The 63,943-nt window shown below is 41.2% G+C and overlaps 2 protein-coding genes across 3 annotated transcripts; one reads left to right on the top strand and one right to left on the bottom strand.

Annotated features, from left to right (window-relative positions):
• The first annotated feature begins 26,257 nt into the window (after nucleotides 1-26,257).
• Nucleotides 26,258-41,229, top strand: ercc6l2 (excision repair cross-complementation group 6-like 2). Of its 2 annotated transcripts, none has more exons than XM_075467738.1 (20): nucleotides 26,258-26,524; nucleotides 27,005-27,417; nucleotides 27,524-27,640; nucleotides 27,758-27,951; nucleotides 28,620-28,713; nucleotides 28,865-28,932; nucleotides 29,059-29,266; nucleotides 29,412-29,552; nucleotides 29,790-29,906; nucleotides 30,013-30,132; nucleotides 30,217-30,279; nucleotides 30,795-30,940; nucleotides 31,138-31,233; nucleotides 31,430-31,529; nucleotides 32,178-32,330; nucleotides 32,694-32,774; nucleotides 33,917-34,862; nucleotides 34,940-35,091; nucleotides 35,535-35,692; nucleotides 36,939-41,229. In XM_075467738.1, exons 1-20 carry the CDS (start codon nucleotides 26,497-26,499, stop codon nucleotides 38,128-38,130), a joined length of 4,587 nt encoding a protein of 1,528 aa, XP_075323853.1. In that variant the 5' UTR covers nucleotides 26,258-26,496; the 3' UTR covers nucleotides 38,131-41,229. The 2 variants fall into 2 exon arrangements, with proteins under 2 accessions (XP_075323853.1, XP_075323852.1); XM_075467737.1 differs by having other exon boundaries at nucleotides 30,208-30,279.
• A 4,507-nt stretch (nucleotides 41,230-45,736) lies between these two features.
• Nucleotides 45,737-63,540, bottom strand: hsd17b3 (hydroxysteroid (17-beta) dehydrogenase 3). Its single transcript, XM_075467736.1, has 11 exons — nucleotides 63,316-63,540; nucleotides 53,559-53,605; nucleotides 53,340-53,415; nucleotides 53,141-53,248; nucleotides 52,905-52,972; nucleotides 48,962-49,006; nucleotides 48,655-48,689; nucleotides 48,445-48,526; nucleotides 48,286-48,351; nucleotides 48,038-48,187; nucleotides 45,737-47,940 (listed from the first exon to the last, which is right to left on the bottom strand). The coding sequence occupies exons 1-11, from the start codon at nucleotides 63,464-63,466 to the stop codon at nucleotides 47,806-47,808; spliced, it is 963 nt and encodes a 320-aa protein (XP_075323851.1). The 5' UTR covers nucleotides 63,467-63,540; the 3' UTR covers nucleotides 45,737-47,805.
• Nucleotides 63,541-63,943: the final 403 nt, after the last annotated feature.

The following is a 63,943-nucleotide window of genomic DNA, read 5'->3' as shown; positions in this document are numbered from 1 at the left end:
CCCACAACTTCAAGATTTACCACCGGACCAGGTTGCTGAGAGACAAGTGCTGCTGTCAAATTTCAAAACAGTTCTCTGGAGCTGGAAGTTGCTCTTTTATTTTCTGATCAGTGCACCATTCTCTTCAGTGACCTGCACTTTTTTATCGCATTAGCAAATGATGAATCAACTGTGTATCTAAAAGACCTTTCTAATCTAATTACCCAATTAAATTGTTTTTACATTAGAAGCCACATTTAGCCACTCACACTCATATTCATGTAGCACTCTTTCCGTCTCATGCATTCACCCACTAAATTACACATTGGGGCCATGTGGCAATTTATTATTTTGCGCAAGTACACTTCAACATGTAGAGTGGACGAACCATGGATCAAACCACCGACCCTGTAAGTCATGGAGCACCACTCTATCTCCTGTGCTCTTAGATGTTCATTCATCGGGGCTGTTGGTGATGGCAAATGAGTGAAAACTCTTACAGAGTGTCTATAGTCAATCTGACACACTGCTTCTGTTGATGCCTAGATTGTATACTATAATTATACAAAGAAATTATAGACAAAAATGGATGAAAAAACAACTGTGTTGCTGAGAGATAAGAAATACTTTCCATTGTATCAAGAAGAAAAAAAACCCTCACATACCTAGATAAATGATCTATCATTAAAACCTTCTTTCCATAGGCAACATTATTGGGCTGTGTTATTTTTAATGGCATGATCAAATCTTAGCAAAAGTCTATCTCAGATGTTGTTTGTTTGCAGTTTGTCTGATTATCTGATCATTTGACTACTGCTTCCAACAGACCTGACGGACTGACCTGACTGATGTTGCCATGTTCCAAAAAGCCAGCGGTCACCTTAGTGACAAGTACAATATTATAACAAAACCATACAGCCGTGACCCAAGTTGTGTTAAGCAAGAATTTATTTCTATGTGTTTCTATCTTCAAGGCTGCCCATTCCTATTCACAAGAAAATCTCCCTGTCAGTGCACCTCCACTTGAAAGCTACATACATTTCCAACAGTTCTGCCCAGTCATAAAACTATCCCCTCCTCCTCAATCAACCCAGCTACCGACTCCCCTGCTCCATTCCGACTGCATGTGAGACTGTATGGGGCTGAGTGCATGCAAGAGCCTGCAGGGATATTTATGTTTGAGCTCATGATTGTCTTCAATCATACACAGAGCTGTTTGACAGATTGCAGCACTTCCTGGCCTCTGTTTACCTCTCCTAATTTCTGAAAGGCTTTGTGTGCGCAATCACTGCAGAGGGCAATTCCACCATTCCCCTTCAAGCAGCAACACAGAGATGGAAACTAAGCATAGAGAACAGGCTCATGTTTGACTGGCTTAATCAGAAAAGGTAAACTCTCTGGCGGAAAAAGCAGGCTAAAGTTTGAAAATCATTCACCTGAATATATGGCACTTGATGACTCCGAAGACATACCGTTACTGCTAAATGAAAAAGGAAAAAGAAAGAGATTTACTGAAAGTAAATGCTGTATCCTCGTCTTTATGGACATGTTTTTCCAACAACAAGATGGAAAGCATGCTTGACAAACAGCGTGTGACTCAAAATGAAAAACCACATTTTTGATGGATATTGATTTTAATTTGAGAGAGTTTAAGAAATTCTAAGTCTTATTTTTCTCATCACAACTTGATGTAGCAGTCCCCTCATTGTTTGGCCAACATTTGCTCTGAGTTCTGGGATAGACATTGTTGGTGATGGCAGGTATTTAGACAAGGCAGCGGTCTGTTCAGTAAAACTGGCCTGAGAAGCTGTAATTTTTGGAAGCAAGTTTAGCCTTCAACGTTAACAGGAAATGTGTGCTGCCCTGAATGTATACACATGGCCTCAACAAATAAGCAATATAATACAATATCAACGCTGTGGCTCCATAGAAATATGGGATAAAAAAAAAAGAAGAAGCAGGAAACCACGTCTACCCAAAATAGGCAGAAAGGGCAGGCCAACAGATGGAGTTTACCTCTCAACCAATTAATTGTATAAAGGAAAATTTTGACTCACAGACATACATCCACAAACAAATATCTTTGTTATACATTCTAACATCTGCACTTTTGCACATTTTGACTGTAGACATTCACCTTGGTAGAACGTTTGCTTACTCCTATTTGAACTGAGGTGGGTCTCTGTGGGAGGCCCACTGGAAAATGTGACACATTTAAAGGTAAGAACCTAATAAGCTGTCCAGACCTTACTCACCCAGACCTCCTGTTCGGTTGAGTCTTAACAACAACGGGAACTGTTACTTTCCTAAATGGAATTCACGCTCATAAACACGCAGCATCAACCATCATTAAGAGGATTTAATCTAACAGCACAGAGCATGGATGCTTACCTTCCTGCTCCTCAGATAATCTGCTAAATATCTCCCACATAATCGTAATATTCCCAATTCAATGAATAATTTATCATAACATTCTGCTTCAGGTATTCAAACAAAGACACATGCTGTGGTGTGTCAGGGGCGGCTTGTTTTCACAAGTAGATGTTTACAGATTTGGCTTACGAGTGGTATTAATGAGGATGGAGAGGTAGTTAGCACTGTTTGGAATACCAGAGCTTCTCTGAGGTGTGCCTAATAGCATAATTAACCTGTTACTACAGGATTTTGTGTCGGTTAGGCTCGTGTATACTCTCGCAGCAGTGTGTCGCAGACACGACGCAGTTATTTTTGATTTATGCCTTGAAGCGCTGTCTGCGCTATGTTAATCCCACGCCACAACGCTAGAGGGACAATCACGAACAAGCTAGGATTGTGGGTGTTACGGTTACGGAGGTCATTCAACAACAATGGCGACTGGACGAATGCGCACTTTGATTGAGATGCAGCTGATCGATCTAGAAATAGAAGAAATATTGCTACTACTGGAGCTGGCAGAGAGGGAAAGAATCGTCACGGTTAGCACGGTTAGCGTCAGCCGGTTAGCAAACCGGAAATACGCATAGTGTAGAGCGGATGTAGAGTTGACCAATCAGAGGCCTCCTTTCTCTCCTCCCTGCGGCGATGTCTGCGGCACTGTCTGCGGTGAGTTACAATTTTGAGGAGGTGCACCAGAGTGTCTGCGTAGTGTCTGCGTAGGGGGGGGGCATGTCTGCGTTAACTGCGACACACACGCAGACGACCTGGTTTCCGAGTATAAATCAGGCTTAAGTCTGAGGGATTTTAGATGCATCCTTGTGACATACTTTCAGCAGAGAGTAGGTGTGAGGAAATTAGCTGAAAAACCTCTTGTGAAAACAATAAAACCAGTTCAAATTCATGCTTGAAAAAATGTGCATTATCTATTCATGGAACTAAATTCTATATGTGAAACTTCAAAAGAGTAAAAGATTTTAAGTCATGTTTGTGCATTAGAAAGTGGGCTAAGTTAGACAGCGTGTGAATGAAAGCTTCCCTGACATGAATGCTGTCTCATTACAGGCATTTGGGTGTCTCAAAAACATTTGATTATGATGCTTTTTTGCTCAGTTGTTTTTTAATTTGGCCATTGTGACAGCATTTCTGCTGGAAAGTGCACTTTTGTGGCTTGTTTAGAACAATTCAAAAGATTTTTTTTTCAAAAGCCAATGAGGACACATCAGCCTTGAAATGTTGGTTCTGTTTTTGTAAATTGCTGCTCCCTGGTTGAAATATGTCAACCCAACAGGGGGATTTTCACACTCACTCCTCTCGTTCCGGTCATATTTGACTGTGCATATTCACATTCTTGTTATTTCGTGTCAATGTCATTGCCGAAAACAAAAAGCATTGACACCATCTGCAGCCAAACCTTCGGGTCTGCATCAACTTTCTTTTGGCTTATCAACGTGCCATCCCAGCCATCATCTGCTTGTTTTCCCTAAAGTGCCATGAGGTCATAGCTTAAGTGGCCAATTAACCAAAACATAGTTTAATCTGGGACATCTCAAGTGATAGTTACAGCAAGTCAAAGAGGGGTGTTTAAGGTTGCTGCTCTGGACATCTGTGTCCATCTGTATTCTTGTCATATTAATATCCCTCTTGCATTCTTGTGTGTCCAACTGTGTGCATTTCTGTGTCTTGTCTTCCAGCATCTGGGTTGTTTTGGTTTAGTCTGGTGAGACTTGCTGTGAGGTCTGCCTAGAGCAGGGGAAAAATAGCTGTCATAATTACCCAAGCCTGTATCCTGCAGCTTCAATCTTTGTTTTCTAATTACCGCCTGCTAACAATCTTGCTAATTTATGCGTATTGGTCATGATGTGGGTATTGTCATGTATAAGACACATACAGTCTGGCTAAAATTGTTAGTGGTGAATGTTTAACCATAATCACAGCTATGCACAAGGATACAGAATGATGAGGAAGAGTTTCTTTTCCTTTTTTTCCCCGTGCACAATAGAATAATACAGCTGCTCTTAAAGCAGGTGTGCATGAATACGCAAATAGGAGGTCGTGATTAAATGAGATAAAGGAGGATATTGGCAGCCAGAGACAGTATATAGAGAAAAAAAAGAGGGTCTGACTTGACGTTTCCAAATGGAATGGTTGAGTGTATATACAGCTGGATGACAGTATTTATTGACTGCTTTGCCTTTCCGCAGACAGCCAAAAGATTGTTATGTATACACAGAATGTGCTGCTGACAGTTTATCTGAAGTTGGCCTCAAGAAGGTGCAAACTCAGAAGTATTGGAACTTTTGAAGAATTCATCTGCTCGATTCAATGGCAGCATTGTTTGGGATTTTCATGATAAAGGGAAGTGTGATGTTGCCATAGCCCTGTTCATGTCTGCTCCCACCATCTCTTGATATGATGAACAAAAAAGTAAGGTGGCTGGATAGGAGATAAAGAAGGGATGATTAGATTTAAACGAAGTAAAAAGCAATGCAATGAAAACGTGTCTCAAAGCTCCTATCAAACATCACACTAACGGCGTGTGTGCATTTTTGGCTCCTTGGACATCAGATAAACACATATTCATCTGTCCTCTCACCACCATGCAGGTATGTAGCGCAGAAATGTCAAACAATGAGAAACAAAGTCAACATGTACTTGTATACAGAGAGACTTGTTTCAAGTAAAAAAAAAAAAAAAGAAATCTTTGCTTTGGCATAAATATCAAACTGAAAGCCTTCGTGGTTTTGTTTTCAGTGAGAGAGAGTGTAAACCTAAACATTTAAGAAATAAAGTTTAGGAACTTTTGTTCCTTTAGCCAAACTACAGATGTTGTAGCATTCATCTCTGTCTCACATCATAACATTTCAATGGCAGCACAACAAGGAGCGGGCCTGATCCTGTAGAGCTGTACTATATGTGTAAACACGCAGCAAAGACACAAAAGCAAAGCATCTGGACATACAATGCAATTGTCAATGATGAGTTATATTTGTTCGCAATTATTAAGTCATTTGTAAAACAACAGATATTTGCTGATGTACTGGTTCAACAAAACAGGAAAAAGCAGTCTGAACTGAGATGTAAACTAAGCAGAATGTATGATCCTATGTATGAATGTTAAAATAACCATTTAGGCAGCTTTTGACTTAGTTTAGTTTAGAGCCAAGGAACTGTGAGTAGCTGCACTTTTTTCAGTGAGCTCATTTGCCTATCAGTGTCAAAGGGATATTCTTATTTTACTTTTCTAAGTGGGGTTGTGTGTAGTACTTATGCGTATTCAGTGTCTTACCTGCAGTCAGCAGTCTCTCAGTTTGGAAATGAGGAAGCTAAGCAAACAGCTACTCAGAATGAGGCCAGAGAGGAGCTCTTTCTTTTAATATTTTCACCACCTAAAACAGCTGAAACCTTAAACAAATTCCTAGCAGTTAAAGCAAAAGCTCTATATATTTAGTGATCTTTACACTGCATCACTTTTGGATCAGATTGTTAACTGTACCACTATTTTCTCAACCAAAGAATGACCAGGTTGCTACTTGATTAGTGGTTGCCTAACATATCCTGCCTCTTATCAGCTGTAACTCACAATTCTACCGAAAATACCAACAGACAGTAAAAATCAATGAAAAGCACAAACAGCTACCACTTTTTGAAATGAAATTCCTCCCTGAATCTCCAAAGTGAGAGCACTCTGACTGTTGTCTACTGCAAGTAAGACACTGACGACTCACTACAACTGAAGCACTTCATACAACTTCAGTTCAAAAGAAAACCAAAAATTCCATAATTTAAGCACCCAAGGAAAAAAGTTAACGTCGAACCAAGACAGCGAACAGAGCTCACCATCTTTAGGAACTTAGCTTTCATGTTATCAAATGTGGTGCATTACTCAGATTTTAGGAATGACTTTTTAGGATGATAAGCTACAGGGTTGACACTTACTTTACACTCTCACCCAGGTGCGCTCTTTGGTTCCAGAAATTGGTACCAATAGAAGTCACATCAATCTGTATACATAGTAGTACTGACGGCTAATTCAGCAGCTATATCTGGTAAAGTTTAGGGCTTGCTTTCTAAGTTCTGAGGCTCCATAAGGCTTTTATGGAAATTCGCAAACATGTTTGGGATTGACAAGATTCTGGGTAAGATAATGAAATAATTTTTCCTCATTTACAAAGCTTAAAAGTGCACACAAAGGCTTACAAAATATAAACTTGTGTCTCCACCTGCCCAATTGCATACACACAGAGCTACTCACACATATAAAACAAAACATATTTGCTCTCACACACAGACAGATATGAATGTCATTGAAATACATGAGTCACAACACTGACAACTAATCACAGACTATCATCACTCACTTTTCAAGCACACACACTCTGGCTCCTCCATGACTCAAAAGACCCTTTACCTTAGGTGCGAAGGGTTGTTGTCCGACGGCGTAGACTCATTCTCTGAATGTGAGGTAATTTCCTGCTGGAGTCACTGTGTGGGACCAATGGGGCCGAATTGGCTGACCTCAAGTCAGAGTACAGTGGGGGGCCCGATGGTGAGGGACATAACCTTGAAGAGTTTGACAGTATTTTGCATAACATTTGTAGTGCATTGGAAGTACTGTATAGTAAAACAATGATATTCTTATGGGGGCATTCGCTCTACAGATAGTGGTGCAAGACAAATACATACTGTATATTGCATCATACATAACATTGTACTAGATCCATATCACCCACACAGTCACCGCAAATCAGATCATATCCTTAACACACGCAGCAAAGATGACGGTATGAGAAATAGAATATTTATCACAAAGAGATTTTGGCTGTAGTTTTTCCTCATGGGTAAACAAACAAACTCACACACACACATCCCCTCCGCTACACTGCGGCCAGAAACCATGGCACTGAGCATATATTTCTGACAAACAAAAGCCCATATAAGACAGGACCCAAATCCTCTTTGTTTGCAATTTCTGTCAAAACGAGAGTCTGTGTGTATTGACCCGAGGGAGAGAAAAAAGGCCAGAAAATGAGGAATCTACGCTAAGCAGGATTCGTAAACAAGAGCAACATAATCAGGATCACAAGAGACACATCTGGGACTGTTCGGGCTGAGCCTGGACTCTAACTGAGGGACAAGCCAGGCTTGGTTGTGTTGTTGCATGCCACAAGAGGAAAACAAAACGGATGGTATGTAAAACACTGACATTCTGTGGAACAAATGCCGACACACAGAGAACGGGGTCACCTGTCAAAATAATGCAATCAAATAAATACACACATTCTGTTGCTAACATGTAATCAAGTGGCAATGATAGAGCATTCCATTTCCTGGAGTTTGATATATTTTTGCTAACTTCATGTTTTCTATGTGGTTTAACTAGACCTTCAATCCTAAATCTGACATCAGAACTGTGAATAGCAGATGGTTATATTGGTTTATACACATCAGGTATTACATTCAAACCAGCCACGTAACATTATGTTTAGGTCCCCCTCATGGCACTAAAAAAGCTGTAACTCATAAGGACCCAAACACAAGAACTCAGGGGGTGTGTTGTGGTGTCTGGCAGTGGAATTGCCATCGTGGAGTGCTGTTGCCATGAAGCAGTGCACTTCTTCTGGAACAATGTTAAAGAGGGTGATACAGGTCACATACACGTACACACTACCCAGCAAAACATTGCACTTTGACAACATCTCCTCGGTCAGCTGACTTGTTTTCGCGGTACAGTCTACATTACATTTGTGGACAAGGTAGTAGTTGCTAACGGAATGCAGACACAGTTATTCTCATTCATTAAGAGAAGTTTTGTCACGCATGAATTAGATTAGTTTTAGATTAAAGAAACTCTCATCTCATGCATACACGTGACCTACAGGGTAGATCAAAAACTTGTTTTACACTTGTTTGTCTGGAGGAAGGTAAACTTTAAAGGTTTACAGCTAAACTCTGAGGTCATAAAATGATTGAGCCCACATATCTAAACTAGCTTGTCTGTAATATGTGTATAAAAAACTGTGTAAAGCTTGATTTGTGCACGACAGAGATAAAAGTTTACACCTTGTAAACATTCATAAAACATTTGCACTGTTTTGAAAAAATACCCCGCGCGTCATAACTCTTTGAGTCGTTCCCTTTCCATCTTTACTCAATTACATGCTTATTTGTACATGTTTTCCTACCTGCGGTTTATTGTTGGAACTACATTACATTGGGGGAGGTTGGACACTTGCAGTCAATGGCATCTGTGAAATTGTTTGTCCAACATTGGGGACATGTGTAGTTTCATGCATTTGTCTAAAAAATGGTTCAAGTCTGCAGTGACATGTCACTGTCATTTCTAATGCAAGACAGAGGTTTTGTGGAATTTTATCCATTATTTTCAGACAAATGCATGCACAAAAACAGGGAACAACGCCCTATAAAGAGAAATGACACAGAACAGAACTTCAGTTAAGCATCTTACAATAAAAATATAAAAAAAACAGTAAATATTAGGTGGGGTCTCTGGCTTTTGTTTAGTAGACACCGTGTGAAGTCATGGCATATGTACAGAGCACAGTTATAGCTCTCCAGAACTGTGTGTAAAAAAACATTGTGCTGCAAGGAGAGAGCCTCAAACATGCCCCAGAGGAACCTCCTCTTCTTCTTTTTATAGGAAAGGCTTTAATTCACAGGGACAAACCAAGCCATCATTATATTTAACAGAGTATCATAAACATTCCTGAATGTGGGATGGAAATGGTAAATGTGTCTCGTTAGATGGACGGGTGAGTAAACACGGTGATGTGACCTTGCAACACACATATACAGTAGATCTCCTATGCAGACACACCTGTGTGAATCTAGCCATCGGTAGGAATGGCCCTTGGGCTGCAAGCTAATTTTTACAAAACAAGATTCTGTCCTCCTCAATGTTATTAAAATCAGGATACTGTGGTTTAAGATCAGGACCATAAAACAAAAATAACTTACGTGATTTAACCCTTCAATACTTTAATGTTGAATACGTCATAAAAGCACTTAGGGCTCAAAAGCTGAAGATAGCTAAGCTCCTAGCGATGTAGCCTATCTTTAAGTAATGTGCAGAATGTAAATTAATTGAAGCATCACATACATGCAGATGGAAAAAAGGTACCCACATTATTCCACTTTTACCTTGGATGCGACTGAATTGTTTACCCAATTGGCTGCATAAGGTCACAAGAGCTGTACTTAATTGATCTTTAATTTCATTGCCTCCGATATGTTATTGATAAAGCATTACATTTACAGGTGGAAGTGAGTTTCACATCCTTACTATCCCTCATGATTAGGTTTAGGCACCAAAAGCACTTTGGTTAAGGCATAGGATAACATTCTCCTTTTGGTTTATTACTATTATTATATCCTTCTGTTTCCAAAGTCCCTTTACATTTTGTCTTTTTTGCACAGTTTCGTAAGCACTGCCTAGTCAGCAAAAAGTTTAAAATGCAGTACAAAACTAAATGAATATTAATACATGCAAGATTGCATATTGTGGTAAACAAAATGTCAATATAATGCAATAAAGACTAGTTTTTAGTGTTTGCAAGTGTTTGCAAGTTGTCCTCTGTGTAAATTTAAAAATAGTTCTTCATTACAACAAAGTGGTCATGCAGGCACTTTTTCACTACTTTCTGACAAAAGTGACTTTGGAGCATTTTACAAGAGATGCTCTTTCACATGGGTTGTTGTAAGCTGACCAGTGCAATCGTATTGTCATAGATGGACAGTCTCCAACATGATGTGAGTGTCAAAGTAACCCAGTCTGCATAATGTTTCCTTAAATATCTGGTTGATGTTGCTATTCAGTTGTGTGGTTTAATGTAGTTTAGTATATGAGCTGAATTTACATGAAACAGTGAGTGCATTTACAAGTATTCAGTGTTTGACTTGATTTTGGTTTCCAATATATTCTGGACATGGTGTTTACATTTAACACGAAAAACCCCATTATTCATATCCCCGTAGACATGCTCGTAAGTAATCATGTTTTAGGTGTGGTCATGTTTAATTTTTCTTATTTTCTCAGGAACCTGGAAAAGGCCCAACTATCCCAGTTTCCATTCCAGATAGTTATAGTTATCAAATATAATCATGATCAAAACACATTCTCTTGTTCTGGACATATACTATCCCAATTGTACTTAAAGGTCTGTCCATGCTTTACAAACTACAACGTGATAAACCTATCTGGGACAGTTTAAAAAAAATAACCCTGAACATTATGGAATTCTTTGCAGAGCTCGCTCCACTGGATTCCATTAGTTTAGGCAGGTGTACCTAATAAACCGTTAGCACAAAGCTGTTACCAAACATCTTGAGTGAGCAACAGAATGTACACAAATGCACAGACATGCATATGAACTTGTTAAAAACACTTGTTACAGAAAACGCGTATGCATATTGTAAAGTCCTCAGCTGGGTTTCTCAGGACCCCATCCCTACTTCTGTAACTTGTTCAAAGGGGCTCTTTGAAGAAAATAAAAAGTGTAAAACCTCTAAAAGAAGGGGAAGAGGAGGAAGCAGTAGCCAACACTGCCAACAGCGAACTGGGGCAATAGAAACGGGTAGAAGTTCGAGAAAAGCACAGTGATTACAACAGTATGAGAAGCTCCCCGCGAGCAAATATGACCTTCGTCACAATCCCCTCCTAAAACTAAACCATCTTCAGCAAAAGATTTGAAATGACAAAAAAAAAAGGGCCCAAACAACAGTAAATATTGGTGTTCCTTTTTTAGCTAAAGACAAACAGACTTATAAAGAAATTATTCAACCTTTAAAAGGAATGCAAATGTACACTTTGTCTTATAAAACTTAAAAGTTGTGCTGATGATTTTTGCGGACCAGGGTTACAAAATCCACCTTTAAATTTGCAGGCTGATGGGTTACTGAACTTTCAAAGTATTTGTGGATTAACAGCCAAAGCACTCTTTGCTTTTTGTGTTTCCATGCTTTTTATGCTTTCATATAAGATGATTGCTTCCTGTTTAAGAAAACACACAGCTATATGCGTATCCCCAAAAAATGATGCAGGAATCGAAGGGTAATAATAATAATAATAATAATAATAAATTTATTTATATAGCACCTTTCATACATAAAATGTAGCTCAAAGTGCTTAACAAAAAAGATCAATATAAAAAGTAAAGGAATAAAGTAAAACAATCACAAGAACAGCAAAATAGAGCACAATAGAACATGTCACTCGGGGGGGACAGAGCGAGGAGGAAACAGGAAACAGGAAACCAAAGACAGCATTAAAAAAAAAAAAAAAAAAAAAAAAAAAAAAAAGAATTTACCAATGAAATATAGAAACATCAAATGCAATATACAAATAGTAATAATAATAATAATAAAATCCATAAAACTAGTAGAAGGCGAGGGTGTATAGATGTGTTTTTAGCTGCTTTTTAAAGTGTGTAATATCACACAAAGGCAAGGTGAAACAAAGGCAAAAGAACCAGGTAAAATTTGAAATCAAAAGATTTGTTTTTTGTCACAAATAATAACTCTGACCTGCATTATTGGTGTATGCAGAATATCCAAGCATGTTTGTACTCATATGTGTTTGTTTTTGTGTGTGTGTGTGCAGCAATGCTTGAGTCTGGGTTTGCCTACAGTGTTTGTCACAGAGTCATGTAGACGGACACTGATTATTTCTCGCTGCAGACAAAACATCCTGCCTGCTCTGAGAGCCATGTAGAGTTGCTGTTAATGACCTCAGCATATGCTGGAATTCTGAGAAACAACGCTGACTTAAAAAACACTCCATGCATACATCAGTGTTTGGCTGGAGATGCCCTCATCCTAAATGAATCTGCCAGTATGTCAGATTAATGTGTTCAGATGTGCCGTATAGTAACAACATGCACATGTGGGCTTTTCCAGATGATCAGGTGCGTTGTTCCATTGATGATACCTGCCTATTAGAAATATCCTAATTTGTTAGGGATCTTGCAGTCCAGAGATTTTCAGTAAAAGGTGCCCACACCTCGGATGTGATACAAGCACCATATGAGCTCTGTAGAGCCCCAAACCAGATGCTAAGTAACAATCACTTAAACCGACATCAGATCAGCAATATCAATCATTTCAGTTGTATATAGCCATTATATCTGTTTTTCAGATTACTTCAGTATCATACTGTCGCTGAATCTTTATTCATTTAGAAACATCCCTGACAGTTGGAAGTCTTCTCTGTGGGACGCATTTAAAACGAGAAATAAACAATAACAAAATTTTTTTCATAAATTCCTCGAAACTGGCCCTGAAATAGTTTGTGGGTGCATTTCCACATCTGTTTTCTTACAGATTGAAGGTGTAAAAATCTCTGTTCCAGCCCAATCAGATGACAAATGGAGCCCAATCATCGTTTTTATTTGAAGAAGAGTATATGGTTCCCTGTGTTTTGAAGCACACGACGGTGGACACATGTAACCCTGTCTGTTCAGAAGCAGGCCTCCTCACTTTAAGTCTTTCAAGTTCACAGCCCTTCACTAAGAAACAACCACACATTTCACTGGAGAGAAACAAAATCTCTTTGGAAAAGGTTTTAAGGTTTAAGGCTCAGTCGTTGCCGATTTTGACTGAGCACAAGGATTCTTCTTTGATGTTTGTCGGCATGTGTTTTCTGTTTTAGTTTCTGAGCTTGTGTATTAATGTCTGAGTGTGCTGTGTTTGTCAATCTATACAAGTGTGCCACGTAGTGCTATACCAAATCATTAGGTTATTTTAGGGGCCATATTGTGTATGTATGTATGTATGAGTGAAGTGTGAAAACATAAAGACACATCTGGCGCGTCCTGGTGATTATGCACTGTGTACACATTAACTGTGGCTCGTCAATGGTGAGCACGTCATTTTATGTTTCCACAGAAAGTCCCAGCACTTTCATCCCACAATACTCTATCTGATGCCCACATCCCGTTATGGCATCTTTAGCATCCTTAGAGTGGTTTCTTTTTCCCTTGAAGATTCTGTGTTGAAAGTTCATCATTATGAATCTCATTGAACAAAAAAGTTGGAAGAGGGCAATGAGAGACAATGAAAGAGAAATGTATACACTTTACATTTAGTGTCCAGAAAGCTTCCATAATAAGAAGATAAATTGGTGACAGGTAAGGGTGTCAGGATTGAATGAAAAAGTAGCATCAACCAAAGACCAGCTCAAATGTATGTATTCAGCAAGAAAAGGACACGAGATACATCCCACAAACTGTAACAGTCAGTGTCCCCAGTTCCCTAAGATTAAAGAGTGTAACTTAAAGGAGGCGTAAAGTAACACCATAGTAAACGTGACTCTTTTCCAACTTTAATTCAATGTCTTCTAAGTGTATTCAAATAAATACCATCTTGTGATGATTGTTTTTACATACCTGAGAGTACGAAAGAGATAGAAAGATTGATACAACATGAATTCTTAAAGTCAGTGAGCACAGTTACATATTGAGCACAATTGAGTTGAGCGGCGTTTACACCTCGACTGTGCCATTTAACTGGGCCATCATCCTTGTCTCAGTATAGATGCACAGGAGCTGAATCGATATATAACTGAAGTATATCCGACGCTGTAACGCTAATGAAGACATTGTGCAGCTTCTAATTTTCTCTGTGGGAGATCACCATGCTTATAAGTATATCCAAATTCACTGCACAGTTGTTGTTTTTAAGTTACTTGAATGGTGATTTTGACAGATGACACTGCGGTCTTCAAATCATAAATCTATTAGAGTAGAACAGCAGTCTGAAAATGCTTTTAAAGTCTTAATGGACTGATTTTTTGGTCACAATTTCTGACAAGTTTAGCCATCTGACAAAAGTAACAGAATGATATGTAATTGGGAGCAGCTTTATTGAGAATTCTGCTGAGCAGTGCTTTCAATCATCTTTGTGTCCATGACATGTGTTCAATTCCAGCATACGACAGCTTTGTTAATGTGACCATTACCTTGATGGATGTCGTTTTGCTGGTTGCCTTGGCTACATGTGAAAATAACACGTTGGAGTGAAATTTTGTCACTGCTTCTTTGGCTTTAGAGGAAAACGTCTCTTGTTTAGGGAAAGAAATCAAAACGACCTGGATAAGATTTGAGAACGGCCTTGGTAAAGTCCAAAAATACATTCTTTTTACAACACCACTGCTACTGTCACCTTCACGGATGCCATTTTTACAATTCACATGTATTAACTCACTATATTCACATATCCTTCAAATATTATTATAGATCAGATTTGCCTGCATGAGTATATGGCACATGGGGTCCTAATTGTTAAGAGGCCACCCCCATTTAAACAGACGATTTAAAATCTTATGTCTCGCCCAACTAATGGAATCTAACTGCTTTCTTTGGAAATAAGAAGTAATCTAGCTCTAAATGAGACCAGGATATCTTGCAGATCTCACAGACTGTACATAGTTGCTTGTAAGATGCAGGACTGAAATAACAAATCGATTCTATAGAATATATTTACAGTGAATGCATTTGCTAGCATCTCATTTGTGACACTGAAATTGCCAGAAAGATAAACTTTTTTGGAGGATTTACCTATGTCTTTGCCAAGCATTTACATCAGAATATTCACAAGTGTACAAGTGTTTTGAAGCTGCCATGTCACAATGTGTCAGAGACAAAAAGCTTCATTCTTTCTGGATGATTGCTTGATGAAAGGAGCACTATTTGGCAGGCAAGCAGACATATTTGCAAATATCACAGTAATCTCCCCATGGTGGGCCAAACATGACAATGTTTGCTTGCTTACTCCACATAAAAGAGGAGTTCACTCAGTGATGCTCAAACACAAGCAAAAGCAAACATTCCCCTTATTGTGCAGACTTCTGTCTTTTGCCCTCTTTTATTTTTGCCCCTTCTTTTCTGAGCGCAGGAAGGACGCACTCACCGCGGAACAGCCAGGAGGTCTTCAGACCACACACAGAGCAGCACAAGAATCACTCCCTGCTCTCTTTTTCGCCTCCTTCCTTTCCTCCCTTCCTACCTCCTTGCTCATTCTTACTGTTTAGTATGGTCACCCATTCAGTGTAACCCCTTCCTCCTCTTAGTTTGCCCACTCCTCTCCTACATTTCACCTTCTCTTGCAGCCCACCTTGACCAAAGCAAAGTAAGTTGTGTGCCCATTGCAGCATGTCTCTATCTCAATTCCAGCAGTAAGTTCAACCCTACTGTTTGTTTGGAAATGCTGATGTGAACTGCAGAGAGGATGGTCACTTAGTGTGATATTTGTGCCTGTGAGACCACCCAGCCAGCAGGCAAAGACACAGAGAGTTTAGGCTTTATTTTTCAACGCCTCCGCTGTTCCCAGGGCCTGAGAGCCAAACGAGATTAATCCCTCTCCCTGTCACCAAGCATGTGTTCCTGACATATGTTGGATCAGTTTTGGATCATTCAGGTGAAAGGCAGGCTGTGCAAACAAAATGTGTCTTTTGAGCAGAATTAATCTGAAATGATGTTTGTCAGGGGAACCCTTTGATTGGCTATGGATGATACGTGAAAGTAAAGAAACAATACCTAAGCTGATAAACAATTTCAAGAGTATGCCATAGTGTCTTAGGAAAACTAACAGCGACATAAAATAACGCATCATTTTAATGTTGATGTTTGGCGCATTTACAATGACCAGGAACTTATCAAGATATGGGTATGTGTGGATAAAATACTACTTTAGCTCATCTGTCAGGACAAGGGAAACCACTTGTGTCACATGGACAATTTTCTGCACAAGGACACCCATAAATCACTACAAGATATAGATTCACATTGGGTAAGCACACACAAATGATTGGTTTCTGCATATCAAAGTGGTTAGATACTGTCTCTATGTATGTGGAAAGAGTTCATTAAGCTTTCTTGGAAGAAGTATAAAGGCACAAATGGCCTTGACCTGGTTGGTCTGACATGGTAGCTGATACTGTGGATAAGGAGGACTCAGCGTCGCGTTGGGTGGCACCATGTGGGAGTGGAGGATTTACAGTGTCTCCAGACCACACACAGACCAAATGAGAGAAGGAGGGATGGATGACAGAAGTGAGGAGATAGGGAGTAGCATATTGAAGTTGCAAGGGAGGAAAAGAGAGATGGACGAAAAAGAAGGAGAGTTGGGAGGGCAAACACTTTTGTGGTATAAAAAAAAGAATGAACGGATCTTCCAACAGTACAGGATCACTCAAGTATGAAGAGCATGTCCAAACTATACAGTCTATAGTCCCAACCAACAATAAATTCTTTTTAATTTGTCAAACATCTTGGCGCAGCCTCACTTAAAAGTAACCTCAACTCATTTCTTCATAGATTCCATGTGGTAATATCAACTTGCATGCATTGCCAACATTTTCACTCCCTCTACAAATTTAATGTTTCATACTTTCAAATTATTTTCTTCCTAAATCTACGCTGAACTTGTCAGGATTGATAGTGGAATAAAATATTCCATTCCCTGTATTAAAAAGCTCAAATTCCTAAGTATTTTGGCCCTTAACTTGGTACTTGTTAAAGCATCTCTGGCCATGGTGGCAGCCTCAAGTCTTCCTGGGAATGACCCCACAGTCTGGTTCACTCAACAAAGATATTCATCTGGGTTCAGGTTCAGACTCTGAATGGGGCACTCCAGAATTTTTCCAAAACCACGACTGTGTGCACTATGGATTGCTTTATGTTTTTCTACATCCTTCTTTCCCTCTATCCTGATTTGTCTCTGGGTCCCTGTCCCAAAAACATCCATATAGCAAGATACTTCCATCATTATGGGTGACTGTAGGGATGATACTAAGGGAAATGATGTTCAGTGCCTGGTTTCATCCACCTGCTGTTAGGAAATGAGGTCAATTGTTTAATCTTTGTTTAATCAGATCAGAGGATTTCATTTCTCGTGGTCTCTGAGTCATTCAGGTGCCTTTGACAAATTCCCAGCGGGATTTCATGAACCTGTTAGTGAAGAATGGCTTCCTTCTGACCAATCTACCATAAAGACCTAGAATCTAGATAGTGGTGTGCGGCACTGATGGTTTTTACCATAAAAAGATTCTCCTATCTCCAGAGTGACTCTGGATTCCTTTGGACTTGTCTGACCAAGATCCTTTCTAGCTTACCCATTTAGGCTGTGACAATGCTTTTACTCACAACATATAATGTTAGCCATTGCCACTTTACCACATTATTACTGGTTCAAATCCACGGATAATTATGGTTAGGATTAAAAAGTAAATGGTCAGGTTTAGAATTACAATACAGAATAAATTTAGGATTAGATGTTCAAAAATACATGGTTCAGGCTAAGAACTTATACATGGTCACAAATAACACTGTTGAATTCTGACTCATCGTGTCCCCCCTCATGTGACGCAACAAAGCAGCTGTCTACAAAAACATAATTTCAAAATTTCTGAGCCTTGACTGTGAAACTATGACATCTTGGACATGCAGACATCTTATCTTACAATGCCTGGTGAACCTGGGCTCAATAATGGCCTCCTTTCAAATGAACCCCTTTTAAAACGTACATTAAAGTTTTTGTGTAGTTCCCCAGATCTGTGCTATGACACAGTCCTGTCCTCAGTCTTCTCTTATCCTCAATACTTGACTTTTCCTCGGACGTACAGTATCAAATCTGACAACCTATACAGATAGGTGCGTGCCTGGAATTGTGAGTGTTTGTTGTATCCAGCAAGAAAGTTAACAATAAATCTGTATCATGTGCAACTAACTGGGTGTATGGTTGTATTTCACAATATGCTTTGCTTTGAAAGACCTTGTCAAATGTTGCAGTAGCAATGACAGATTTAGACAGACAAAATTATACTGTATCAAGGAAATAACATGAATTGGCATGCAAACATGCCAATAAATACAGATTTGTTCATCCTTTGAGGTAGCTCTTATGTGCCTTGTGGGGCCTCTCTGTGTGATTCACCATAAAGTTTTCCAGCACTAACTTGTGTACTAGGAGGAGTGCAGTATAGCCATGTAGCAGAAAGCAATGTGTGCTAAATGGTCCATAAGCATGGCTTGGCCTGGCCCTGCAAGCCCCTCTGGACCCCATATGGTGAATGAGTGTGCGCTACATGCATGGACGCATGGCCTGGCTCTCAGCAGGAAGGCTCCCCACCGGATAACATGCCATAAAACACTGAGACAAATATGCAAACACATTCGCATAAGGGTATTACACACAGCCATTCCGGTGGTAAAAAGAAAAAAAAAAGGGGGGAAAAAAGCAACACATAAAATTTCAATATCATATAGAATATCAGCCTTGAGCTGTTGTCTGATTTGTTTTCACTCTGTGATGTTTTTACTCTACAGCGTGAACATTGCGTGAAATTGTAAGGTTATCTCTCATCTATACAGGCACATATCACCCACAAATTTACAGCAAACAGACTTCGGCCAATCATTACACCAATGAACCCATGGTTCCACACATCCTGTGAGGAAGAGACTACTACAGAAACTATGTTGTACTCCCTGATCCCAACTATGAATAGGTGAATGGAGGGGAATGTAATTGCATGCTGAAATGCTTCAGAAGTGGACGTCCAGTTCTGCTGAGCTGGTGATTTTTGTGTGGCCTCATTGTTGAGACGTGCAGTCATGCAGTCCTTTGAGTCCCAGTCAGCGTTCGTGTCGAGTTAGAGGTGGTTCAGAAAAGAAGAAGAGGGGGGAGAGATATTGTCCAGTGGCCAGATATTTTATTGCAAGATCAAACACTTTGTGCCTGTCCACCATGCCTGGCAGGAGAACTGTGGTCAATGCCAGCGTGGAATAAAATCCCCTTCCTTCTTTCTGTTCTGTCCCATGGTTCAACTTTCTTGTTGACAGCCAACAGATCAGCTGTTTTAAAGGGCCTGCAGAGCCTTTTGATGGCAAGAGAGAAACTACACAAATTCAAGGATGCACACATTGTATACTCGTGCACAAACATGCACAGCTGCCACTGTCAGTTATGCTTTCTGGTTGATGTGCTTAGTGTGGCCAATTTGGACAAACAAAAGGCTCCTCTATGGGGTTGAAGCGTAATGAGAGGCAGTTTGATTGTAAATACATTGCCCAGCAGAGTTTTCCATTTCACTGCAGGACAAAAGGGACAAGCCATCAAATTCAGGTCATCTGGGGCTTTTACGTAGGTTGTAGAGCCCTGTGACGTTTGGAGAGAATTTCATCGTCGGTATTTTAGGGAGAGAGTGTATGAGAGCAAGTTTTGTAGAAAAATAATGGTAGCTCCTCTGTATCAGCAACATTCTTACCCCCCACTTTTCACATATGAAAAGTTTCACTGGCTTCTGCTGAGTGTAATTTTTCAACATGCATGGCAGTAATGTACGTCTGCATCTTTCCATGTGACGACTTTTAACAACTGACATCATGCTCATTTGGAGGTTCGGAGGGACGGTTGAGGAATAAAATCAGGGGGGCTTTAGTTTGAGTGCTTTGACCAGAATTTTAAAACCTAATGTTGTTTTCGTTCAAATTGTCCTTTTCACATGTTAAGAGGGTTACAAACTTCCTTTCCATTGTCTAGGCTACCACTGCAACCCTCTACGTCCAATCCCAACACAAAATGTTTCTTTTCTATGATGTGTTTTATCATAACGCTGAACAATGTAGCGTTCCCAGCTTCAAAGCTCCTCAATTTCCTCAGTTAAGTGAAGACTTCCATTGTTAGGCATTATTGTGCACAGAAAACCAAACGAACAAGCATATAAACCTCGAGACAGTCATGGTTTTTCCCAAATGTGAAGGTTGAAAAGTACAGGAGTTGACATCAGACTTCGTATCTTCAGTATGTCAAACATAGTAATAGAGTGCACATAAAGGATACAAACACAATGATGTCATTCTGTCATAGAATTGACTTTTAGTTCTGGTAAATTTTTCTACTTCCTGTTGTATTTCAAGTCCTCCCCTAATGTGTTTGTTACACGTTCTCTGCTCCACTGCCCCTGTAATTCTGTGCTCTGCCCAGATTGTTGACATCTGTGTCTCATCGGTTGCCATGTGTCTGATTGTGTGTCTATGAATGTATGAATGTATGCATGGATGTACATTTTACATTTGGAATTGAGGATAACTTGCTTCTTTCCAGCTATACATTCTTTTTCCTCTTTTTTTTTTTGCATCATCTGCCTGCCTATTGTGTGCCCTGCATTTGGGAGCTTTCCAGAACCATCCATCCATTCATTTTCTATACCCGCTTAATCCAATTTAGGCAGGGTGGCTGGAGCCTATCCTAGGTGTCATTGGGCGAGAGGCAGTATACACCCAGGACAAACGCACGACCATGCACGCTCACACTCACTCTTAGGGACAATTTAGAGACACCAATTAACCTGACATGTATGTTTTTGAACTTTGGGAGGAGCCGGAGTACCCGGAGTACCCGGAGAGAACCCACGCATACACAGGGAGAACATGCCTTTCCAGGACCCATACCCATAATTATAAAATGGTACCCAGTACGCACCATCCTGTCTGAGGATCAGTATGCTGTTTTTGGATTTTTCAAGAGGACCGTGGGCTTAAAGTAGCCCAAATGCCCTACAGTGCACATAGTTTCATTGTACATATACTTCTTTAGTGTTGCTTTATTGAGAGTGATTTTGTTTTCTATGAGTTAATGCACAAAAAAAAACTACGTGAATGAGTACTGAAGAAAAACTGAGCAAGTGAATGGACAAGTGGGAAAAGAGAAATGAGCACAAAAGAACAGCATGAATAATCACGCTAATTTTCCATCTCTGCAATCAGGGCTTATGAAGCTGAAACTGTCAGTTTTGGCAAGCTTGTAATTGCTTTTGGCCAGTGGAGGATCCTCTGAGTCATGAAAGAAAGAGTGTTTCCAAAGGTCTTGAGAAAAAGACAAGACTTTCATTCAGGTTCTTTTCCTTCAACCACTGATTTTGAACCGCATCTATGTTCTATTCAATTCAAACTTTAATCCAAAATGACTGAGATGAAAAACTACAGCTGCAGAAAACACTTTAGCCAGAAAGTGTCATAACAGGTGGGTTTAAGAAAAGCAAGAACATGAAACACATAACTGTGTTTTGTGCATGAATATTACTAGATAATAGTGTAAGATGGCAAGAGATGGTTTTTATTTTAATTTTCTCATTAATCTGATCACAAAAAGGGTGGATACTACATGCTGCTCTCACTCAGTATCATACTTGTATTGATCATTCTATTATATTTGCCCCTCTGAGATTCATGAACACTCACACATTAAAGCCTGGTTTATAGTCGGTAACGCAAGACGCAAAGCAAGACGCAAGAAGAAACGCAAGCCCTTGCGCGGTTGCAAGCCCCCCATTGCGAGCTTGCGTGTGTCACCTCAATTTTCTAAACTTCACGCAAGAAAAGACGCAAGCCTACTACTTGAAAACGACATACTGATCGATCAGACAGCATGCAGAGCGTTTACACACAGTGCACTTCACTCCTTCCAGAGTCGAAATCAGCCAGCCTGAAAAGCTGATTTCGCTTAAGCTATAAACTCTGTAAATATATAACTTTAGCAACATTTGAAACATTTTCAGGCGAGAAAGTAGTCGTTTAGACCCCCAAGGTGTTGAAAATCTGACAAAATACCGGCTATTTACAAGAAGAAGAAGCATGAATCACTCGAAGAGGTCCTGGCGGTGAATTTCCTTTCATCACAGTAGGCTTGTCATTGAAAAAACCCGCTACTCCACCTACTCTCCTGGCAGTGAATCGCCATGCAGCACACGCAAGCGCCGGCAAAGCTAAATGAAGTATAAACGTCTCGAGCCATTAACATACGCGCAAGAAGAAAGCGCAAGGGCAGTTAAAAGAAGTATAACTCAGCCTTAAGCCTGGTTTATAGTCGGTAACGCAAGACGCAAAGCAAGACGCAAGAAGAAACGCAAGCCCTTGCGCGGTTGCAAGCCCCCCATTGCGAGCTTGCGTGTGTCACCTCAATTTTCTAAACTTCACGCAAGAAAAGACGCAAGCCTACTACTTGAAAACGACATACTCATCGATCTGACAGTATGCAGAGCGTTTACACACAGTGCACTTCACTCCTGCCCGAGCCCAAATCAGCCAGCCTGAAAAGCTGATTTCGCTTAAGCTATAAACTATGTAAATATATAACTTTAGCAACATTTGAAACATTTTCAGGCGAGAAAGTAGTCGTTTAGACCCCCAAGGTGTTGAAAATCTGACAAAATACCGGCTATTTACAAGAAGAAGAAGCATGAATCACTCGAAGAGGTCCTGGCGGTGAATTTCCTTTCATCATAGTAGGCTTGTCATTGAAAAAACCCGCTACTGCACCTACTGTCCTGGCGGTGAATCGCCACGCAGCACACGCAAGCGCCGACAAAGCTAAATGAAGTATAAACGTCTCGAGCCATTAACATACGCGCAAGAAGAAAGCGCAAGGGCAGTTAAAAGAAGTATAACTCAGCCTTTAGTCTAATTAAACTTTGTATGAACTTAATGTAATGCAATCAGTAAAATGAAATCGCCCCCCAACATAATCAATAACTATATTGATAAAGAAATCAATATGCATTCTAAATTTAGATTATCTTTATGGTGAATCTAGAAATAATCAGTTCATACACTGTGAAACAGTAGAAAAACATTGTTTTTTCACTATTTTGCAATTTTTCAAAGCGTATTTGAGAGAAAACATCTTAAATACACCACTTTTAATTTATTTTGCTAGCCTTGTCACACAAGTTTGTTCTACATTAAGAAAACACACCTAACATATGTCTGAGTCATAGCAGTAAATTTTGTAAAAAAAATTACTTGTGATTTGAAACTGTGTTTCAACCCATTAAATGTGTCAAACTAACGAAAGCCTTGTAGACCAAGAACACATCTGCAAAACTTACAGCATCTCAAAGTTGCCTTTTTATGACCCCCTAAACTTGCCTAATGATTTAGGCAAAAATGACAAGTACGACCCATCCAGGGCGTACTCCACCTCTCCCTAATGGCAACTGACAGGCTCCAGCTCCCTGTGACCCTAGATCTAATCAAGCGGATATAGAAAATAGATGGATGGATGGGTGACAAATATGTCCCAACCCCTATAATAGTGGCTGTAAATAATAAAGCAAAGAAAATAACAAAAAATTTGAGGAGGGGATTTTTTTTTTTACATGAAAAGTTTAGCTAAAACAAACAGCCCCACACACATATAGGATGTTAAATTCATTTTTGCTATTCTGTAATCAGGGTATCCTTCAGTACTCCACACATAAAGCAGAGGAGCAAAGCTACCCATGGTTTGAAAACCAACACTTGTTTTCAGAAATTAAAACCAAAGCCCATCACGGCCCACTCGACACAGTCGCTCAACTAAGTCAACTAGTTGTCTGTGAACATGTCTGTTTATGAGAGCTTCTTATCTGCAGCCAGTGATCTATTCATCCCAACTCTCTCTGCCTCAGTGGTAATGTATGATTGAGAACGAGGCCAGAGAAGGCCCTTGTGGTTCAGTGAGAGAACAAGTGTGTGAGAGTTCTGGTGCAATATGTAAACTGTTTGACATCAGTGTTTGGGCTTTCTTTATGAGAACATCTGCAGCAGCTGCCCTATAAATTCCCAGTGTTGAGAAAGCAGGAACAAAAAGTTCCATTTTTGTATGTCAGTGTACCATGGCGAGAAGCGGACCTAGTCGCGCCTCATCTGGAGCGCCATGGACAGAGTTTAGGGAAAATCAAATCGGGGATGGAGAACTGAGACAGCGCTGCTGTGTGTTTACAAGTCTGTTCAGCATGGAAACAGAGAGCCTCAAAGTGAACTTAATGCCATCATATCAAACACATTTGTTTTGATTTTATCACACTTCTACGAGCGTTAGGTCAGACTTGGTTGCGGTATTCTTGTGACTGTCCAGCAGTACTGGCCGATATAATGATAGTGTCATTTTAAGTACCGGTATAACAAAAACTTTATTGTTAGTGCTCTGGTAGCATTTGCATTGTACAGTTTTAAGCAACCCTCATAAGCAAGTTTCTTTTCTTGTGTTTGTTCTTTTTAAAACATTTCTCAAGGTGTTCGGGTAAAGGTAGTGATCTGGATTTGAAACAATCTGATTATTACATTTATTCATGATAAAAACAACTTTAGGTCCTTATAAGTAAACCAAAAAGTAATACATTTTATACATCTATTTTTCAGTTAGCAGCTCAAAAAGCCTTCTGGCTACAGTAACCTGGGAAAGAAAGATTTTGTAACGAGACAATATTTCTTTCATTGATTTATTAGTGACAGCTTTTACTTTATTCAATCTATTTTTACCCATAGTTATCACCTTTTGCATTCGTTTTATTGATTGATTTTTATTTTTAATTCTGTTGTATCGCTATTTTAATGTTAGATTCATCATTGTGTTGATATCTCTGGTATTAATTCTTTAATTTTCCCCGAATGGAAAGCTCTTTGGGTAAATTGCTGTTGTTTTAAAATTACCATAGGAATAAAGATGATTTGGTTATTGTCTTTTAATTATGGAATAACTTATTACTAGTCAATAAATCCAACAAGTAAATGACTGAAATGATTATATACATTCATCTAGCCATCCATTTTCTACACCAGGGAGGGGCTGGAGCCTATCCCAGCTGTCATTGGGCGAAATTAGGGGTACATCCTGGAAGAGTTGTCAGTCCATCAAGGGGCCACACAGAGACAAACAACTGATGCAAACAAACATGCACAGTCACTAGGGTCAATTTAGAATAGGCAATTAAACTAGCCTCACATGCATGTTTTTGGAAGTTGGGAGGAAGCTGGAGTATCTGAGAACCCACTAATGCACTGGGAAAACATGCAAACTGGAATGGCCACAGTGCTAACCATTACAACACCGCGCAGCCCTATTTACATAAAATGCATCCACCCAACCATTTTCTATACCCGCTTAATCCAATTCAGGGTCGTTTCTTCAAGTAAGAAAAAAAAAAATCCAAGAACTGTGGCGATTGTCCAAGATGCTCCAAACAAGCTGTTCACACAAGAAAAAGTGAACCTAGAGAGTTATTAAAAGTTAGGTAATTTCTATTTATTACAAACAGTATATAAACTTAATTATTACTGACTCAACTGGCCCATCTTTTCTTTTTTTCCACTGACTGCCCATCGTATTTCATTACAACTGTTTTTAATTACCTTTAGGCTGTGCAGGAGGAACTATTCAACTCTTTTGATTTCATGTGTTTGTGACACCAGTATAAATAACCTTGAATAAAAATTCCAGTGTATTGTTCATAACACTAACAAATTAGATTATTGCTCATACTTTATTGCAATAGCAGGATTAAATGCTGGATTTGATTGAAATGGAAATATTATATGTTCAGTCATAAACTATTTTCATTACAATTTTCAACAATGTCTTGTCTAAAAGTCTTAACGTAGTTAGGAAACAGTAAGTAAAGTTTTCAGATAAATGTGCCAAGTAGTACAATATTTCCCAGTAAGTAATTTATTTATTTTTTAAATGCCAATAAATTAAAAGAACCAAGTCAAAGAATATTTAAAATTTGCACGTGAATACAAATAATTACGATGCTAAAATAACTGTTTTTTGTTACACTTCAACACTGAACTTCATTCGTAATCTGGGGGAGATCAGAAGGTGGGCAGCACTTTCGACACGAAATTCAATACGTTCAAGATGTTTGAGATGTTTGATAAAAATGAAAAAATGAAAAAAATGCTCAGATTTTAGGAATAAATAACAGGATGATGTGGAGTCTGTGTAGAAAAGATCTTGTTTAAATTTCAATCTTTTTTAAATGTGCCGAAAGTGCGGTGCCGGTTGCTAAGTTAGATAAACATTTAAAAAAACTGCAGGGAAGTTGCTGCAGATCTCTTTCTTTTTTGTCTGCGGAATTAGAGAGCTTTTTTGGAAAACTTTTAGCGACTGACTTGGGAGGATGTGATTTGATATATTCAAATCCTCCGTTTCAGTTTAACTCCAGCGTTTTGCTGAGTTGTAAATGTTAGATAAGCTAATCAGGTTAGCAAACAAGCTACTGTCTCTCCTCCTCAGGCAGAACGATCAGAGGGAAGTTGATGTATCCTGATGGCTTCAACGTCTGCTGCTGGAAAAGGTTTGCAAAGCACGTTTATTCTAAACAGCAGTCATTTCCTGACTACTAAATCGTAACACGATGTGAAGCATCTGTAGTTTACTCAAATTCCCCCCTGAACTCTCTGGCTTTGCCTGCATTGATTAGCTTTAACGCCACTGATTTACGGAACATTCGTGAGTAGATTAATTTGATTTATCTGACACTTTTAGAGAATATCACTACTTCTTCTTTTAAAAACACGTATATCCTTTTGTATTCTCAGTTAAAAATGAAAATAGGATCCGGGGGATTTTTGTGAAATCTTTGCACTTATTGAAGTGCACTTATTTTATTTGATTTTTTTTACCGCAGTATGTTAAGTGAAACTCTTTTTTTTTTTCTTGTAAAACTCCCCATTATCTACCGTGTTATTAATCTATCATTGATGAGGGAAGCGGTGTTTTATTTTCAAGAAACTGCATGATGTAACGTGGATCCGTTGTTATTGTACTTTTACAGGAGAGTGGCATGAAGGTGACCGTTGTCTGGCTCCAAATCCAAGAGATGGCATCCCGAGAGAGGCCACCATCCAGAGACTGTCGTCTACCTCTCATAGTAATGACACAGCGTGGGTGATATTCACTAAAGATGTGGAAGAGGAAGAGCAAGAAGAGGAAGCCATACCTGTCCTAAAACTCACTAGGCCCGGCTTAAACCATTTTTCCCGGGAGAAACCTATGTTTCCTGGTAGCATCATTGACTCAAGTCTCTGCATCCCTTTAGAGCTGAATGGTGAAGACAGCGTCCCTTATACAATCAACAGATACCTTAGGGATTACCAGAGGGAAGGTATCAAGTTCATTTACAATAACTACATCAGTTCCTATGGTTGTATCCTAGGAGATGACATGGGTCTTGGAAAAACTGTACAGGTACAAAGGACATGAGCTGCAAAACTAATGAAAGAATTGCTGAAATGTGAGCATTTGTTCTTGACGTGGCTCTCCGTCTTTCATTCCGTCCTCCTCTTTGCCATAGGTCATTGGTTTTCTTGCTGCTGTGTTGCACAAAACAGGCACATGGGAGGACATAGAGAACAACAGGCCTCAGTTTCTGCAGAGTCAGTTACCCTCCAAGCAAAGTAATCCCTGCAAAGTGGGTATCAAATTATACTACTTGACTAGACATTTTTCCATATATCAGGCAGATTCAGTCGTGTGCGGCAGATCCTTGCACTGTTTTTGATTTTGGTGTTTTTATGATGTTGTCCAGGTGTTTCTCATTGTGGCCCCACTGTCAGTGCTTTACAACTGGAAAGATGAAATGGACACATGGGGTTACTTCCAGTGTGTGGTGGTCCACGGGCTGAAGAAAGAGGAAGAGCTGGCTCGCATCAGGAAGGGTCGCACTGAGATCGCTCTCACCACCTATGAGACTCTTCGCCTCTGTTTGGATCAGTTTAATAGGTCAAAACAACAGCGACACAACACATCTTACTCTAGAATTAAGTGGCCAGACTATATGCAACCAAGGGATCAAAGTAAATCCCTGTCGTGGGCTAAAAACTACAACAACAAGCCGCTTGAGTTGGCAAAGGCACTTGAAAACGTAATGATGAGGATTTCTTTGTGTTTCACCAGAGCACGATTACCATGCTGTCAGTGTGCTTCACACACAGAAACATAGTAACAAGACATTTGGATATATGACTTACAAGTGACTCTTTCTATTTCTGCTGATGCCTCAAGTTTGTATCAACATTCGTCCTCTGAAAAGCTCTGTTTTTCAGCTCAGGAGCCTATAAACATTTAGTTGTAGGTTCTTTGTCCTTTTGGTAGTGTATCTCGCCACACATGAGTGTTTTGCTGGCAGGGAAAAGTGGAGAGAGGCACAACATTCCCACAATACACAGTCATGGTAGAGTGATGAATTGTTTTCCCTTCTGGTCTGGACGATGCATGGTTGGATTGGGCTCTGTGTCTAAGCTGCGCACCCGAAAGCAGAAAAATATTGCATCTCATCTGCATATGTTTTTTACATCATTCTTGAATATGTCCCAAATTATTTATTGTCCCTCCATCTGATTTTTTTTTTTTCTACTCTTAAGAATAAAGTTTCTTTGCCCTCCCTGCAGGATAGAATGGTCTGCTGTGGTTGTGGATGAGGCCCACAAAATAAAAAATCCAAATTCTCAGATCACTCAGGCCATGAAGGAGCTGAGATGTAAGGTCAGAGAGCTTTTGTGTTATGTTGCTACTTTGCAATGTTCTTACAAAATGTGCGAAAAAGAAGTGTTTGGCAAGGAAATTAAGTGGTATTAAGTGAACATTTCAAATACACTTCGTAATACCTGATATTTGATGCTTATGTTTCCATCAGGTCAGAATTGGTCTCACTGGCACCATCTTACAGAACAACCTTGAGGAGCTATGGTGTGTCATGGATTGGTGAGTTGACTGCATATTTACAAACCCGCCTCAGTAAGTTTCTGTAACGACATTGGCACATTTTGCCATTTTCATCTGTAAATGGTGTCTGGTGGCTTTTATATGAACATCTTTTATCATGTTTAGGGCCATACCAGGCTCTCTCGGCAGCTTAGGACATTTCAAGAACAAGTTCTCGGATCCCATCGAGCGGGGGCAGAGACACAGTACAACTAAACGTGCCCTGGCTACGGGGAGGAAGGCTGTCGGAGCCCTGGCGAGGAAGATTTCGCCTTGGTTTTTCAGGAGAACTAAAGCTCTCATCAAAGAACAACTGCCAAAGAAGGACGATAGGGTGAGATTTGGCACGTCAAAGTGACTCGGACTCTTATCATTGTAATGGTTTTTCCCCATCTCCCGAAACGTTCATCATCTACAGTGTGTTATAAAATTTAGATGACGTTTGACTCTAAGAGCTTCTGTGCTGTGGTTTTTCCTAGGTGGTGTACTGCTCTCTGACAGACTTTCAGCACACTGTGTACCAGGCAGTGCTGGACACGGAGGACGTGACTTTGCTGCTGAGATCGTCAGCGAAATGCGACTGTCAAAGTGGGCGCACCCGCAGAGGCTGCTGCTATAAAGTCAGAGCTTCTCTACTGCTATCGTGTGTCTTCTTATATCTTAAAATCGATTGTATAGTTTGGGCTGTTTTATCCGTGTCCCTTTTAGAATTTGAAGGAAGTTGCATGATACAGTTTTTCATCTTATTTTGAGCTACACATGCATTTCACCTTTCAGTGCGGAGATGAATCTGGTAAACGTGCTTTTGCTTCAAGACTGCTCTCTCTGCTTTCCTTTTTTTTTTTTTTTTTTTGCAGATGAACTCTGAAGGCGTTCAAGTGAAGGAGCTCTACTTTAGCTACTTGGCCATATTGAGGAAGGTTGCCAACCATGCAGCGCTGCTTCAGTCTACTCCAAGCACCAGCAAGAAACAGGTTAAATCCCAACATTCAGTGTCTGAAGGCTACCTCTTGCGCACATTCTGCAGTACATGCAACGCTGTTTTCATTTTTGCTCATTGAAACAGTCTCTTTCTTTAAGGAAAAGTATGTGAGTTCCGTCTGTGCAAAGGTTTTTGAGAAGTTTCCGGACTTTGTGCACCGGTGCAAAAATGAAGCATTCGAAGCCCTTTCAGATCCAATGTACAGTGGGAAAATGAAGGTACAAAACCGACGCGAGCATTGTCTCATGCTCTTCTTTGCCGGTGCTGGTTAACGCGTTTCTTTTCTCTTTGAGGTTTTGCAGAAGCTGCTCAAATACTACCTGCAAAAGAGGGACAAAGTACTTATCTTTTCTCTGTCAACCAAGGTGAGAGCAGTGTGTGCTGGGTGGGTATATTGAAGGAAGCCTCTGAATTGCCACTGCTGTGAGAACATAGCTGGTTTACAGAGAAAATAGTAGCGGGAGACATGGTTTTCTCATGACATACTGTACATTTATAGGTAAGCCTTTGGGGTTTTGAAAGAGCAACTGGAGTATTTAAAATAATTAGACTCTGCGTAGTCTAATGGTTGCTGTCACCCGATACCGTGTGATAATATTTATGGCAGTGAGGTCATATTTTCACGACCTATGCTTAATGTTTTTGGGGGAAAAGGGTTAATAAAGGGCAAAGCTTAATATAACCCATATATTATATGCATAAATATACAGTTAGAATGCCGAGTACATTCCACTGGATGTTGTTTTATCATGTGTATGAATTATCTCTTCATTTTACCGCAGAAAAAAAGTATCAGTGCGTTTGTTTGTTTTTTCTCCCATTATTTAATGTGTTTTTAATTCTTTTTTTCAAAATGTTTAATGTGTATCCAACCCGTCAGCTGTTAGATGTGCTGGAGAGCTACTGCATGGCAGAGGGTCTGGACTTCAGCAGACTGGACGGATCCACGAGACCCAGAGAGAGAGTCCAGATCGTCAAAGACTTCAACAGCTCCTCTCACGTCAACCTCTGCCTGGTTTCTACCATGTTAGTTCGAAATGATAAGATGCTTAAGAATTTGAAGTATTGTGTTAAATATTAAAAGTCAGGCCTTGTGCCATAAATTGTACTTTGAAAAAAACATTAAGACCTTGAAGACATCCCAGTGTGTTTTCTCAGTTTTTGTCTTCATTTTAAACAGATTTTAAAACATGAAACCCTGAGATTATTGTTTCCTTTATTAGGGCAGGTGGTCTTGGCCTCAACTTTGTCGGTGCTAATGTGGTTGTGCTGTTTGACCCCACCTGGAACCCGGCCAGTGATCTCCAGGCTATTGACAGGTAGGTAGTGGGCCAGGTCTTACTGCTAGACGCTGTATAGAATAATGGTATTGCTTCATTCTTTTCTTAGCAGCTCTAACAATATTGTGTAATTGCTAATTGTTGCAAGCAGTATCCAAAATGAAGGCAATTTAGTTTTATTACACTACCTAATGCTATAGACATGATGCCTGTGTGTGTATTTATGTCTCTCTAGGGCATATCGGATTGGCCAGTGCAGGGACGTTACTGTTCTTAGGCTGATCTCCCTTGGGACTGTAGAGGAGGTTATCTACCTCAGACAAGTTTACAAACAGGTACTCGACAGAAATGGCCAGTGAGTTGTAACGCGAGTTCGGCAAGACTGTTATGCCTCGAAAAACCGTGTCAAAGTTGGAACTCTTCCACAAAAATTTATTTTGGAACTTTTCATTTTCAAACCATTTTAACTTTTCTCCTTTGGATTTGAGGTCTGCATCACATTTCAATAGATTTGGGACAGGAGTGACAAAAGACAGTTTGAGGGACATCACACAACTGATGAAGTCAGCAACCTAAATTTTTATTGAAAAAAGAGCATTCCAGAGAGGCTAAGTCTTTCAGAAATGGGGAGGACTTTCAACACCCCAGTGAAAGATTGGAGGTGGGCTGCTTCTCTCACGGAATGTGACTTGGGCTTTGATCACTGCTGGGTTTCCTATTATCCAATATCAAACAAGGATTGGAAAGATTTAATTTTACAAGCTTCACCAGTTCTCTCTCTGGCTCTCTTCCCAAACACCTACAGAGTATGTTAAAAGAGGAGATGAGTCAACACGACAGCAAACACGCCCGTGTCCCAGATCTTTTCAATCTGCTGGCATCAAATTTAAAATGAGCATCTGTATTTAAAAAAAAAAACTCGCATTGATCTGCAAGTCATGCTTTGTGAAATGTATTTTGTGAAATGATTTTATTTTCACCAGCAATTGCAGTGCTCAGTTGTCGGCAAGGAGAGCTCTCGGCGGTATTTTGAGGCAGTGCAGGGGCACGGCGTCCATAAAGGGGAACTGTTTGGGATCGAAAACCTCTTCAGGCTGCAGACCCAAGGGACATGTCTCACCCGCAGGATTCTAGAGGTTATTGTTTGATTGATTATGTGCAGTAACAGGACTGGATGTCACAAATACAATGGGTGTTTTTATGATCGAGTATCACTGTTGTGAGGTTCATTTTGGTTTTGGTGATACTCAGAATAAGCTATATGCATGGACAGTGCAATCTGATTTAGAGTTTTTTCTCCTCCCTCCTAAAATCTATAGGATCCTACAAGACCTGAAACATAACCAGGACACTTGTGTCTACATAAACACACTCGGTGTTAGGCTTTGCTAAGATAGAATATGAAAACTGAAGCATTTGTTGATAATTCTGACAACACTGCGACGATGTTATCCAGTGAAATGTTTACATTTTGATAAACGTGTCTCTCATCCTGTCAGCGAGAAGGACAAGTGGAGGCCGGCGTGATGACAACAAGAACGCACCGAGGTGACGAGAAGGAGGAGACGGACAAAGACGGCGTGAGTAACCGCTGTTCTCACACACCCAGACCGTGGGGCACTCATCTCTCCCCTTCTCCTTTCCCAAGCAGCCCACTCATCCTCCCATTCCCACGTGAAAGAGGGCAGAGCTCAGTCAGAGGCTTTCCCGTCGGTTAAACCAACCCACTCGATATTATTTAAGCAGCCCACAGCTTCTATTCTGATAGTGTGAAAATGACAAACTGCTTACAGCGATCTTTTTTTAAAACGCACATCATATAGGTCTTCAGCACTATGATACTAATGCTATAATGGTACTGATGAAAATATCTAATCCAGTAGATTCTCAGTGGACTTCCACTGACTGCCTTGGCTCAAAGAAAACATTTTACACTCGATTCTACATTTTGAAATGACACCGAAGAATGAGGTTCCCTTGGTCTCGTTTTTTTTCCCAAAACCAGATGGAAACAGCAGCTGGATATGATTATTTGCTCGACCCAAGAGAAGAAACATAGGAACAGACCACACCGAAGCCTATCTTCTATTTTCCAGCTATTTATTTACACAGCGATGTCCCTTATCATTCTTTCCCCAGCCAGGCCTGCGCTATGAGCCGCGCTGTCCTTTTTCTTTTTTTCTTTACAGTCGTGCTGCTCCACTGAGACCACTCGCATTCTTGCAGACATACTGACTGCACTGGGTGCCTCAACACGCGCTGAAAGAGGCTCGAGGCCTCTAAGCACGCATGCACACAAGCCCTGCAAAAACCTTTGGAAGAGTGGTGTATTTTGCTAATTTTATGAAATTACAATCTCTCTCTATTCACATAACTCTGGGAAATGTCACTTTTGTTTTCTTTAGCTCCTATTACATCGTGGTAGAGGGCTTATGTCACATTGATGTGTATTACGGTTTATTGTTGGAAAATAAATGTTTTTCCTTTTTTTTTTCTTTTAATTTGTAGCCTTTTGGTTCATTTTTGTAGCTTGATGCAGTACATATATATGTGTGTATATATATATATATATATATATATATATATATATATATACACACACATTTATAGTCTTATTTGCAATTCAATCATTTTTCAGTCTTGTATGACTTCAAACCACTTTTTTCCTTTTCAGTCTGCCTATCGTTTTCTTTTTGTCTTCATTTCTACTCTCTTATTTCAGGAACCTGGAGATTCACTTACAGATGGCCAAGTAGCAAAAGATGAAGCAGCCAAGAAGACCAGAGATGCGGCAAAGATTCCCAAAGGTGTGCTGGACTTCAGCAGTGGGAGTGAAATGGACGAGGAAGCACAGGGGCTTAAAGAAAAGGCCTCGGAACCAAGTGCGGATGATGATCTCAGGAGTGGGAAAGCTAACGTTGGTCCTGGTCGAACGAGTCTCCTCCAGCAAGGTTTCTCCAGACTCCTCGAAAGGGTCAAAGAGAGACCAGAGTTAGGAGAAGGGGGCAGTAGTTCAGATGTTGAAGGAAGCCCCTTTGAGGAGGATGCTGAGGATCTACAGTCCAATGGCATCTCCAAGATCTCCAGTGAAGGGAATGGAGCTCTCTGTGTCCCCAAATCTGGATCAAAAACCTGGGACACAAGCTTAAATAGAAAACATGAAGGTAATGGAGACAAGACTACTTTGTTAAAAGAGAGTGATTATGCTGCAAGGAGACAGGGTCAGAAACGATGGATGGATCGACAAATTTCAGGGGATGACCAGAGCGACGAAAACGCTTCACTAGTAAAAAAGAAAGCTGATGAGCTCAATACTAGACTTCCTAAAGGGCTTCGCTTTGAGGGCTGCTCGGATGAATCTGAGGATTTAGACCTGGAGGCAAAGACCTGCTCCAAGAAAGAGCATTTACATGCTTATAACAGAGGAGGAGATGGAGGAAGGGGATCAGACCGCTACAAAAGGAGGCAAAGAGCTAGTGCAAGGGACAAGGGAAGGTCCAAATACACAGAAGACATAGAGACATTCACGTCTTCAGAGGATGAACGCACGAGTCCTGCAACTGCAGGGAGACGTGCTGGAGTGCCAAGAGGGATTTCATTTACAAGTCTGAAAAATCAGACATCCCCAGCATCCAAAGAAAAGAATGGAGCCATCGACAGTGTGCTAGGTTAGATTCAATATTTTCTGGAAGAGTTTTCTCGAGCTGAATTCCAACATTCACGATGCATTTATTGTTACTTAAAGGAGGCGTACAGGAGGTGGTGTATACTCACTCCAACCAGTGCGTGGTGGGGGGGAGCAAAGCAGAGGAGCTGATCAGTAGGGCTGCCGTACGGGACGTCTTTGAGCGCAAAATGTACTCCCAGCTCCCAGCTAACCTTCTCAGTACACAGGAGGTACGTATAACAAGCACTGGTGTGATCCAACCAGTCTTTAATCATGGATTATTATTTAAGTTGTGTCTGCCACATCACCAGTCCAGCACTATAACCCTGTGTTCATGGCAGATAAAAGAATGGCCTTAGCCAAAATAAAAGAAAGGTATCTATTTTGTTGTCCTGTCAGGTATTCTGGATAATTTGTTTGATATATTGCAAAGAAATGTGCCATTTTTTTCTTAAAAAAAAAAAAAAGAAGGTCGTTATGAATGTTTTCTGATAATAGATCCTCCTAAATGGCAAAAAACGTAATAAAAATAATAGCACTTGCAGCTAATTTAAAGTTAGGCACATGATCATAATCTGTGTTTTATTTATGGGGTTTTGAAGGGAAAAACGGGTAGCTCTACTATGAGCGTGTCACTCCTTCTATAACACCTACTTCGGTTTGATTGCACCAGAGCCTTCCGGCGACCCTGCCAGACAGTCAGCCCCGCCCCGCTACCATCCAGATGCAGAGGCCCAATGTGGATCATCCAGTCGTCTTCATCGGGAAGAGTGTGCACCACAAAGCACAGACCACCGTTATTATCGGAGAGACCCCCAAATCCATATGCAGGTAGTGAGACGCAGTAAAGAGGTATAGAAGTGTAGGTGTTACAAGATGTACCATGAGAGGAAAAAGCAGAGGTAAAAGAGGGTAGAGGTGACAGCACATTTGGGCAACTAAGATTGTAGATCAGGGAACCTGCTACAAAAGCAAAGGAAAAATTAAAAGGGAATAAAACAGGAAAATGAAGAAAAGAAGAAAAGGATGGCTGAAGAAGTTGAGTAATGGGGAGGGAAGGAAAGACGAGAGGAATTTCTGGCTGTGTAAGGAAGTAAGCCAAAACCCACCACCAACATAGTGTTGAGAGCCCCTACCTGGGCCCTAATAATTGTGGGTATGTGTGTGCTTGTGTGTGCGTGTTTTTAGCATGAGACCACCTCTGAGTTTTCCCTTCCACCTATTTCCCAGCATCGTGCCAAAGATTACCCGGTTATGATCAGGCCCAACAGTGCAGGAGTTTTCCCCCTCACAACCACAGCCCTCCCGGGACTCACCAAGTATGATTGCCTTAGGACTTCCAAACCCACAGTGATACATACACACGCATTCAAACTGGCATTTACACATTTGCAGATGCATAATATTCATACACGACTCTGTCCTACTGCATTCCCCCCCCCCCAAACCCTCATATACCAACAGACAGACACCTTTAAGACTCCAGTCTCACTCCCTAAGGGGGAAGCCTGTATCTCTGCCCAGAGGCTCGCCAGGGAGTGAAAATACACACTAGTTATATTGATATCGCCTCAATTAACCTAACTGTTTAATGATTTAAATCCACATTCACGTCAGGTTTTATAGCCCTTGCCTTTATTTATTGTTTTTCCAGTGAAAAGCCACAAATGGCAATAACACCAACATAATGCTGCTGTAACACGAGTGACTTTAAAGTATTTCTGTCCCTGAGTCTGGTTATACCAGTGTTTTAATGACTGCCCAGGAGCTCAGGAAAAACACCTCATTTTGCACTGCTGTCTGGATATGAGCCTGAATATGTGGAGAACTATTCATCTAAGGTTAGGCCTGACAGACCCGCAGGGTATCTTAATGATAGTATAGGCCTTGTGGCTTTTATAAGATGTTGTTTTTTTGTCTAATTTCAAGTATCTTAGAGTATACTTATAAGTGTCAAATACTGGATTTATGCCTATTTTGCGTGTGTGAGTATAGGTTAAATTCACATGATGTCAGCAGGTGATTTGGGCTACATATATTTCTTACTTTGTGTGGTTTTTTTTGGGTTTTTTTGTAGGCAACAACTGGAGGAAATGGCAGAAAAATTCCAATTTTCCTCAGTCCATCGATTCGCCATTGAGATTTTAAAAAGAGACTCAACTCAGCGACTTGCTTGGCTACGGCAGTATTACACCTCATTGAATCACCCTGACCTGGCTGATACTGTCACAGACAACTTCATTCTGCCTGTCTCAGCACAAACCTCCACCTCTTCGACGGCCGCCTCTTCGCCATCCAAAAGAAATTGCCACACAGAGAACGAAAACCGACAAAGGGATCCCTCAAGAACGAGGAAAAGAGCAAAATGCACTCGGAAGAGTCCGGAGGCCAAAACTAAACATGAAACTCCACGAAATGATGTTTCTGTGCCACAAATTACATCTGGCATCTCACAAAACGATATTATCGAGCCTCTCGAAAAGCAAAAGATATCACAAAAGAATGTGCTAGATCCTCTATGTGATGTTCCAGGCCCTGAGTCAGAGGAGCAGGAGGAGACGGTCTTTAGTGCCAGAGGACACAAGAGGACAAAGAGTGGTAGTGTTTCTAGTTCTGGAGCCTACAGAGCTGGTGGTGGTCTTGGCGTGAATCCGGCCAGCAGCAGTGGTCTGGGGTCTGGGGAGGCTGCTGCTTTCCTGAACCGCACAGACAGAGATACCCCTTCTTCTTCTGACTTCAGCCATTGCAGCGCCGCCATGTTATCCAAACCCACAGCACAAGGACAGGAGCGGGAGCTGAAATCGTCCGCGAGAGCACGTGAAACTTTGCACGAGCAGAGAGAGAACTCTCAGCCAGCCGCCACCTCTCGTAATCACTCCTTCTTAACAGATCTTATTGGAGATACATCGATTCTTGACGACTTGCTCAAACCAAAGCCCAAAAGTGGGCAACAGAGGAGCCCCACCAATGCAGCCCCCGCACCCTCAGTGTCATTAAACACAAGTTTTGTCGATCCTCGTGATACCGGTTCGAGCTTACTGACTCAACCTACCCAGCAGGTCAGTGCACCGGTGCAGGCATCAAAGGGCCCTCGCAAAGACATCTGGGACATCCTGAATGAGGGCAATGAGGAGAGTATCAACAGACTAACAGACCCAGAAGAAGTGCAAAGAATTTGCATCGACACTAACCTCGCTGCTAGAAATGTGTCTGGACAGAGGGAGAGCAAGAGTCTCTGGAAAACTAACGAGAAGTTCCTGTGGAAGTGATGCAGACGGGGCCTTTTAGATTAGATTTTTTTTGGTTTGTTTCTTTTTTTTTATTTTGGCAGTTCTCAAGTAAATTGGAAAAGAAAACAAAAAACTGAAGGAATTTTAGTTACCCGTTTTATTTAAAATGACATTTTAAATAATGACAAGTTTTTTTATTAGTTGTAAATATTTAGGGCTCATTTAGTTTGGGGAGGACTGTTACCCCCTGTACTCCGGTACAAGAACTGTGCTCTAGTTTATTCTGCTTTTTAAGTGTAAATAAGTAACACAGACTGAGAATTCAGAAACATTTTTCTACCTTTCTGAAATATTAGTATTCTGGGGTCAGTTATCATTCTTTGCAGCAAGTGCAATGAGCTTTTTATTGAGGAAATAAAGTCGGTTTCTTATCTGTTAATAATGAACCTTCTCTGAAACAGCAATCACATCTTCCCAGAGGCAAAGGGGAACACTGTTTCTCCATCACTGTAAATCTCACGTTTAACTGTTGTCAATGGGATGTGAGGCCCTTTTACTAGCTAACCAAGCAGTTGACCACTTGAATGTGATAAAGTACTGTGCTGCATTAAGATCGTGGCCGTCTCGAATGATGTGAACTTCCTCCTGTATAACTGCTTGACCAGCCCATCTTTTGACAACTGGTAGCTGGCCTATGAAACACAACCAGCAAAACGTTAGGTTTTCTGGCGTACACGTCTTAAGAGATCAGCTCTTCTAAAGATGTTGCATCTATTTGAAAAGCACTTTACAAGAATACTTTTCGGTGTCAGTTAAATCCCTCCTGAGGTCCTTTCCACATGAGCTATCAAAGCAGCGCGGCAGTTATGCACACCTTAATCGAAGGTGCCTGTTGTCTGGGCCACATCCTCTCCTAACTCAAATATGGGAAATAATTGTTTTATGAGAAAATCAGAAATTAAATGAATGATAAAATCCAATAATTATTCATTCATGAATACAATCCGAATTCCAAATAAATTGGGATGCTGTGGAAAATGTGAATTAAACAGAATGCAATGATTTGCAAAGGTCTTAAATTGTCATTTTTTATCACAGTAAAACATAGAGAACAGACGATGAAAGCGAGACATTTTACTGTTTCACGAAACATAACAGCTCATCTTGAATTCAGTGTCAGCAACATGTCTCACAAAAAGTTGGGACAGCTCTTTTTTTTCCTGCATTGGCAGTCCTTTGGTGTAAGTTGTCAATATACTTGCGTACAGGGCGGTTTCTCCATGAATAGTAAAAAAAAAATGTATATTCATCACTGAATAGGATGTGTTCAGGTGACAATTCAGGTGACAGTTCAGGTCTTTATTTTCTTCCTCGGTTCAAAATTTGAAAACATTTGCATCACAGAAAAAAGAAAAAGAAAAACACGGAAAAGCAGCAAACTCAATTGTTTGAGGTATCGGGATAAAAGTTGCAGCTGTATCATGAATTTCGGCTCAGATGTTCTGTATATACTGCACATACGTTGGATCATTGCAACCCGCTGTTTTCAGTGAAGGCATCGAAATGTTGGTGCAGCTGACAGGATGAAGGGAATGTTTTTACAAAGAAAACCAACTCGCTGTAGGTGTATAGCTGCAATTGTTATGGGATACCATGATCTCCTGCTCCAGAACTGTTGGTGGCCTTGCAGTGATATCACTTAAAACTCCTTAATGGCTGTCTCTCTGCACCCATCGCTGCCTCCCACTTCCAAAGAGAGCGTGCATATAGTGTGGTTGGTGCCCCCCCCCCGACCTCTTCACTGTAATCTGAGTAGTCTGGGGCTCTGCTCACTTGTAGCTCAAAGGCCCCCAGAGTGAAAGCTGCTGTGCTATTAGTGAAATAACAACAAGCAGCTTAAGACTTTGTGGATCAGGGAGAGAAGATATTGCAAGTAGTATTCGCACCGCAAATACAAAGGGAAGGGGGGGAACCCTTCCCTTTGTATTTTTCCAAGGTGGTCTGAAACTCTGTTAGAGTTATCTTTTCCACCGTTTCAAGAAAAAGAGAATCGTACTCATTGCTCAAACTTCATTCTTGGTTGCAATTTGAAAAAAACAAAATCAAGCCTTTTTTTTTTATGTGTTTACGAGTGTGCTGTAACCCACAGCTGTATTTGACCTCTTTCAGCTGTTGAGCCGAAGTAAATGGAAGCCCAGAGAGAGCTGCGCTGTGTAAGTGGCGTGTTTTGTTTGGAAGAAATGAGAAAGTGCTGATAGCCATCAATAAACAAGAGAAAGGACGGCGTGTCTCAACAGATCACGCAGGTCGGTAAATAGCTTGTGTGTGCGTGCTTCTGGGTGGCAGATCACGGCTACAGACACGAGTATACCGAGGCCCCACATCTGTCACACCTGTTCCAATCGTACACAAAAGAATAAAAACGCCCTTTCTCTTCCAGAACCCAAGCTTCCTCTCTGTTCTCCTCTCACCGTTTCTTCCACAGATTCGCAGATCTCTATCTGAGTTTTTTTTTGTTGTTGTCATAGTTCAAGTGAGATAGGAGAGGGGCTCAGCATTTTACTGACAATTGAAGGGCTTGCCAGATGACTGGCAGCGGTTAGAGGTTAATGCAGGTGAGCTAACACGGCTCAGTGGCAAACAACGCTCTCTTATCCTTAAATTTATCTGTAGGATTCATGTCCCAAAGGAGATTTCATTTTATTTTATAACATGCCATGTGGTCCAGTTTCTCATTGCAAGAAGGATCTTAATGAAGTGTGCTTTTCCTTTCCTCCCATGAGTGTCTTGTGTCAAGAGCAAGGAGAGAGGTCTGTTTATACTTCCTGTCTCTATATTATGAGCGCCTGTGAATCCGTTGTATGCCCGACAGCCATGCAGAGTGGCAAAGAGACGTCCAGGACATGTGAGTTTATTTGCAGACGTCAGGCTGTGACTTCTAGTTTGATTTATTTCGTAAAAAGCTGTGAATGAGTGTTGACCCATGCTGACCCCCAGTCATCTTTGGCTCGGGTTTCCATATGTTCACTCTGCAATGAAGGCCTGCAAACTGTCACTGATTAGAAAATAGCTCATGCTGAGGTGCATAAAACATTGTTTTTTGTCATGAGACATCTTTGGTAAAATAAACAAAATGTAAACGAGACCCTGGTTTTTTCCTTTCTTTTTTAAATCCAAAAATATCAACATTCTGATTAGGAAACAAATTTATACTAACATGTGTATGATTGGGATTTGATCAGTCAACTCTTCTTTTCCTTTTTGTGCTGCACTTTTAAAGCAACACAAACATTGGTGAGCAACTGAATGATCTCTCCAGTGATTGAACAGGGTGCCGTGCGAACATGTGGAACGCAAGGATTCGGCCATCCCCGGTTAAAATTTGCATTACTGCGAATAATTCAGCGAGCGGAAGATTAACAGACCTCGAAAAGGCATAGAGCTGAAGACCAAAGCCTTCTTCTCAACATTCTCTGCAGTGTTTGCACAGATTGTTTTCGGAGAAAGTACAGGAACACCAAGCAAAAGTTTGGAAGGAAATTGACCTTTTATTGGGATCTCAGAGCTAGGAGTTTCTCACAAGAAAAATTGGTGAAAATCAACCAAACAACAACATTAAGACTCTTAGCTGTAGATAGATTTTTATCCTTAGGGAACATGCCCCCAACTGTCATCAAATCCTTTTTTTGTGCCGTCATGTCGCCGTCTTAACTGAGGCTTACGCACTTTTAAGCGGTTAGACAAGCAGAAAAGCACAAAAGTGTGTCAGAAAACTCTAAAACTGATCTGATTTAATCTAGGATCCCGTCACCTATACTGATGGGAACGTGCTTCTGAGGACTGAGAAGTAAATGTATCATCATTCTACAGTTCTTCGAGGAACTGTACCTAAATCATTTCATGAAAAAGTGTCGTTAAAAAAGACAACAACAACCGGTTAAAGAATCTTGTAGGGGCCATCATAAATGTTTATGTGGGAAAAACATCAGAAATTTGTATCTCAGGCCTATTAGAGAAACATTTGGTTGACTCAGCAAGTAAACAACTACGCTGAAGTGGTACAGAGCTCTCCTGTTGTTACGGTAACATGTAGAAGAGGTCTCTAAATGTGAAATAGAAGAACCCCCCCCCCCCTTCATTAGGAAATTACACACCATTTGCCCCTCATTCCTCTCCAGTTACCCAGGCAACTGTTAGCTGTAATTTGGGTTAATTCACTGGCTCCTGGGCCCTTCCGTTCCCCATTGTGCCCCATCATAAAAGAGATATAACACAGATGCACACACATGCACACACACTTTTACAAACCAAGTTTCTAATGCACTGACTCACAGGGTAAGAGAGACTAATCCTCACTTTGTTTTTCTTCACCAGAACACCGCTGGAAAAAGACCATGTGTGTGAATATCAATGAATTGCACTGGATGAGATTCTGTGCAAAGATCAAATCTTTGTTGCCAGCATCTGTTCGGAGTTCTAGCAATTATGAAATGATGGGAATTCATAATCTGAGCTGTGCAGTTGTCGCAAGTTGTGTCTTATTAGGATATTTTGCGCAGACAGACACCGTCCTCTCCATCTCTGACGTTGACTGGTGGAAGACACAGGAACAGAGGGAGGTCTACTCTTTTGCTCCTTTTAGACAAAAGGAGTGGAAAATTGTATGTTTTCCCATGGAGTAAATATTGAGAGAGCAAAGACATAAACGTACAGAAGAAAGGCTTTTCTGAGCCAGCCTGGATCTCTGTTGCACTGCCAAAGGACTGTGCTTCACTTGATCCATTGTTTAGTATAGAGAGGTCTCGGTAAGCAAGCGGCTGCCTCCCTGCTCCAGCTGCAGCCTTTCCACTGTTTATGTTTGCAGGGCCCTTAGCCTTGAAGTGAGGCTATGCAAGCAAAGCTTAGCCATATGTGACCGCTCGGTCATCAGAGAAGCCACCGGCCTTCTCCTTTTTAATTCATCCATTCCTTAAAAAAAATCAAGGTTTTTGTTCTCTTTCTGCTCCCTACCTACCTATTTTCCCGTCTGACTCTTCCCTGATTCCTCGCAGATAGTTCAGTTCATCTCCTCTCTTAGAGAAGTTGAAGGATCGAAATGATCCTCTTGAGTTTCAAAGACTCCCCTGCAAGATGGGACAGAATGTGTATGTATTATTACTGTTAGGGGAGATAATTACATCTTGAACTCCTATGTGAGAGTGGATATCCCTGTGTTTGAGTTTGAGAGACAAGTTGGTAATCATGTCACAGAAATATTCCAGCTTGTATAAATGGTCAACTGTTTATACTTTCTCGCACGGCACATTCACAAAATAGTCAGACTTTGGGGTTTTATTGTTCAGCATTATCCATTGTCAGAGGATCTTGCTACCTTGGTCAGCCTTTTTAGATTGGATCAGGCATAAAGGTGAAAGAGTTCCCCACTTAAACCAAAACTCCTCTGACAAGCTGGAGAATTTTCTTGTGTGGCGACTTTAGTGTGTAATTGTGTGTATGTCTGAAGGTTAGCCAGCTTGACCTTGGCTCTTGGGTGGGCTGCAGTGGCCATGTGCTTGTCTTGGATCATCTGTGGACCCTTCTGTTTACTGAAACAACACACAGGCAGTGTCCATGGAGGAGAGAGGAGTCAAACATGGAGCATCCTCAAAAGCAGCACCTCGCTCCTTTTCTAACACACACACACACACACACACACACACACACACACACACACACACACACACACACACACACACACACACACACACACACACACACACACACAGAAATGCTTGTGTGGTGATTTATCCATGGCACGATGCATTCCCTTGCCACTTACCCTCACTCTAAGAGTCGAATGCCTAACCTAAACTCTCACCCTTATTTTAAACCTAACCATAAAACCAAGTTATGAGCCTTTAAAATCATTTCAAACACACTGGACCCACCATTTGGTTCTTACGAAACACGTTGGACCCTACAAGTCTAAAGGACTTTTTGTTTTTGGACCTTATGTTTATAGAAAAACACACACATGCGCACACATGTACAATAACACTGACCACCCATGTAAGCCGTGCTCATCCACTGAAATGAAAACAGAGACTTTCTTTTACCCCTTCTGTAATGAATCTTTCATCTGCCAGAGGCTTTAGACATGCTGAAGCTGTTCTTACCTAATATTTGTACTAAAACATGATCCCATTGATGGTAAATCCATTACTCTGCAAATGTGGAAGAAAATAGCTCAGCCACACTGATGATCTACAAAGAGGAAGTGAACTGTCTTGGCTACCTGTAACCTGCTATTATGGCTGTAGTAATATTAACCTATCAACCATACCTTTTGATGTAAGAAAGGCTTTGAAAACGCAAATTAAAAGGCGTAATAATTATGTTGGCACCAGTAAATTGCAGACCACCTCAGGTGAGGAAAGTCCCCGCTCTTAGGCAACCAGAATGAACCACTTTTGATTTCAGCTGCAGGGCACACAGTGCTCAGACTACAGCTTTGAAAGAGATATACAAGTATGTCACTATTACACTCCTCCATGACACCCAGTGGCAAATACTGCCATTAAATTAGATTAATGTATTTCTTTGATTGATATTTTGAAGGCAATTTTATCAGTACATCTTCCTACTAACATAATCAACCATTAAAAAAAAAATAATAATTTTTTTTCATCAGTTTAAAAAAAATTGTTGTGCCTTCTGCAATCCTACCTCCTAATATCCAGAGTACCCAATCAAACCTTTGGACCTTCTGCCCTCTAGTGGCCACACTGAACATTACCATTGTCACAATAGCACTTCTCTGAATCAATGGACCTGACATCAATGTAAGTCTTGTCTTTAGACATGTTGAGCAGCACAATTAATCTTATCTTTCAAGGATGAGGGTGTTGGGTGTTGTTTCATCTGAAAATCTTTGAAATTAAACATGATACACATTTGGTTATACACATAAAGGCTAAAATGCAGTATTAACCGTAATTAGCATCAAGAAAACTGACCATGAAGACACCCAATCGATGCGGCAATATTGGTTCTTTGTTTATACCATTAAATAATACCCATAATGGAGTGTTTCCACACTGGAGCAACAGTTTTTATCAAGTATTTTATTTAAGAGTTGACGAAGTCCTAATATGGAGGAAAATATTTTACCAACAGTTTTGCTGCTTTTTGGTGGGGTTTAGACAATAACTCACCTAGAGTTTAGATGGGACCTTTGTGGAAGCCATTTTGCAGGTGAATATTTTTTTATAGCCTATTAGTCAATTGTGATTTCTTTAATGTTTTTGCTACGAGTGGATTATACACAATGGATAAATTCCAAATATAAGAGCCCTGGGTAAATTGTTTATCAAGCTACAGCCACTTGAGGGGTGGTTCAGAGTTTCAAGTTTCCCTGAAATTATAGGGCAAGTCTAGGGGTTCAAAAGGCCCTCTTTATATGTTGTAATGCACCAAAAAGATTGATCAAAACACGCTGGTAGTAGTTGTGACAGATTTTTTTCAAACCTCTTCTCTCCAAGTTTTGCATATCTCTGAAGTTTTCTAAACACCACAAATGGTTAAATGCAACAAAAGGCGGCCTGTAAAAACTGCTCCGAAATGAAGATTTCATATTTGACGAAAAAGGAAAAATCATTTTATTTGAGAAAACAGCAAAAAAAAAAGTCTGTTGCCAACAAACAACTGATACAACAAACAACCTAAAAAAGGGGCAATAATGTGATATTTACACATTTCCATTTTTAACCGGTGTATGATGCATGTTTTTTGTGTCTTTGTGTCCACATCCTTATGTTCAATTACAGATACAAGTGTCTTTTGTGTATCTTTTTACAATATTTTGCTTCCATTATATTGCATTCTAAATCTCTGAAATACAGATTATTTCAAAATTACACAAACCAGTTTCAACTTTGCACTTTATGCAAATCAATGCATTCAGTTATTATTTTGAGTAATTGAACATAACATTTCAGAACAAGGGGCATCTCCTTTTAGTGAGATTTTTTTTTTTTCACAACAATATTTTTTGGTCCAAGTTGGGATTTGAACCAGGAACCCGCTTGCTGCGAGGTGGCAGTGCTCACCGCCACACCACAGAAACAGAGTCTTGGTTCAAATTTAATCAATTAATTAAATAATCTATTCATTTATTGTTTATTGATTTATTTCGACAGATTTTTATTTGTGTTTATCTATTCTTTAGTCATAATTTCACTAACTCTCATACTCGTTTAATTTGATTCCTGTTTTAAATGTAAACCTACAAAAACCCTTCTAAATTTGATCATTTAAAAACTTTGCAACTTTTTATCTGCCTCCAGTGTTTCCTCACACAAATTCAAAAGTGTCTCAGCACTTAAGATGTGGGATAAATCAGATCTTTTTTTTATTCAAAGAGAACTTATTCTATGGATTTTTTTAGACGAGGAGTGAATCATCTGCGTTTGGGGTCACTCTGACCGTCCATTCCTCACTCTGTCTCTTTCTCCTCTCCTATCCAAGGCCCTATCTCTCATGGGGGAGGATCATTCATCATGGCTGTCTAAACACGCCGGTCCCCCTGTGATCGGTGACTCTTCTAGGTCAGACGTCTTCGCAGCACAAATGATTGCGTGCGTCTTCTGCAAATGTTTGTGTGGATAACACTGTATATCATCCTGTTTGTAGCGGGCCATCAAAGGCAGCTTTTCTTGTTGGATCTTTTATCAGCGACCAGACAGAAGCTCATCAGCTGTCTTGTGTGTTGCTTTTGCGGATCACACTGGTGACTTACACCAGTGTGATCAAATGTTTCCTCCATCTCAATTGACAGTAGACAATGTCGATAAGAGTTGAAATTGTGTTTGTATGCGTGCATGCATCTTTCAACAACTAAGTATGTGAACCTGAATTAAACAGAAGAGGGTGGTTCTTTCACTTCAGCAGATAAGGCTCCAGGCTCATTATCACACATGTTCTTCTACAAGACTGATGATAACGGGGAACCAAGCACATACTTTCCAGTAGCATTAGTAATATTAGGATCTGGTTGAGTTCTGTTTCGCTACACAAAGATGAGAAGCTCACTCCAACTTGAAAATTGTTGAAGAACATGAAAATTGTGTCAATACATAAGCTAATTTATCGTATCTTATGCCTTATGCCTAAAAATGTGTGGTTTAGAGCATCTATCGTGGTAAGGTTTGAGTTTTATTTTTTTATTTTTTATATTTCACTTATTTAGCAAATATTTAGCAAATGAGATATCAGAGGTGTCACGCAAATTCAAAAAGAAGCAAAAAGCTTCTGTTCTGTTAATCTCACATGATACTGAGGAGCTGGACTGACTGAGGGACGCTGGGGCAATGATTCCCTTTTGTATCAATAAATGTAGTTTTTACAACTTATATTGCTTCATGTATATTTGGCATTATGTGGAGATCTAAATAATCTAAATAGCATTTCCCTAAAAAAACAAAGTAAAATCTTTCTTAATATTAATACAATGACGAGACAAATGATAAAGCTGCTTTCCTGAGGGATGTTATCCACGCCGCTACAAAAAGCTTGAAATGGTTATGACTCTTGCATACATAATCATACATGCATATATACTTACATACATACACGAGCGCATGCATAATTACAATGATACACATTCCTCATTTCCATGATACATATTCGCAGTGAGACAAATGTCTTCATATTACTGTTATTTAATTTATTTCCTATTTATTTGTCAGAGATGGCTCTTGATGCAGAAAGGGATTCCTTTTGTCTCGTTTTCTTCTTAACATAGTCTTGTAGGCCGTGCAGCACAAACTCTGCATAGAGAAGCTTGAGCGGGATAGACTGCAATAACCAACCCTGTATCCACAAACACAGACACATCCAGAGTAACCAGTCAGTCTCGTGTCACGTTAACTGACATTATTCGACATTATATTGTGACATTTGTGTTTACCAGAATTGTGTGACAGACACTGCCATGTGTTTTGTCTCCAGCTCGCAGATACTGCAGGGAACGTTTTACAAAGTCTTCCGGTGACAGAGTCACAATGTTAGTTTGTTGGTAGCCTGCCATTCGAGTGGAGACTCCAAATGGAGCCACAGCCTGAGAAAACAAGTGGCGTGGAAGTTTTGACATTTGAGAAAACTGATTTCCTGTTTTTCCTGGTATTTCAGGCAAAGTCTGAGAGAAAATCAAAGTACCTGTATAAGAATCCCTCTATCCTTGTATTCTGCTTGCAGACCTTGAGAAAATCTCTCCGCAAACACCTGCAGGAACACAATTTAAAGAATGGGCGATCATTAAAACAGGATTTAAGAGACCTAGAAATATATTTTGATCTGATCTGATGCTGATCTTACCTTTGATGAGGCATAAAGGGTGTACAGGGGGAATGGAACAGAGGCGATTCCAGACGAAACATTTACAATCACTCCTTTTCTCCTGAAGAGATGGAAAAAGACAACAACTTTTGGCCTCATTTTTGTGGCAGGACACTCATTGTCAATCAGCATCGCATGATTTAATTCAATTCAACTTTACATCTAATGAAAAAAACATGGGAAGGAAACCTGTTCTCCATGCCTGGGAGGATTATTTTGCACATCTGGAGAAAACAGAAAGTTTTAATTTGAGACAAATGTAGACATATATTACTTTAAAAGAAAAAAAAAAGATTAATCTAAACAAGCCATCACCTGCGCTAATTACATGAACAGTGCCCTCAGAGCTTCACAAGTCATATTGTTCCAGATAATTCAAACTATACATATACATAACAAATAGGCTAAATGAACATGTGAAGAGTGAAACATGTGAAACATGAACTGCTTTTGAATGATCTTCAAAAATGTAACATCACAGACTCACTCTTCTTACCTTAACCATGGTTTTCACATTGCAGTTTATCATCTTTGTAATTGTCTGAAAACAGACAAAAAAGAAAGGTTCCAAGAAGGTTCATCTTAATTGACACCAAGAGGAAAAATGATGTGGAGGTTAGGACTGGAGATTAGAGGTTAGACTTATTTGTGGAACCACCCAAGGATCAAGAAGTGGGTGACTTCTGATGTGAAACTAACAAGAAAGTCAACGGTGTAGCGCTAATGAAGGTTTTATCTGGAGTAAAGTTTTTGATCTATAGCAAAGCCGTGAAGCTGTGGAACACAGGCAGTTTTGTTGTGCATATACATGCCAGTGTTCATACATGTGCACACAAATATGATTGATGAAATTGCCGTCTGCCAGGGGCTTCACAACTATTTACAGATGAACGCAAACAGCAGCTTAATGTGGATGCAAACGATTTTGAATTTAAAGTACTTTATCTTTACAACTTGCAATTAACATGCGTCACTTTATACCAGATGTTAGAATTTTACTCCACATGCGTCTTCAGTGAGCACTTGAGATGTGACTTCACTATACACACACACACATATATATATATATATATATATATACACACACATATATATATAAATTAACTCATAGGCTACATAGTTTCTGTTTTCAAACACCAAAATGTTAGTGTACTGGGGCTCCAAAACACAGCCCTTGATTACACTTAACTTGAGTTTCAGTCCATCAAATTCGGTGTGTATTTTCGTTTGCTCAAATAAACTTAAGAATTTAGAAAAAGACTTGAAATGTCATAAAATATGTTTACTATTGGAAGAGGTGGGAAAGTAATAAAGGTGCAAGATTGAAAGAGTCAGTGCCCGTGACCAGACTATGACAACGACTCCTCCCTGGTTTGTGTTCCTTTATTTGAGGTTTGAGTAGTTCTCGTTTAAATATGTCATCTCATTTCGCCCCTCTGCAGTTACCTCTGTAGAATTAGCATAGCAGAATTCGCTGATCTTCAGTACTCAAACTTTAAGATTTTTTAAATAATCGCGGATGTAAATTTTTGAAAATACAGAAAGAATTATGATAGAAACATATCTGGAGGCTTTGCAGTCATTTTGGGGAGCTACAATTACTGGCCAAATCTAAAGTATTTGATGTCTTTATTGCACTGGATCTTATGGAAAACAAGAATTTCTTTAGTCTCTACTGTCTCCCCCTTGAGCTTTCACCTTACCGTGGTGGGGGGGTTTGCGTGCCCCAATGAGTCTGGGAGCTATGTTGTCTGGGGCTTTAACCCATGGTAAACAGATCCTAGATGAGGGACCAGACAAAGAACAGCTCACAAAAACCCCTATGATGATCAAAGAAAATGGACACCGTGTTCCCTTGCCCGGGCGTGGGTCACCGGGGCCTCCCCCTGGAGCCAGGCCCAGGAGTGGTGTTTTGTTGTTGGACTTCTGTGCTCGTCACGGACTGTCCATAACGAACACCATGTTCAGGCATAAGGGTGTCCATATGTGCACTTGGCACGAGGACACCCTAGGCCGCAGCTCGATGATCGACTTTGTAGTCGTATCATCGGACTTGCGGCCGTATGTCCTGGACACTCAGGTGAAGAGAGGGGCGGAGCTGTCAACTGATCACCACCTGGTGGTGAGTTGGCTCCGCTGGTGGGTGAAGAAGCCGGTCAGACCTGGCAGGCCCAAACGTATTGTGAGGATCTGTTGGGAACGGCTGGCGGAATCCCCTGTAAGGAGGAGTTTCAACTCCCACCTCCGGCAGAGCTTCAACCATGTCCCGGGGGAGGTGGGGGACATTGAGCCCGAATGGGCCATGTTCCGTGCCTCCATTGTTGAGGCGGCCGACCGGAGCTGTGGCCGTAAGGTGGTCGGTGCCTGTCGTGGAGCAATCCCCGAACCCGCTGGTGGACCCCAGTGGTGAGGGAGGCCGTCAAGCTGAAGAAAGAGTCCTATCGGGCCTTTTTGGCCAGTGGGACTCTGGGAGCAGCTGATGGGTACCGACAGGCCAAGCGGAACGCAGCCTCGGCGGTTGCTGAGGCAAAAACTCAGGCTTGGGAGGAGTTTGGGGAGGCCATGGAGAACGACTTCTGGACGGCCTCGAGGAGATTCTGGTCCACCATCCGGCGGCTCAGAGGGGGGAAGCGATGCACCGTCAACACCGTGTATGGTGAGGGCGGGGCTCTGCTGACTTCAACTAGGGACGTCGTGAGTCGGTGGGGGGAATACTTCGAGGGCCTCCTCAATCCTACCGACACGCCTTCCGATGAGGAAGCAGAGTTGGGGAGCTCGGACGTGGGGCCTCCCATTTCTGGGGCTGAGGTTGCCGAGGTGGTCAAAAAACTCCTCGGTGGCAAGGCCCCGGGGGTGGATGAGGTCCGTCCTGAGTTCCTCAAGGCTCTGGATGTTGTAGGGCTGTCTTGGTTGACACGCCTCTGCAGCATCGCGTGGACATCGGGGGCAGTGCCTCTGGACTGGCAGATCGGGGTGGTGGTCCCCCTCTTTAAAAAGGGGGACCGGAGGGTGTGTTCCAACTATAGGGGGATCACACTCCTCAGCCTCCCTGGTAAGGTCTTTTCGGGGGTACTGGAGAGGAGGATCCGCTGGATAGTCGAATCTCGGATTCAGGAGGTGCAGTGTGGTTTTCGTCCTGGCCGAGGAACAGTGGACCAGCTCTATACCCTCCGCAGGATCCTGGAGGGAGCATGGGAGTTCGCCCAACCGGTCTACATGTGTTTTGTGGACTTGGAGAAGGCGTTCGACCGTGTCCCTCGGGGACTCTTGTGGGGGGTGCTCCGGGAGTATGGAGTGCCGGACTCCTTGATATGGGCTGTCCGGTCTCTGTATGACCGGTGTCAGAGTTTGGTCCGCATTGCCGGCAGTAAGTCGAACATGTTTCCTGTGAGGGTTGGACTCCGTCAGGGCTGCCCTTTGTCACCGATTCTGTTCATAATTTTTATGGACAGAATTTCTAGGCGCAGCCAGGGCGTTGAGGGGGTCCGGTTTGGCGACCTCAGAATCGGGTCTCTGCTTTTTGCGGACGATTTGGTTCTGTTGGCGTCGTCAGGCCGTGACCTTCAGCTCTCACTGGAGCGGTTTGCAGCCGAGTGTGAAGCGGCTGGGATGACCATCAGCACCTCCAAGTCTGAGACCATGGTCTTCGGCCGGAAAAGGGTGGAATGCTCTCTCCGGGTCGTGAATGAGATCCTTCCCCAAGTGGAGGAGTTCAAGTATCTCGGGGTCTTGTTCACGAGTGAGGGACGAATGGAACAGGAGATTGACAGACGGATCGGTGCGGCGTCTGCAGTGATGCAGGGCTCTGCACCAGCCCGTCGTGGTGAAGAAGGAGCTGAGCCAGAAGGCGAAGCTCTCGATTTACCGGTCAATCTATGTTCCTATCCTCACCTATGGTCACGAGCTGTGGGTAGTGACCGAAAGAACGAGATCGCGAATACAAGCGGCCGAAATGGGTTTCCTCCGCAGGGTGTCTGGGCTCTCCCTTAGAGATAGGGTGAGAAGCTCGGTCATCCGGGAGGGGCTCGGAGTAGAACCGCTGCTCCTCCGCATCGAGAGGAGTCAGATGAGGTGGCTCGGGCATCTGGTGAGAATGCCTCCTGGACGCCTCCCCGGTGAGGTGTTCCGGGCCCGTCTCACTGGGAGGAGGCCCCGGGGAAGATCCAGGACACTTTGGAGAGACTATGTTTCTCGGCTGGCCTGGGAACGCCTCGGGGTCCCCCCAGAAGAGCTGGAGGAAGTGGCCGGGGACAGGGACGTCTGGGTCTCTTTGCTTAAGCTGCTGCCCCCGCGACCCGATCCCCGGACCAGCGGAAGATAATGGATGGATGTATGGATGGATGGATGGATGGATACAATTACTGTAAACATCGCCTTTGCTTGGTGTTTATAAAACATCACAAGACACTTTAAGTATTAGGTGCTGAGGTACCACTGACCTTGTCCAGCTCCTCTGTGTCAAGGAACTCACAGGGGACGTAAGTTGGCAGCATGCCTACGTTGTTAACTGAGGTAGAAATGAAAGAAAATGCTGTGTTAGAGAGGGAAAAAAACACAATTCTATCATGTATATATATATATATATATATATATATAAAACAACCACATTGTCAATGTTGGATTTCTTTGGAAGCAATTCATGTGTAAAAAATTCCATAAAAAATACAAAAATGACCTAAAACTCCAACATTTAGGTCCTTAAGCTGCTCCTCAATTCGAGTGAAGACAGTCTCATCAGTGAAGTCCATCACTATCACTTTGACCCTTTGCCCTGTGGTTTCACCTGGAAAGAATGGAAAAGTAAACTATATGCTGCAGGCTGTTTATCCCCATACATGGCAAACAGTTTACGGCATAAAACAAGCCAATTATACCTATCCCCTTGGCCACCTGATCCAGTGTTGCTTTGGTTCGACTCATGATGACTACGTTCATTCCATGCTCAGCCAGCTAAAAGCAAATGATATGTTGGGAGGGAGGGAAACAATGATGAGATTAGCAAGAAAACACTGCTCATACAGTCTTTGTAGTCCAGGTGTAGAGTATCAAATTTCAGTTTAATGTACAAACAATGCTGTTTGACAATGACTTACTGCAAAAGCATAAGCTTTTCCTATGCCCTCTGAAGCACCAGTCACCACTGAAATAGAAAGATTGGAGACAGAAAATCTTTCCATTAGTTTTTCTGCAGTTTCCCTTGTAAACACTAGGGGCGCTGTGTCCCAAAGCAGCATTTCATTCTCGTGCTGTGTCAGACAAATCCCAGGATTGTGTATTTGTTTACACTTCAACCCATTCTGTTCTTACACACTGTGCTAAGACATCATGTTCCTCAGTTCTGATAAAGAATTTGCTGAGAACAGACAGAAACAGCATGTTTCAGAATGCTCTCTGCTCTCCCATTTCCTCTTGACCCTGACTAAAAATTATCAGTCTCTTTTCTACTCTTGACAGCCTTAAAGTGATGAGCGTCCATTTCTTCCGTTTGTTTTTCAGAATTGATATTTTAAATCTTAAATGTGTTGTGGGAATATCTGAAAACCAGATTCTGTTCATTGTGTTAAAACAAAATGTTCCAAACAATTTAGGAGAAAAAATGTGACTTTCCTTAACTTTGATTTGTTGCTATCTTTTTTTTTTTCAATATTTTTTTTCTATGCCTTTAATGGATAGACAGTTGGAGAGAGACAGGAAGCAGAGAGATGGGGAAGACATGCAGCAAAGGGCCGGCAGGTGCGGGACTCGAACCGGGGCCAGCTACAGTGAGGACTATAGCCTCTGTACATGGGACGGCTGCTTAACCCACTACGCCACCGACCGCCCCAATTTGTTCCTATCTTGAACAAGGGTTTCAAGTACAAGTAATTCCTGCTTGTCTATTTTAGCTAATGGCCATTTTGGCTCCAGAAATGACATGTCCCTGGCTTACATTTGAATAGCTGTCGCTGAAAGTAACCTCCAGCCTGTAATTTGAATAGAGACTGATAAACATATCCATCTGACTCACATGAAAGTACAAAACCTGCTAAATGTTTTCACCATTGGGTGGCATTATCCATCGGCAATTCCAGATTTACACACAATAAAAGCACATAATTCACAATGTCTTAGGGACCATGAAGCATAATTGAGGCTACATGCTTGCTCTTACAGTATTTGCCAAGATGCAAAGTGCAAAATTTACCTGAGATTAGTGTTGCCATCCTTTTATAGCGAGGGTGAGAGTGGTGAATTATTTGTTCTATTAAAAAAAATTCACCGGCCAAACAACTTTCCTGATTCCAATCAGTCCTTTTAAAACCTTTTTTTTACTTAGACACTGACAGCAAAAACATGTCAGCATTATATTTTTGTGCAGGGGCACAACAAAACAATATTTCTGTGACGTCTGCTGCATGATGGGATGGCTACAATACATCCTGGGAAAGGAAAGCAAAAGATGTCTGCATGCCCCTTGAGGTGAGTGAGAAAATATATGAGTTTTGTTTTTGTCTATTTTCATCATTCAATAACCCTGTGACTCTTCTCTGAGATCATTAAATCATCCATTAACTAGTCACTCTTGAAGAAACCTGGGCATGCTACAACATTTTCTTCTCAGTACAGTGTCCCACATCACACTTTGGCCCACATATGAGTGAAGTGTTTGTTGTTAGACAGCTGCAACAAAGCAGCATTTTTTATTCGAATAAGAATTGAATCTGGTTCTCTGATTGTGTCAAATATGTATTACAATTTGATTTCTCTAAACTTGCAAAAAAACGTTTCAATGTTGTGGATGACATTAAGCTGCATGATTGAACTTATGATGCTCTCAATGGGCCTCATGCAAGAACATTTTCGTATTTTTATTCTAAATTTCTCTTACTTTTTTCGTAAGGTCTCGTACGAACACGCCACGTCAGATTCAACAAGCGCTCTTAACTTCGGGAAAAGTGTGTAAAGGACCTGCGTAAATGATGAATCCCACTCGTGCGTATCTAAGTTCACGTGCACGAGGATAGTAGATTTGCATACTCCACGCCCTAAATTATACCATATAAGGCTGTGCTTCCTCGCTTCTGTGCCAGGAAGTGTGAGTGTTGAGTCATGAGAATGGCATCAAGGTGCAAAAAGAACAACTTTACGGGCTCTGAGATTGAAGTTCTGCTTTCAGAGATCCAAAGAGGAAAATCTTTCATTTTTAGCAGTGTCAGCGGTGGAATTACGGGACCTGCTAAAGCGAAGAAATGGGAAGCAATTACGAGTGCTGTTAATACCATGTCACCGAAATAAAAAAAATAAATGGTTTGATATGAAAATGGCTTAAAAAAACGTCTCGCCCTGGGCAGACGATCGATGACTGCAACTAAAGCCGTGCAATCAGTTGTTGCCTCATCATGATGGCACTTTGATGGGGTGGTCCATGAGGGGGGTCTTCTGGCACCACACCTTCTTGTCTGCCTGGGCTGGTTCAGGTGGAGACCTTCGTTCATGGCAATATTGCGCCATGAACGAGGTATCGAGATACACCCACCTGGCCTTCAGCTCAGTACGCTCCACGACAGGAGCACAGGTGTTTTGATGCGTATATGTGTCTTGTGCTCCAATTATGATTGGCAGTCCACTCACGGGATGAAAGTCCCTCTTAATTTGTACTTGTTGGCCAGCGGCGTATGGGAATTTGATGTCCCATGGGTGATAAACTGATGAGAGTTTTGATGACCAAGGGGAGCGCACGACTCACAGAGGACTGGGACACCCCCGATCGTCTCCAATCTCGCTCTGAAAGCTTTCCGTGGCCAAAAATCCAAGGGTGGTGAGGACCTGGACGTGTGGTGGAATTGGGTTTGATCGGCGTGTTTTTCTCTGGAGTTGTGGCTCTAGCAAGCTGCATATTTGTAAGCAGCATAGTCCTTTGGGAATCTAAATCGCGATGTCAGCCTAGCTCTAGCATGGTTGCCGCGTCTGTCACGGTGGTGTCGCACCGTGACGTCAAAATGACGTTCCAGGCATGGCGCTTCCCTTGAACAGACGGCGCAGCGCGTTGTCGTGCACCAGTCGATTTTTGTAACTTGGCGGCACCACCAACGAAAAACCGGATGGACCGATGTGAGACCGGCTCAGTCAGGTGGTGCGTTTGTACAGACAACTGTACGAAACTGCAGTGAAACAGCATAGGGAGCACATAAACTCCCAAAACTCGTGCACAGAGATTGGCAGAACTTTGGGGAAAGAGGGAGAGTTCTGTAAGAATGTGTGGAAGAAGCTACGGGACAGATACGTGAAGGCAAAGAAGAGGGCAGAGACTCTGTTGATGCCGGGGGCTTCAAACCTTCACCTCTATTAACTGAATTAAAAACTTAAAATGATCCGAAAACTGCAGCAGTATCATTAATTACAGTGTTCCTGCTCTTGACAGCGGCATTGTTTTCTTCTCCACTTTCATGGTTGTAGAGTAGAGGTAACCGTCACGTCGCAGCGCCACCTCTGTGACGGAGAAAATTGCAACTACTGGCGCAGCGACTTGCGCCACTATACATGGCGGGCACGAAATTGTGACGTCATCAACACCGCTCGCGCTAGCAGACGCGGCAACCATGCTAGAGCCTTAAGGCATCCAAAAGTAGCAAGTCAGCCGCTGGTTACGCTTCCCATTGACCTTGTTATATACAGATTCAAATGAACCTTCAATTAGTGCATAATTTAAGTCAAACAGAATAATGTCAGCATAATTATGGGGTATAATGTATATTTATTTATGTTTTCTTCAAAGTAATTAAATATACAATCCATTTGTCAAGCAAACTTGAATTGAATAACAGCAGACTATTTTACGAAACTCCTACGACAGGTCTGGATCACTCGTGAATTCTGTTCGTACCTGAAAGAAAACGTAAAATACGAAAAGATTGGTGAATGCGCAAATTTTCTTAAATCATTCGTACGGACGATTTCAGAACAAATCTGTGCGTACGAACGGTTCTTGCATGAGGCCCATTGATTGGTTGACAGGTCTTCTTCTTCAGTTTTCGTACATGCAGTCAGACTTTTATGACATCAGCATTAGTGATGCAACTAAGTTTAGAAAACAGAAAAAAAAATACAATTTCAAAATTCACAATTAATGTATGGGAACTGCATAGATATACCAACAGGCAACAAACAGACAACCACAAAGACACACAAAACATAGACAAACCAGAAATATACTCAAACCAATGAGCGAGAAATCCCACATGAACGACAAATAGATGCCAATAAGAAGCAAACCCAAATGAAAGTCACCTCTAAGACACACAAATGTAAAGTGGCTGCCAAAAGATACCAAACAGAGACTGAAAACAACAGCAAATAGACCCAAACCTATCAAAAAGACACAAAATTGATATGAAAAATGAGTAAAGTCGTAAAACACCAGAAAGAGAATACAACTGACTTTAAAGCTGCAGTCGGCAGGTTTTCAAAATTGCGAGTCTAAAGTCGGAAAATTCTAACTGATACAACTTTCAGGTCCCTCCCCCAACCTCTAACAAGCTCCGAATCGCCCCCCAAACCCCTCCCCCTCTGTGGACAAGGTTGTGCACGTGAGTTCACACCAGTGTGAGCGCACACAAGCTGGGGCAGACTCACGCTCAGCAGCGTGTGCACAAGCTGTGATTGACAGGTAGGATTCCTCCACCCTAACTTGATTGGTTAAAAACAGCCGGGAGCGCTCGGTTTTTGCAAGCATGATTACAGGCTTCAGAGGGAGCTACAGATTTCGTTATTTTTACTAAACAGCCTATTTAATATTCTACTTCCAGAATCCCATGACAGTTCAAGCTAATATGACTAAAAAAAAGTTGCCGACCGCAGCTTTAAATGATGTAAAGTGAAAACAATCAGATTCAATACCAACAGCAGTGAGGGCAAAAGGGACCTCATTCCGTACTTAGTGGCCAGTAGGCCCATATTCTCTCCATGTTTCTCTTGGTATGTATTAATAGAAATGCATTATTAAAACATCTCATCAAACTAATGCTTTTTATCATTTAGCCATTTGATCAATGGGCCTCATGCAAGAACCGTTCGTACGCACAGATTTGTTCTTAAATTGTCCGTACGAGTGATTTAAGAGAATTTGCATTCACCAATCTTTTCGTATTTTACGTTTTCTTTCAGGTACGAACAGAATTTACGAGTGATCCAGACCTGTCGTAGGAGTTTCGTAAAATAGTCCGCTGTTATTCAAATCAAGTTTGCTTGACTAATGGATTGTATATTCAATTACTTTGAAGAAAAAATAAATAAATATACATTATACCCCATAATTATGCTGACATTATTCTGTTTGACTTAAATTACGCACTAATTGAAGGTTCATTTGAATCTGTATATAACAAGGTCAATGGGAAGCGTAACCAGCGGCTGACTTGTTACTTTTGGATGCCCTTAGTGCGTCAGGCTCTTGGAAGAGACCGTGTGGAGACAAACGAATGGCTGACATCGCGATTAAGATTCCCAAGGACTATGCTGCTACAAATATGGAGCTTGCTAGAGCCATAACTCCAGAGAAAAACACGCCGATCAAACCCAATTCCACCACACGCCCAGGTCCTCACCACCCTTTGATTTTTGGCCACTGGAACCTTTCAGAGGGAGATTGGAGACAGATCGGGGGTGTCCCAGTCCTCTGTGAGTCGTGCGCTCCCCTTGGTCATCAAAGTTCTCATCAGTTTATCACCCATGGTACATCAAATTCCCATACACCGCTGTCCAACAAGTACAAATTAAGAGGGACTTTCATCCCGTGGCTGGACTGCCAATCATAATTGGAGCACGAGACACATATAAGCATCAAAACACCCGTGCTCCTGTCGTGGAGCGCACTGAGCTGAAGGCCAGGTGGGTTTGTCTCGATGTCTCGTTCATGGCGCAATATTGCCATGAACGAGGGTCTCCTACAACCTGAACCAGCCCAGGCAGACAAGAAGGTGTGGTGCCAGAAGACCCCCCTCATGGACCACCCCATCAAAGTGCCATCATGATGAGGCAACAACTGATTGCACGGCTTTAGTTGCAGTCATCGATCGCCTGCCCAGGGCGAGACATTTTTTTTAAGCCATTTTCATATCAAACCATTTATTTTTTTATTTCGGTGACATGGTATTAACAGCACTCGTAATTGCTTCCCATTTCTTCGCTTTAGCAGGTCCCGTAATTCCACTGCTGACACTGCTAAAAATGACAGATTTTCCTTTTTGGATCTCTGAAAGCAGAACTTCAATCTCAGAGCCCGTAAAGTTGTTCTTTTTGCACCTTGATGTCATTCTCATGACTCAACACTCAACACTTCCTGGCACAGAAGCGAGGAAGCACAGCCTTATATGGTGTAATTTAGGGCGTGGAGTATGCAAATCTACTATCCTCGTGCACGTGAACTTAGATACGCACGAGTGGGATTAATAATTTACGCAGGTCCTTTACACACTTTTTCCGAAGTTATCAGCGTGTGTTGAATCTGACATGGCGTGTTCGTACGAGACCTTCTTACGAAAAAAGTAAGAGAAATTTAGAATAAAAATACAAAAATGTTCTTGCATGAGGCCCAATGTGTTTTGCTCTTCAGTCACTGCAGTTCGCAACTGTGGTCATGTTAGCAGCAACGATCTGAGTAACATGCTGGTTTACTCCAAAATTCTCATTAGGTTTTTGAATACAATGTTTCAGAGGAGATGCAATGTATTGTAAATAGTAAAATATTTGGTGAAATATTGATTTATCTGAAATGAACTGAATTAGGTCAGCACTGTCACTTCACAGCAAGAAGGTTTGAATTTCAATTGAGTCTTTAGTGGGGTTTAATTTTTCTCCCAATGTCTGGATGGCTTTTCTCTGGGGATTCCTTAACCAAAAGGCTGAGTGTTCATTTTTGTTTGTCTCTTTTCTCTCTGTGTTAGCCCTGTACAGGGCATACTCCAACTCTCGCTCAAAGATAGCTGAATAGGCTCCTGTTCCACTGCAGACCTGATTAGAATTAAATGGGTTTGGAAAAAGAATGTTCAAATGAATGAATTAACTGAATTGAATTTAACTCAATTTCATGAGTTTAACTCAATGAGAAAATATATTGTTGTGGTGAAATTATTGGGGAAAAAAGATAAATGAGTTGTGCTTGAAATCTCCAGAGATCATCATGAATGCATTAGGTGTTGTGTTTGGCAATAACAGTACAAATGAGACGCCCAAGATCATATGCTGTGTCGGCAGGTAATACAGGTGAACTATGTCAGCGGGCAACGTTGACAGAAACCCAGAGCCAGCAGCGGCTCACCCGCATCAACAAGTCTGGGATAATTACCACCCACTGCCAACGAGCACAGCGTTCCCTCCTCAGCTCCAGCCACTCTGTCCCCAGTTTCTCTGAGCCCACAATATGCCCCCAAATGCATGCCTTGCCAAAACACACAACACAGCACTGAAATTGCCACTCCATCCCTGCAAGCCTACCAAGCCATTTAACCCCGCCTCCATGTGATGTCACACTACCTACAGTGATTAAGAGTAGAAATTACCTAAACTTCCTCCTCCTTGCCTTCTGCTCTGCTTCTGCTTCACATCGCTGATGCCTTGTTTTGATCCGAGGCCCCATTTGGGGCACCACCTTACCACCTAGGACCCCAAATAGCTTAAGCTGCTTAAGGACCAGCAGGACCAGCCAGTCTTCGCCAGATTGTCAGTGTCGTTCATGTGGTAATGAGGGCTCTCTTGTGACAAACCCTGAATCCTAATTGAATCTTTGTCTTACCTGTGTTTACTTTAGTCCCCCAGCTTCCTCAGTGGAACCCTATGCTGATTCTTATCAGTGGTTCAGTCCACCTTACCTAGGCTCTCATGTGGAGTGACACAAAGTCATAAATTACATCCTTCAGATGCAGAAGACAGGCCTCACTAACTCCTTTATGGCTGTCTACTCAACCCCACTTTTGCTTTAGAACTTCAGTTTTTGTCAGTTTACATCTTGCTGTATACTGTGGGAGTGTTCCTACATAGTCCTACAAGTATCTTTAACTTCACATGTCTGTGCTGTCCTAACGTTGTTGTATTATTAATAAACATGGAAGTCACAACATTGTCTGGCTCAGACATTTATTGGAAATCTTATGGTTTCTGCTGGAGCTCAGGGTGCATGTAGGGACAATTCATCATGACACATTCACTGTAGAGAAGCATGTCAATCAATACTGTGAAGAGAGCTGTGGTCACTTCACATTCGGCAGTCACAAACTAACTAATTCAGTTCAAAATTCAGGGAAATCCTTCTCATGATAGCTGTAGTTTTAATGGGTTCGCACACAACACTGGTGCAGAGTAAATCATAGTGTCGTCAGAGTAGTTATTTACATGTATTTTGATACCCTTACTTTGTTAAGTTACTGATGTCTTGATTTTGACACCATTCCTGCCCTGTCTAATTTTTTTGTTTTATGTCAGCATTGTATCAGAATAGAGAACACAGAAGCTGTGGGTACACCAGGAAAAATTTGAAAAAGAAGTTGTTTTGCCTTGATTGTCATAGAAGTCCCTATTGCAAACATTTATGTTTGTCAAGTCTTTTATTGTCAGATGCACAGAACAACAGAGTCGGATTGGGCACTCTGTTGTCCACTCTCCTCATTGTCCTGCAAATCTTGCCACAGTTCTTGCATGCTGATTCACAATGAGCTGATTGTGCTTTATTCACACAATCTTGTCTAAAAATAAAACTAATTAAAATAGAACTGAACACAGCAGGGGAAGCTGACAGTTTTACATCTAAGTGAGACCCATAAAAGGCCTAAGAGCCATATACTGCAGTCCTTCTTCTTTGACATGACATGAATACTAGAGGGCGGTAAAGATATAAACATTTAAAATCCTGCAAAAAACATCTTGATAAGGCGCAAGGCAACGGAAAACACACGGAAAAATTGAATTTCTGTACTGGATATGTTATTAACAACTGACACACACACAGCAGCAAACAACACATCTTAGGACATACTGTTCTTATGTTCGTCCCCTGTGCTGGATTGGAATGAGAGTGGGCTTGGAAAGAAAGACCAGCCTTCTTTTTGGTCTTTCTTTTAGTAGGAGATGCCAAAGGGTTTCTTTAGGAGATGCCAAAGGAAATCACTGAAGCTGGTAAAGCTGCTGTGGGACCAGCAGGGGAATTTAAATAAGAGACGGTTTGAGTGTCAAGCCAGAACTCACTGTGTTATCCAAAGAGTAAAGTGACATTGCTCACATATTTATAGGAAAATTACAGTACAGAGTGTCTTGCTTTTCTTTCTTAATCAATTCTGTCAACTTACCCTTAAATGCACTTTGTCATAAGCTTTCTGTGCTCAAAATGTCCCTTACTTCTTCCTTGTTGTGCAGTTCTTCTTATTTAACATGGCCAGCAACCATTTGGCAATTGAAGTCAAAATTGTTGCACAAAGTAATTATTAGATGTTACTTATAGATATGAAGAACTGGCATCTGAAAGAAAGGCAGAACCTGCATTTTCTGGCGAAGCATGAAACAAGTTCAATCCTGTGTAACAGTGGAAGTTCTAAACAAGCCTGCGCTGGAAAATCTTTTTTTTGACACTTCGACTGCCAAATATTCCCCATCCATCAGGGACCTCAAGAAAATGCTATGTTTGTAGTGCATTTGCATCTTGTACATAACACAGTACTCGTTTTACACATTGCAAATGCATTTACAAATACAAAAATGAAGTGTTAAAACTTTAATTAGAGTGACAAACCTCCTAATCATTCTAATAATGCAATCAATTAACCAAAGTCTGAGCATTAGTCTCAGGTCTGACTCACAGCACTTACATACAAACACACTGCTCACCTGCCCAGTCTCCCATAGAGGTGAAAAAGGTTTTCGGCAATGGAAACCACAGTTTTGGAAAAAGCATCCTACTAAAAAGCAACAGTTTCACTCCACAGTAGACAACAAGAGCGATGCCAAGAGAAATGAAAAACAGCTCTATCAAATCCATACTTTTTCTTCTCTTACACTAACTGGTTTAAAGCCTCTCGGAATTTCTTGACTGCTGAGAAGGAATGTTTTCAGTCCAGTGCTTAAAAAATGAAAGAGTGAGGGAATCACTCAGCCAGAAGACACTCCCATTTCAGAAACATTACACTACACACACACACAAACCCAGGCACACAGAGACAGATTCTAACTATGCACTGCATGCAGTCATGCCTGTTATCAGTCAATCTACAAATCTACATTTATTTTCCATTTTTCTTTTGTGGAAAAAGCAGATTGAACTTTGGTCAGTCTCTGCAGAATTTGCATGCCTGGCAGTTTATTTATTTCCTCTTGACAGATCTTGTAAAGCTTTGCCAACATGGATGTGAAGCATCTGTGAACTTCGGGTATCTAAGCAGACGTTCAGAGACTTGTCCTGAAGTCACTTTAGGTGTGTCATGACTGTTTACTTTGGTTCATCGTAATGTGATCTGTC

The sequence above is a fragment of the Odontesthes bonariensis genome, chromosome 6, assembly GCF_027942865.1.
Source record: "Odontesthes bonariensis isolate fOdoBon6 chromosome 6, fOdoBon6.hap1, whole genome shotgun sequence".
Classification (NCBI taxonomy): domain Eukaryota; kingdom Metazoa; phylum Chordata; class Actinopteri; order Atheriniformes; family Atherinopsidae; genus Odontesthes; species Odontesthes bonariensis.
Note: the sequence above shows the minus strand (reverse complement) of the source record. Positions and strands in the feature narration are given on the sequence as shown.

Coding starts and splice junctions, on each gene's coding strand:
- ercc6l2 (XM_075467737.1), top strand. CDS start 26,497: ATGGCTTCAACGTCTGCTGCTGGAAAAG. Junction 32,331..32,693: donor TCACCCGCAGGATTCTAGAG/GTTATTGTTTGA, acceptor TCATCCTGTCAG/CGAGAAGGACAAGTGGAGGC. Junction 35,693..36,938: donor ACCCCCAAATCCATATGCAG/GTAGTGAGACGC, acceptor GTTTTTTTGTAG/GCAACAACTGGAGGAAATGG.
- hsd17b3 (XM_075467736.1), bottom strand. CDS start 63,466: ATGGATTTGATAGAGCTGTTTTTCATTTCTCTTGGCATCGCTCTTGTT. Junction 52,973..53,140: donor CCTAAATGTTGGAGTTTTAG/GTCATTTTTGTA, acceptor TTTCTACCTCAG/TTAACAACGTAGGCATGCTG. Junction 48,352..48,444: donor CCCTTTATGCCTCATCAAAG/GTAAGATCAGCA, acceptor GTGTTCCTGCAG/GTGTTTGCGGAGAGATTTTC.